This window comes from Strongylocentrotus purpuratus, unplaced genomic scaffold (genome assembly GCF_000002235.5).
Source record: "Strongylocentrotus purpuratus isolate Spur 01 unplaced genomic scaffold, Spur_5.0 spur5_scaffold_20, whole genome shotgun sequence".
NCBI classification, from domain to species: Eukaryota; Metazoa; Echinodermata; class Echinoidea; order Camarodonta; family Strongylocentrotidae; genus Strongylocentrotus; species Strongylocentrotus purpuratus.
The window spans coordinates 25,626,706-25,698,794 of NW_022145606.1; the positions used below are offsets into that span (position 1 = coordinate 25,626,706).

At 34.7% G+C, this 72,089-nt stretch overlaps 1 protein-coding gene across 1 annotated transcript; it reads right to left on the minus strand.

Moving 5' to 3' along the window:
* Positions 1-27,616: 27,616 nt before the first annotated feature.
* Positions 27,617-36,162, minus strand: LOC105443098 (trichohyalin-like; the record flags this gene model as incomplete). The annotated part of the gene is made up of 5 exons (XM_011675916.2): positions 27,617-28,817; positions 29,266-29,555; positions 30,002-30,062; positions 30,508-33,109; positions 36,136-36,162. Coding segments are annotated over 5 exons (3,594 nt in total), but the record flags the coding sequence as incomplete, so codon positions are not given.
* Positions 36,163-72,089: the final 35,927 nt, after the last annotated feature.

Here is a 72,089-nt window from a genome sequence, read left to right on the forward strand (position 1 = left end):
GATGCAATAGCAGCACCTTTAGGGGTTCAATCTTGCACCCTTAAAAGGTGCAATTCTTCACCCATACTCGAGGAATACTCGTACACTAATACATATCAAACATGCATGTTGTTTCTTGGTTAGTAATCATATAATCAATATGTCTATTGCTAAAACGTGAATGTAATTGTAACATGATCAGACAAAATAATCTATAGGTTAATGATTGCTGAAGGAAGATACAAACCACAAAATTGATGTGCATTGTCATAATTTGCTTAACAAACCACGATAAATGTATTTTTATGTAAACACGTGTAAAGTAATCATGAATATGCATGCGATATGCAAATTTTTATTTTGCACCCTTTTTTGGTCGATAGGGTTCATTTTTGTGGGAAGGGTGCAAAATCTAATATTGCAGCCTTTTTTGAACCCCTGTTCCTTCATTAGGGTTAATTTTATGTAAAGGGTGCAAACTCTCATTTTGCACTGTTTTTTGCACCCTTTTTTCTTAGAGTGTACAGTACGTGACCTGTAAAAGATGTAAAGGAAATTTCAAAACCGACGGTTGGAAGTTATCATGGAAAGGTGCTAGCGTTTCTACATCACCCAATAATTATGTCGTAGTGAGCTAAACTAAAAGTTTCAGAAAGATGACCAGGATATATAACGTAATTTACGCTGAATAAAGATGAATACTTACCTGCTATGATTAAATGCCAAGGGAAGAGGAAAACAAATAAAGATGATATCATAATATACTTAATATACAAATGATTCTCATTTTTGTTTTTCTTTTATGTTTAGATACCTTCATTTTTACCTGGCATTTATGTTAACAATTGTGTTGGTGACATTTATTTAGCACTGTGCCCCATTTTGCCCATCTTACCAAAGGGCTTCAATACCATTTCATTAAATTAAGATTTATACATAATATAAACATACAGTACGTGACTCCATAAGAGATGAAAATGAAAATTTCAAAATCTATTGTAAGTTATCATGAATAGGTGATAGCGTTTCAACCACAGATAAGCATTCTTCCGTAAGGAGTTTAAAGAAGCCTAAAAGGTGAACACAGGGAAAATTATTCATAGAGATGACCAGAATATATAGACAAGTTATAATTAAATTTAGATGGATACTTACACCCTACGGACATAAACAAAGGTCAGAGGAAGAAGAACAAAGATTTGATTAGAATTCACTTCAAATACAATTCAATTGTGTTCTTCTTATTTGTGGGGGAAGTAGGAGATAATCAGTTTGAAGCCTGAATCACAATTTTGATGCCTTTTTTGTTTACCTGGCATGTCCGTTTACAACTGTTAAGGAATCATATCTTTACAAATATACTTGAATATTCCTTCCCGCCGAAGAAATACAATACCAGTTCATTAAAGCATTAGAGCTAGTCATAATATCAACAAACAATACGTGACTTCATAAAATATGAATTATAAAAATAAAAAACCGATTGTTAAAAGTTATCATGGATATGTGCTAGCATTTATACGACTACAAAGAAATCTATCGCGGTGAGCTAACAAAAACCCCGATCCTAACAGTAAATACAATGACAAAGCTTTAAAAAGGTAACCAGAATATATAACGAAACTATAATTGAACTAAGATTAATACTTACCAACTATGAACAAAGAACAAGGGTAGAGGAAGAATAATAAAGATTTAACAATAAATCACTTCAAATATAAATGGCGCTCATTCTTTCTATTTTTTCTGATTTGTGGAGAAGTAGGACATCATCAGTTGGAATAACAATAACAATTTTGATGCCTTCTTTATTGAACTTGTATGTATGTTTACACATTTTAGGAAAAACATCTTGACCACTTTACCGGAATTTCCATTCTAACCGAAGGACTACAATACCAGTTCATTAATAGAATATTAATTCATACTATAAACATACAGTACAAGACCTCATACAAGGTTAAATGTTACAATTTCAAAGCCGATTGTTGAAATTTATCATGGATAGGTGCAAGCGTGTCTACAACACCAATCATTCTATCGCGAGGAGCTATAACAAATGCTTTACAGTGAATAAAATGAAAAAGCTTCAAAAAGATGACCAGAACATAATAACGAAGATATAATTAAATAAAAATGAATACTTACTCGCTATTAACAAAGACCAAGGAAATAGAAAAACATACACAAATGATATTAAATGAAATAATTATTCGAATGATGCTCATCCTTTTCATTTTTTTTCTTTGTGGGCAAGTACGAGATTATCAGTATGAAGACTGAATGACGTTTTTGCTGCTTTCTTTACCTGGCATGTATGCTTTACAATTGTTAAGGAAACAAAGTTTTACCAATATGCCGAAATTATCCTTCTTACATAGGGACTTCAATACAAGTTTATTAAAGTATGATCCATACATGAGATCCAACATACATTACGTGACTCTGTTAAAGATTTAAATGAAAATGTCACAAGCGATGGTTGGAAGTTATCATGGAAAGGTGCTAGCGTTTCTACATTATTCAATAATTATATCGTGTTGAGCTAAAACAAAAGTCTAACAGTGAGTACAATGAAAAAGTTTCAGATAGATGACCAGAATATATAACGTAGCTATAATTGAATATTGATGAATACTTACCCGCTATGGTCAAAGGCCAAGGGAAGAAAACAAACAAATAGGGATGATATTAGAACAAATTCAATATAGAAATGATTCTCATTCTTTTCTTTCTTCTATGTGGGGTAGCCAGGAACATCAGTTGGAAGCCTGAATGACAATTTAGATGCCTTCATTTTAAGCTGGCATGTGTGAAAACAAGGAGAATTATTCAGAAAGATGACCAGAATATATAAAAAAGTTATAATTCAAATAAGATGGATACTTACACCCTATGGACAAAAACAAAGGGTAAAACAAAAGAAAAATAACGATTTGTATTAGAATTCACTTCAAATACATTTCTATTTTTTTCTTTTTCTTTGTTGGGAAGTAGGAGATCATCAGTTCGAAGCCTGAATCACGATTTTGTTATACCTGGCATGTGTGTTTACTATTGTTAAGGAAGCATATCTTACCGATGTACTCGAAGTTCTCTTCTTTCCGAAGGACTACAATGCCAGTTTATTTAAGTAAGAGCTATACATAATATCAACAAACAGTACGTGACCTCATAAAAACTGAAAAATATAAAAATCGAAACCGATTGTTGGAAATTAATATGGATAGTTGCTAGCATTTATACGACTCAAAAGCATTTTATCCCGGTGAGCTTAAAAAACAAAACAACGAGCCAAACAGTGAATTCAATGACAAACCTTCAAAAAGATGACCAGATTATATTACAAAGCTATAATTAAATATGAATAAATACTTACTTGCTATGAGCAGAAACCAAGGATATAGGAAAACAAATAAAGATAATATTATAATAAAGTTAATTTACAAGTGATTTTTATTTTTTCCTTCTTCTATGTGGGGGAGTAAAAGATTATAAGTTTGAAGCCTAAATGGCAATTTAAATGCCTTCGTGTTTAAACTGGCATGTATGATTACAGTTGTTTAGGTAACATATCTTTACAACTGTGCTCGAATTGCCCTTCTTACCTAAGGACTACAATTTGATTCGCATTTATTTCATTCTCGATTAAAAATTACATTGATACAAAAGATACAAAATAATTCATAAACAAATTTAGAAAATGATATAGCGAACTACATAAATAAAGCCATTAGGCCTTGTACAAGCATTACTTCCAATGCATTCATAGCAAAATGTAAAGCAAAGATAAACAAAAACAAACAAATGGAAACAAAACATTTATAAAAAAAGAAACAAAAAACAAAATATAACATAAATATATACATAGAAATAGCTATACATATTTCAGATAAAGAAACTGCTTTAACTTTTTTTTTGCAGGAATTAACTAACTTTCATTCAGAGACATCTTTGGGGATGGAGTTCCAAATCACAGGGAAATTATGTCGTACTGATTTCATTACCTTATTTGTTTTTACTGACCATAGGTGAAAACAATCCTTAAAACCCAGGGGGGGGGGGGTCACTCGCATACCAAAGTGGTACGCGTGCTCGTCATAAAAAACGTCGAAAAAGTGTCGATTGTGGGCCTTGTGGCGTCGTCGACGTTTTTAGAAAAAAGGGTGCTTTTCAGGTTAAGTTTCGACGTTTAGGGTATCTTTTCCAACTTCAAGTTCGACGTTTAGGGTCACTTTTCGGCCATGCCAGCACCGACATTTATTTGCGTGTATACTACCTATGTCTCTTTAAACTTAGTTCCTCCGAAGAGATATATTTCCCTTGATTTTTCTAGTCTCAACGCTGGGCTCTACGCCAAGACTTTGAATTACCTGGGTTTGCAGCGGGTTTGCAGCCTGGTTTGCAATAGTTTCGTAGCACTTTCACGTCTGGGGAAAATACTACGCCGGACGAAAACGCATTTTTCACAAGTCGATTGCTAACGGTTAACGGTTGCTAACCCAGAGCACGTACGTACAAAATGTACTAATATCAACATGTCCAATGTTGTGACTTCTTTTAAGTGCCATACTGCTTGACTGCTTGAAATAGATTAATTTTTCAATTTGAAATTTTACTGAGGCATGTTAGCTTATAGCCAATTCCAATATTACAGAAATGCCTCTGTTACCTCGGAGTTCCTACATAGCTACTCTGCTTGAAGTACCTGCACACGTACTCCAAGGTAGCAGCAGAGCTACTTCAAATTAAAGGAGCAACACTGTTACTTCTGTGTAGGTGCCAGTGTAACCCGCAGTGTAGCCGAGTAATAGGGTTACAACACTGCCGGTCATAGTAATCTTGTTGCGTATGTTTGCAATAGAGTAAGTTTTTAATTTGAAATTTCTAATTCAAAATTGAAACTAAGCACTTCTTTACTGAGCCATGTTAGTTTATTAGCTGCATTAATAAACTTGAATGAAGAACCAGCATAGATTCTGTGTATCTATAATGCCTCAGTGTGAAAATTAACATGACACTAGTATTATCTTGGTGAAGGGGCCCATTAAAGTAAAAGTTCTGTATATATTCCGATATATATTTATATGCAAAATTTTAATTATGAAAGGCCAAAATTGAAATGAATTATGCTTCATGTAAATTTCATGGGGCACATATGGAACTCTTTTCCCTGGGATTCTTTCTTAATTACTGTGTAGGTGTGTTGCACAATTTATGTTTTTTTTTTCTTCAGAGTTTACGCCATTTCGGGGTCCATTATAGAGTTTACGCCGTTTAAGGGTCCATTTTAGTTTCTTACGCAATTTAGAGGTGAGATTAACAGAACCGTACGCCAATAAGGGGCGAAATTTTCTACATTTGTTAAGCCATTTAGGGTCCATTTTTGAGGTGCTGTGACGAGCACGCATACCACTTTGGTATGTGAGTGACCCCCCCCCCCCCCACCCGGGGCCTTAAAACGGGTATTGTGATTATGTATCTGGTAATTAAGAGTGAACATCTGAAAAATATTATATTATATTTTATTATAATATATTATTTTGAAAGTAAAAGAAACCAAGGAGGGAAATAGAGAAATAATACAAATCAAAAATATTAAGAGATTTCAAGTTTTTAAACAGTGGAGCAGAATGAGCACGATAATGACATCCCAGGCATATGCGAAGGGCCTTTTTTTGGCAATTTAAATAAATTATATAATTTAGTTCGACTACAATTACCCCAAACAGCAACACAATAATTTAAATATGAGAGCATGAATGAATTAAAAAGTTTTAATAATGCTGAAGGTGGAAGCGAGTCTTTTAATCTGTATAATATATACAAATTATCAAGCGAATTAGTGGAATTTGAATATCTATATAAGAAAGTAATGTAATTTGTTTTACTAGGATTTATCAACAATCTATTCGATTTGAACCTTTTTGTTACTTTGTCTAATTCAGTATTGATATTATTTTGTAAGTTATGAGTGTTAGGTTGGGTATAAATTAAAGTAGTATCGTCAGCGTACATAATGTAATTAAATTTGTCACAGTAATGTGTAAGATCATGAGTGTAAATTAAAAAACAGTATGGGACCTAGGATAGAACCTGTGGTACGCCGTGTGTAATAGAAGAAAAAATTGAGGAATTGTTATTATAAACTACATATTGAGATCTATTTATAGTGAGATAACTCTCAAACCAAGATATTGGTAAGCCTCTAATCCCATAGTGTTCTAATTTGGATAAAAGTATTCTATGATAAACAATATCAAAGGCTTTAGAAAGGTCCATGAAAATTCTAATGAAAAATTTATTGGTATGAATTGCTGTTAAAACTTTATCTTGATCTTCTATCAAAGCTTGTGTAGTAGAGTGATTTTTCCTAAAACCATATTGTGAATATGTGAGAATGTTATTGTTTAAACAAAATGAATACAACCGGTTATAGATAATTTTTCATCAACAACTTCATTAAAGTAAGATCCATAGATGTGATCAAACAAACAGTACGTGACCCTGTAAAAGGTTTAAATAAAAGTGTCAAAACCGATGGTTGGAATATACATTATATAAATGTACAGTACGTGACTCCATAAAGGTAATAGCGTATCTACAACAGCCAAGCATTCTATCGTAAGGAGCTAAAAGAAGCCTAAAAGGTGAAAACAAGGAAAATTATTGAGAAAGATGACCAGAATATATAGAGAAGTTATAATTCATTTAAATGGATACTTACGCCCTATTGACATATACAAAGGGTAGAGGAAGAAGAATAATGATTTCATTAGAATTCACTTCAAATACAAATGATGTTTTATCTTTCTATTTTTTGTTATGGGGGGGGGGGAAGTATTAAAGAGATCATCAGTTTATAGAAGCCTGAATGATACTTTTGATGCCTTCATTTTTAACTGGCATGTATGTTTACATTTAATTAGGAAAAAAATCTTTACCACGTTACCACGCTTCAAACAGACAAACGGAATATGTAACATAGCTATAATTGAATTAAGATCAATACTATCAAACTATAAAGAACAAGGGTAGAGGAAGAAGACTGAAAATTTTATTCGAAATCACTTCAAATACAACTGATGCTAATTCTTTCTATTTATTTTCTTTGTGGGGAATTAGGACATCATCGGTTGGAAGCCTGAATCACAATTGTTATGCCTTCATTTTTAACTGGCATGTATGTTTACATTTATTTAGGAAAAATATCTTTACCACTTTACCCGAATTACCCTTCTTACCGAAGGACTTCAATACCAGTTCATTAAAGTAGGATCAATACATAATATGAACATACAGTACGTCACCTCATAAAAGATGAAATATCAACATTTCAAAACCGATTGTTGAAAGTCATCATGAAAAGGTGCGAGCATTTCTACCTCACCCAAGCATTCTATCGTAGTGAGGTTAAAAAAAAAAAAAAAAAGCCTTACAGTGAACACAATGAAAAGCTCCAAAAAGTTGACCAGAATATATGACAAAGCTAAAATTTAATATTAATGAATACTTACTCGCTATGAACAAAGTCCAAGGGAATAGAAAAACAAATAAAGGTGATATTAGAATAAACTTAATATATAAATGATTCTTATTCTTTTCTTTCTTCTTTGTGGGGGAGTAAGAGATCATCAGTTGGAAGCCTGAATGACAATTTAGATGCCTACGTATTTAACTGGCATGTGTGTTTATAATTGTTAAGGAAACATATATTTACCACTATACCGGAATTTCCATTCTTACTGAACGACTACAATACCAGTTCATGAAAGTATGAGCTATACATTATATAAACATACAGAACGAGACTTCATAAAAGATGAACAATTAAGAAATCTAAACCGAAAGTTGATATTTATCTTAAATAGGTGATAGCTTCTTTTTTTTACAACATCCAAGCATTCTATCGTAAGGAGCTAAAAGAAGCCTAAAAGTTGAAAACAGGGAAAATTATTTAGAAAGATGACCAGAATATATAGAGAATTTATATTTCATTTAAATGGATACTTACGCCCTATGGACATATACAAAGGGTAGAGGAAGAAGAATAATGATTTCATTAGAATTTACTTCAAATACAAATGATGTTCTTTTATTTATTAATTTTTTTGGGGGAGTATTAAAGAGATCATCAGTTTATAGAAGCCTGAATGTTAATTTTGATGCCTTCATTTTTACCTGTCATTTATGTTTACAATTGTTTAGGAAGCATATCTTAGCCACTGTACTCAAACGTCGATCCTTAATGAATAACAACAATACCAGTTCTTTAAAGTAAGAGCTAAACATAATATCAACAAACAGTACGTGACTTCATAAAAGATGTAAATTACAATTTGAAAAACGACTGTCGGACGTTATCATGGATAGATGCTAGCTTTTATACGATTCTTAAGCATCCTATCGTGTTGAGAACAAACAAACAAAGCCTCACAGTGAATACAATTGAAAGGCTTAACAAAGGCTTTTCTTTGTGGGGAAGTAGTCTTAGCTGAGAAGTGTGAACCGAGCCGTAGACCACACGGCTCGAGGACACTTTTGTAATATCATGGTATAATCTACACATCTGTAGTGTTTGGTGATGGTGCCACCAGTGTTCCGTCTGTTATAGGGTCAAAGGTTATATTTTGGTGGCTGTCTTAAATTTGTGCGCTCTATAACTGCCACACTTATTGACAAATTTATTTCAAATTTTCTATAGAGATGCATTATACTCTAATCTGCGCAAATATTGTTTTGGTGATGCTGCTCCTAGTCTTGACAATTTATCTGAGCCACTAGTGGCGATCTCTATGTCAACCTTTTGTCTCAGGGAGTGGAGATGGGATTTTTGTCCCTCCTTCAAACATAGGATGACACAAAAAACGCTGCCACTGCAGAGGGATACTTTCGCATTGCGCGGCAATACAAATTGCGATATTTCTAGTTATCATTGTTATTAATGTTATTATAATATGTCCTCCTACTCCCCCTTTCTTCTCCTCGTTTTCTCCTCTTTCTTTCTTGTTTTGCTTAGCTCAAAGTTTTATTATTTTGCTCATGTTTCCTTTTCCTTTTCCTTTTCCAATCATATTGTGAGTCGTTATAAGTAAAAAGGAAATAACCACGAATTTGCTTGCCTTTCATCCCCATTGAGACACTTGCTTCTTCTTCTTCTGCCATGCCTACATTGATGTGAAGTTCAGTCGATAAAGAAAACAATATTGTTAGGCCATGTAGAAAGGCATCGTTCAACGAAAAATTTAAGACAGGAAAACCTGTTATAGACTGAAAGAAATGATTCATCAGTGGCGGATTTCGGCGGGGCTGAATCGGCCCCCTTTTTTCGTTGGTGGCCTCAAAAAATGGGGAAAAGAAAAAGCACTTGAAGAAAAACAAAACAAATATGCCTATGGCAATCATTCTACTTTTAGACATGGTTAAAGTTCTTTCTACCTGTGAAGATCAATGGCGCTATTGCATTATTCGTCCGTATGGTGATACTACGCACGGTCCTTGCATACAGCTAGGCTATAAACGCAAAGCACAATTCTGCTTGCTATTTTTAGTTTGAAAAAACACGGTGTATTTCTTTAATCTATTTGGGCTAACTTTTTTTTAGGATATTCTGGAATATTCATACATTTTTAAGGACTGTTTCTGAAGGTAGGTGACTCACACGAGTGAATCATTGTCGATATTCAGATATTCTCCGTATTTATTGCTGCCTAAACCGAGGTATCACTCGTTCAATTTGGCGTTGTTGTGCGTCGCACATCGTGTCTGCAATGCGGGAAATAGAGTTGAACGAAGGCGTGGGAGAAATTTCGTTCAAAATTACGCTATTTTTATTAATGTTGAATATTTTGAACATTGGAACAAGTCAATCTTTATATTTGTATTCTATTTTTGAAAAATATTGAAACAAAGCCTCGGCAACTTTTAACGAAATTGAACGAAAAGCAGAGGCTCGACCCACGGCCAAAATACATACACGGAGATAAGGCTACTGTGGCATATAGCGTTATTAGTTGCATTTGGAGTATAACGCTACTTCGCGTGTTGTGAAGCAGGAAGCAATACGAGAATACAGTTGTGATGACAAAAATGTATGAACAAAAACAAGAAAATCAACATGAATACGTTCAAACGTATCCACTTAATTTTTCCCTAAACGTTATAGTAGCATTAAAACATTATGCCTACCTTAAATATTGGATCTTCGTATTTCGAAATGGCGCTTGTAGCCCTAGCAACTATACATGGATGTTGACAGTGGATTTATTGTGTAAAATGTCGTCACAGTTGTTATGGTTACTCGCACACAGTCTATCAATGGTAAGACCGCATTGTGAAAGGATGCTATCAACTGGTATTCTGGAGCAGATGAAAACAAATGTAAATTGAAATCGGCAACAGTAAACTGAAACTCTCAAGGATTTTTTTCTTCAAATGTTTTGATTATTATATCTATAACCGTGATGGAGGATTTTCCAAATTGGAACATTTTTTATTTTACATTTATAAGGTTGGGCCAATACATTTACATATACACCTGGTGAACAAAAATGTGGGTCAGGCAATGCGAATGTATTACCTTGGTCTTTAAATACATTTGTAAGGTGAATTATGTTCCATGCTTTAGATCTTCATTGTTTAAAGTGATCGAATATATCTAAGCATTCACGGGATCTTGTTTCAATCCACAGAGCAACCTTGAATTATCTCTGATAGCCTGGTACCTTCTTGTCTAGTGATTTCTGACTTGTCCGTTGCAACATTTCACATACTTAAGGTGCGTAAGCAGCATAAGGTATTTATCTCGAAAAGTACAAGATAACTCGTTGGTTTACTTACCTTAAAAATTCAGTAAATGTAAGGAAAAAAGGCATGGTGACAACTACCAAAGATATTGACAGTATTGACCTTCCTGAAAAAGGTATATGTTGTCTATTTTGAATCGCTCAGTGACATGGCCTACCCTAAACTAGGGCTGCGCGAGAAGCTTGTTTCATAATAGCAACTTTTTTGTTATAAATATTGCTTGTAAATCTTGATGACAAGGAATGCATGAGGTGTATCTGTTTATAATGTTTCAAAGGTTCAATAATATATAGATTGCTATTGAACTGAAAATACCGCTTGGTGATTATTAAGAGTTTAGTGGAAGATTAACTTCATGCTAAGAAGGTCTACGTGATTCTAATTGGCACCGCACACTTTCCTCAACGTTTATCAAGTTGTTTATTGATGACTGCATGTATATGAAACGTGTGGATGGGGGAAGGTTTGCTTGGGGCTTACCACTCCATATGTGAATATACTTACATGTATACATGTAATTCTAAGATAAAATCGACGTCGAGATATAGTATAACATGAAATCTGTATATATTGGACATTCACCATAAAAATGTATACGCACGAATAAAATCTAAAAACGAATATATGATATCATATTACTTATACATTCCTCAATACAATGTGCAGACTTATGCACATTTTGGGGTAAAATTATAAAAATAATCTTTGAACATTAGACATTATGTCATAAACCCAAATCTAATACAATTCGCGATAGAGATGTCATATTATCCGAGATCTAAATACAAGGGATATTCAACATGTGCAGATTTATGCAGACAAATCTAAACTCAACATTGAGATATGATATTACTCCAAACCAAAATACTATGATGGTCATTTAACATTAGGCCTAATGTGCAAACTAATGCACATAAAAAGTGTAAACTCAAATTGAGATATGATATTAACCGAAATGTATATACCATGATCGTCGTTTCAGGACATTTACCCTTTGAAATCAACCCGGGTAATTACCAACGGGACAACTACCCCCTAGGACAATTACCCCGTAGGAGAATATCCACTTCGGACAATTACCCCTTGAGGACAATTACCCACTGGTCAATTAATCCAGGACAAGAACCCCTTTAAGAACGGACTTTGAGATGCAGCATCTGTTTTTTTCCTAGTGATACCTAGATTATTCCTGATTTTAAGAGTGGGAAATCGTGTTAACTTCGTAAAACTATGCATTCATTAAATTAATCGAATTGGCTGAGTAATCCTGTTGCATTACAAATTGAATAGCGATTAAAGTGCACAACTACTTATTTTTTCACGGATTTGATATTGTTACCTCATTTTATTTTATGTTGTACCGGTTGGTGAGATTAATTTTGAATTTGGAAAAAATTATTACATCTAACTGACGCTTTTTTTTAATTGAAGGGCAGTTCGTTATCGATTATCCCGTTGACGAGAATGACCGTTTCTAATAATGTTTAACCTTTTTATCCTCTCATTCTAATAGTTATGAAGATGATGGTTAACAAGATCGCTACAATTGTCAAAACTGAACAAAATCTAAGGCGTTTACAATGGCCTTTGAAATGTGCGAACATTGTAATAATACAGAGCCGGGGGAGCATCCTTCACATTGTGGGGGCATCGACACAAAGGGGCACTTTCTGGGGGAAAGAGTGTCATCTACAAAGAGTTGCATATTACAAGATGATCTTCACATTTTCATCTTGACATGGCCCAAGATAGTGATTTAGCACCATACTTTGCTGTCGTGTGCGGTGGTCTGAATGTTCATTTGCAACCAAGCTAAATGAGCGAGCAATTGGAAACAAAAATGTGGTCAAATTGCAACCGATTAGTTCTCATTATAGGATGGAATAACCGGTCCTCATGGAGGTTTTAATCAAAATGTTATAATGCAAAATATTATGTTAATGAGGAAATGAAGGTGATGACTACATCTTGTAATATAGCACGTACAGTAATTACATGTTTCGGCCTTTTTTTATTTTTCAGGAAATTTACGACTCGTCCTCATTTCATAACACACTTAAAACCCTATGTAAACTAAACTTAACCAAATTGCATGTTATAACACATCTTGAAGTAAAAAGAAATGTACCATGATACACCATTTACTCTACCTGCAGTAAACACGTCAAAACACAACATAAGGAGCATCAATCATTCCTCTGTATTAACGACTACGTAGGCTGCAACTTAGGTAAGAGAGAACAACATATTCTAATATATTTGTGAAGAGAAATAGCTTTGTACAATCATCAATACGAAATTCAAACAATATGTTTTCTAGTGTATCGTGTGCAGCGTCGGATGGGGCGGGCGTGGACAAAGGGGGACAACAGCTGCACTCGGTTAAAACCTTAAAGGGCCACTCTAACCAAAACGGGCTAAAAATGAAGAAAAAAGACATGTAGAATAATTTTGGACGGAGATTCCAAACATGACTTTTCTTAGAAAATCATCAATAATTCTGGAATCTAGCTTTAAGAATGACGACTCACAACGCTCAGAAAAAGCCAAGTTTCGGAGCGGTATCGCGCAACTGTTTATGACGTCACTGCAGGCGCCTCTCCGGTAAGAGGAGGGTGATTAGGCAATAAAATGTCTTTAAAAAAGCAAAGTATGATATTAAATCGAACAAAAAATGACATTTATCCGAAAAATAATATTCACTTGACAATCCAAGGATGTTTCTAGCAGTTTCGTCATTCCTAATGTTAGATCCTTAGTTGCCAGTTCAAATCTGACATGTCCACAATGACGCCAAATTCGTCATCAAGGCCACGTGGCCGTTTTACCTTTTTTTCGAGGGGCGTAGTCCAGAAAGCGTGAGAACTGATAAATTGGTGGTTATTATCTTTATGGGTCAATTTAGAGATTTTCTGAAAAATCAGAGGCTGGAATATTAATAAGTAGAGGTGTATTCATGTTTTGAAAGGCTAGTTAGTAAGTTGGGTTAGAGTGGCCCTTTAAGGCTCTCATGACTACTTTGTGTTCTTAAACTTGAGCTAACCTTGAGAGAAACACAATTTGACGGCGTTATTTTTAACAGACGAATCCGTACAGTATTATGTACGACGGATTCGTCAGTTAATACAAACGCCAACGAAATTCCCGCATGAAGTGTAAGAAATTATAAAGGTATAGGCCTACTGTTTGATAAAATGTACATCAATCTATTTAAACCGATCCAAAGGTATAAACCACTTGTATAGCTTATTATAACATGGACCCTCTTTAGCTCCACCAAATTGGAAATGCATTATATTATTAAAGTCGTCATTTTCACATTCTACCTTTAGTAAATATATTTTAGAAAAGCGAATACGATGGGTTTTCTGAACAGCAAGAGAAAAACACCACATCTTTTAACAACAAAAGAAATCCATCATGATATAGTTTAACAAACAGTTAGGTATGAACAACAGAAGAGCAATAAAGAGTGATATGGACAACTAAGTTCGCAAACAAGAAGAGCAATGACCAAGTTGGTCTAGATTTTACCATTTTCGAAATAATAATAATTCTAAATGCCTTTTGCGAAGCGCATTGACATACCCGATAAACATGATTTTCAAAAGGAGTACTGTGCACTAATTTGTTTCCGTGTAGTTTACCTTGTCAGGCTCTATACGCTTACAGCCGACATTGATCGACTGAACACAAATTACCTCCTATTTCAATGCCAAGCATTTCCTTCAGAATGGAAAGAATTGTTAAAGCCCTGCGTATTTCTCTTGTTGATTTTGCTCTTTCAGTGTGGAGTTTAAAACTGCGAGTAGATTCGAGTCTCGAATAAATATTGTATGTTCATTCGTGTCTCGAATAAGACTAACACAAAGGCTGCGCACAGCCGCGGACAATCGAGGACGATCTCTCTAAAGAAACAATCAGCAATTCACAATTGCCTTGTGGCATGTTGTAATTTGATGACTTTCATTTGATGGTGTCAGGAAAGATGACAAATTTCTCTACATTTATTTTTCAAAGGCGAGAATGCTCATGTGTTTAGAGTGAGCGTTGCAAGAAAATGCTTTAAGGCATGGATTTATTCATGTCCTGACTATTCTACCCATCAGAGGCCTTGGTTGGTTTTTATAACCGTAAATTGATAGTAAAGGAAATGCTGTTAGCCAGCAGCTATGTTCCTGTTCTTTACATCGTCTGTTCAGAGTCAAAAGGGAATTAAAAACTCTAAGTAAAATGATTTTAACGTAACACCTTCTCTGGCTTTAAGCATACATTCTGCTCTCTCAGACTTTCACATCAATTCGTCCAAATAATAACTAAATACCATAGCATGCATACAATTGATAAATATATATAGATGTATATAGATATACATTAAGGATTACACTATTTAGAAAATAATAACCCAAATATAAAAAGAAATTGCTTATTTTGATACGAGTTTGATATACCTATTTCAACCATTTACTTTACTTTTGTGGCACATACTTGAATCATTTGAAAAGGGGCACTTATATAGAAAGAAAAAGGGGCGCATGTGAAAATATAAGGTGCGCTTATCCGAGTTAAAATGGGGGTAGTTATTAAAAGGGCGAGGGGCACTTCTTACAAAGGAAAAGGGGCACTTGTCAAAGTAAAAGAGGCGCCTCTCAGATTTGAATAGGGCAATTATCAGAGGTGAAAGGGGCACTTATCAAAAGTGTAAAAAGGCACTTCTCGTACCTGAAATAGGGCACTTATTAGAGATTACAAAGGGCACTCATGAGAATGGAAAATGGACACTTATTGCAAAGAAAAATGGGAACTTGTCGAAGGAAAAGCGGCACGTGTACAAAGAAAAGGGCACTTATCAGATTTGAAAAGTGGAAAGGGCACTTTGACTAATTGATAGGGGCACTTGTCAAGGTAAAAGGGGCATTATTCCTATGTAAAAAGGGGCACTTTTCGGGTGCCTGAAAAAGTAGCATTATCACCCCAATTATGTCTCTGGGATGGATATAAGTGACTTTTTGGCCATTTTTTTAATGTTACGGCGGCCATTTTGGACGGCATCTTGGATTTTGCATAATATATCACCACCGAATAATTACTTTAGTACCTGATATTGAGACTTAGTTAGAAATAAACCTTCCATTAATCTAAACTGACATCACCTGTGCCTGCATGATGTGTCCTTTCAAATACTAATGTACCTGTCATAATAAATGACTTATGTAATTAAACTCTGTAACTAAGTACTTTATCCTCGTAAAGATACTCTTTAGAGTTTAAAAAATTGTAATTTACTGCTATTCAGGTGTCATCAATTGTCACTAAACTAAAGTACCGATTTTAAGTGAAATCAGTTGAGTTTTGTACAATGGTATTTGAAATGTTGAGAAGTAATAGAATAGGTTCAACACACAGGACACAGCCAATATAGTAATGCAGGTGTGTGTGAATCAGGGTAGACTACAGTACAAAACTAGTCTACATCAGTCCCGGGAGTTGATCAAATTTTCTATATTTTATAATCCCCTTTTTAATTTCCCAGGAGTCCAAAGAGATGAGAGAAAAAAAATAAAAAACACCCCTTTTTAAAGAAATCTCCGGGTGAAAAGTCAAATACACCCCCTTTTTTAGAATTCTCGGGCCGGACTTTGTCGCACGAAAAGTACCCCTTTACCGGACATTTTGGTAACACGCATGGTATCCCTCCGTTCTAGGATGAATAGATCCAGAGACGTACCATTTAAATATGACAGAGCTTAATATTCTAGCAGTGTGATTTCTAAACATTTTAAATTGGAATAACTCCTATATGAAATGCATCAACAATGGTTTATTATGTCAACAGTGTTTTCGAACTTGTACTGTGAATCTTTTTTGTTTGTTTTTTGTAAATAGAACAATAAATAATATACTATAAAAATCATTATGTCATTGCTTTTCATATGAGGTCACAGAAAGAGAAAATGGATGGTATATAATATCCATCAGGAAAACAAGATAGCAAATGATATTTAAGATGTATGATATGCAATTATGCTTGTGTGTGGGGGATATATGATAGGGGCATGTGTGACTTGTGTGTTCATATGCATGAGGGGCATTTGAATTTACATGTCACAAATCGTTTTTGTTGTTGCAATTAATTTCATTCATTTGGGGGCTTGCCTACTTTGTGTGCATGTACATGTAGATCCATGTGTGGTAGGGGTGGCTGTGTTTGAATAATAGAATGAGCATGGTATGAAATTTTGTTAGAAACTTCTTTTGCTGATCGTATGATTGGAAACTACTGTATGTTTATGTGACGTTTTCGCTTCACGGAGCTGGTTAAGGGGGGGGGGGGGGGGGTTAAGGGGGTATGGAGCATGTGACTGCTAATGTCACCCCTTTGAAAAACTAGACAAATACGGAAATGCATCTGATTCTATATTCATACTGATATCAGGTTTTATGAGACTTTTTAATGTATTTATTAAGGTACTAATTAATATACACATATTATATGATTAAACATCAATTCATAACATCGCACTTCTCAAAACACCATTTTATGCACAATAAGCATATTTTATGCAAAATATGTCAATAAATATCTCCCCTATTATGGTTGATAGGTAGAAAAAGTCCCTAGCAACCAATCCTTAACTTTTTCTTTGTTTTCTGCCGTATGCTCAACTTTCAAACGTGGGAACATGTCATTTTTGTTTCAAAAACACATTTCCAAGATATCTGGCACATTTACTTGCCAGTCGGAGTTCACGGAATTGAAAAACTAAGCATGAAAACAGGCCTCGGCCCATGGTCTATTAGAACTGGTATTTATTGAATTAAGATGGGGGAGATGGATGGAGATAAAAATAGAGTAATTCAAATGAGAGAAAGATGGAAAGAGTAGGAACAATACTATTCCATATATCCAAATATAACAATTACATGCAACATTGGCCCAATGGCCCGAATTCACAAAAGAGGTTATGTACGTCATATGACGCGTTTTTACGCAGTTTTTTTTTACGAACCTGGTTTTTAAAAATGCGTCGATACGCGTCATAGGACGCACGAAAACCAAGGTTTGTCGACAAACCTCCTTTGAGAATTCGGGCCATTGTGTCTACAGATCATTAAGAAAGTTGAATCATATGTAATCATTATATAAAAGGTAAACGTAAGAACAGAGATCTAAAAGTATAGAGAGATAGATAGAGAGAGAGCTGGGGTGTCTAGAGAAAATAGAGTTGAAAATTTACCTGATCTAAACAACTATTTCGGAAGTCTAAATATAGAGAACCAATTTAAATAAATGTAATGATGAGGTTATAAATCTTAACCAGATAGACAAAATGTCAAAAAGGGAGAAACCGACATCTAAAGTGGACAGAGGAAATGAAACACAGTCACAGAGAGAGAGAGAGAGAAAGAGAGGGTTTGGCCCCATGATATACTATTTACAGACATGTAGTATACGTATAACATACTATGACCAGGTTCACTAAGAGGTCTGTATTAAGATATTGATAACACTGTGAAATAATATCAATGGCTTAGAAGCTTCCAGTTGGGCAACGATTTTGCAAATGAGTTGCAAATATTTCTGTTTTCAAGGGACCCAAAGTGACATACCATCATAGCTGGTGTAACTCAAATAGTTGTGCATACACGTTATTTTCTGAGCAGGTTTAATTCCTTTGTACTGTTTTTTTTTTATTCTCGAGGATCATACACGTGCTGCTTTTCTATAATCGATGCACAAAGGATGCTTTTGTGTCAGCAACATAAAGGTAATGGAATTTCAGATTTCAGAGCAGGACAACTTCTTTGTCACTCACCCACGGTTGAACTCAAGTGAGCATCCAATTTTTCCTTCACTTGAAAGAAGAATTCTCTCGTGGTTTGGCTATTCATCAGTTGTAAACGTCATGCTTGGAGTATAACACCAAATAGCAACGAGTTGAAGCACACGTTTTACTAGATTGAGCAGGTATGAAAGCAACCAAAGTCATCTGGAATTCTGAACAATAGGTTTACCAAGTTTAATGTTGACATTGCAGCGCTTTTCACCACAGACGAGACGGCGAGACATTAGGGACTTTTAGATTTGCCAAACGACAACATGGATTGCTACGATCGATGTCCTTTTAATGCACTGCCTTGAATGGACGTCACATGTATCAGTCCACGAAAATCTAAAAGTCCCTAATGTATCCACCAGGACTTTGGTTGAAGTAGCTACACAGTGTTGGAGGTTACACTATTGCAAGAAGTTGAGCCAAATAAAATAAATCCTTAACTTGTCTATGAATACAATTGCAGGAATTATAAAATAATAACTATGTAGATGATGACTACAGATTCAGAAGGACACTTTTCTGTGATAGTTATTATTTCTACATTTGACATGACAACACGTGGATATTAAGCCATTTCCTTATATTGTCGAATTACGACAAATAATCTTTGCAAGATTATATCCATATATAAACCATTTATATGATTTCAAGAGATTTCATGATAGCTGCCAGAAATCATCTTGACAATTATAATGTTAACAAAACATCGTATACTACTGTACTCTTATATATGCTACAATCTTATTCGTGTGACTGCATGTACTATGCAGATTGCTACTGCGTGCTTCACTATGTGAAATATTGTAGCACTAACCCCCCCCCCCCCCCCCCCCCCCCACACACACACACACAAAACACAAACAACATGAAAAAAAGGCCGGATACTTTTGAAAATGACTACAACTAAGGAAAATTTTAAGTACAAGATGATTATGATCGGTTTCAGCTCCTAGTCATTATAATAATAATAATACTCAGTTTTTATATAGCGCTTATCACAATCCCTAAAAAGTGCTTCCAAACTTAGAGATGATTACCCCGGCTCTACCTGTGCTGCAAATATCATCACTATGCCATGTCATCATCACTATGTACCAGCTGGACGCAAACTCTTCCAATATCTAGACCTAGGTTTAGATCAAAGAACAGTGTATAACAAATCTACTTTCCACTTTTGGATGTCTCCATTTTGTTTGTTTTAGTGTCTCTCTTTAGGAAAACTTAGATAATCTTTAGAATCATCTAAGATAAAAAGGAGTGATAATCTTTTTTCCGTCCACGCCACATACACCTGCCGGTTTGAGCAGATCAATGCTAATCCTTTAAAAAGCAGTCGTTGGCCGCGTAGTCAACCTAAAACAGGTATACATGCACGCAGTCCGTCAGTACGCCTAGTTATAGTTCAGGGATAGCTTTAGGACATTTGCAGAATAAAGAAATGAGTGCTGCAGCGGCGTGAAACTTGTATAGCGCCATCTGTGGCGATAGAAGATTTGTGCAGCAGAAAACCTGGTCAAAGGCTTAATGTTTGTAACCACGTAATTCTTGATTTTGCTCCTGATGAACAAATAGTTGGTGAGTTATGATACATAATTATTAATTATTGTAGAGAATTGAAGTACTTTCAATACAGGAAAGTAGTTTGAACTCCTAAAAACCCCGAGGGGGGAGGGGGGGGGGGTGAATACTCCTTCCCCCATCAACATCCACCCCCACCCTTGATCAACACAACAACAAAATATGTTAACTTTTTCTTGCCAAGGGAGGGGGGGGGGCATAGATAAAACACAGATAAAGGGTGTCTTAACAATTCTAAAACCTCCCCCTCTTGCAAGGGGGGGGGGGGGGGTTAGAACACCCAAAACACCCTCTGTTTGCCAGGGGAGGTGGTGTTTGAAAACCCCAAACATCCCCCTTGCTACGTTAATGTGTGTACATTACATTGAAGATGTACGTATCACATGGTCCCAACTACTTTCAAAAAATAATCTTAAGGCGATTTCAATGGCCTTGTACTCACCTATTGAAATGTGTAAACATAAATTTGACATCACGTAATCCGAAGATGATTTCTATGGGATATAGGGTGGGGCACCGTTTTCAAACCTTTTAAAATCACGGCAACCTTACAACTAATTTAAAAGTTTCGCGTCACCCCGGTCTCAAATTAATCACAAAATATTAATTTGTACATCACTCTTGCTTTCTTCAACGGTCACATTTGTCTCTAAATTTTGCGAGCGAGCAAGGCTAGCGAGCCAAAAATAATGAAATTTCTTATATGGTAACAAATTATTTTGTTATCTGGTAGAGGCATTGTGAATAAAAATGGATCAGTTCTAACTTTTCGTTGAGACGGAGTATGTTATTAGCTGACTAGACCTTGATGTCCATAAAACGATCTTTTAGTGAATTGACAGCGTCGATTTTACCATGAGGTGACATAGATAAATTTTAGTGTTATCCGCATAAATGGCGTAGTTCACACCCTGATGACGATTGATGGTTCTTGCGAGAGGACCAATGTAAAGAAGAAATAGCGGAGGGCCGATGACGGAGCCTTGGGGAACAACGCAGCTGAAAGTAAGTGGAGCTGAGAAGGTTCCATTGAGTATTACACTTTGTACAGTCTTGTAGGTATGACTCGATCCATTGGAGGGCAGTCCCTGAATTAGAGTAGTCATTTGCAAGACGCTGTAGCAGCACGGTGTGGTTGAGCGAGTAAAACGCCGCGGAATAGTCCAAAAGAAGTAGAACGACCTCATTACCATTGTCAACAGCAAGGAGTAGATTGTGATACGCGGACTAATTTACAGTGAGCAGATGATTACTGTCCAAGGGATACATTGGTTGGTTAGCCACAATCTTTTCCAAGAGCTTGCTTACAAATGCCAAATTGCAATAGGGCGGTAATTGCCAAGGACATTTGGTTCTAATTTTTGAGGTACTCACTGAACTGATTTGCGAGTTCAGAATCGAATTAGTGTTCGGTATAACACGTGGTGGTTATTTTACCTGATTGCTAAGAAAGCATAAATGCTTGTAAGTAAGCAACCAGACGGCCGACGGATTTAGGTCCTCTCCGAGGAACTTGGTGATGAGGATTAATGCCTTACCAAAGGGCACTAGCGCATCGACTTGGTTTCGATTCCGGGTCACCGGATTACGAGACCGCTGCTCTATCAACTGAGCTATCGCGCATCCTAGAAGGATATAACAATAGAAGACTGAATAGGAGTGGAGAGTTTCTTCACGATGTTGAAAATCTGTTTAGAGTCAGCATTTCAATTCAACATTCCTGTGTTAGGATAAAAAAATTCGGTTCATATATATATATATACATTCATGAATTATAAACTCTTCCTTATATTTAAAAGAATCGGGAAATGTGAATGCAAAGAAAATGAATCAGAAAAATGACCATAATATAATAAGAACGTATAATTGGCTGAAGATTTATACTTATTACAAAGCTCATTCACATTTGCTTTTTCAAAAAAATATTGCTTTACATTACAAGTTACTTATTCATGACAATATTTTCTTCAAAGTGACACCTCATTAACAAGTATCATGAGAAATACGGAACATTACTAAATGACTATTGTTTTAAACTGCAAGGCAGAACTAAACATGTATGCGTGATAAAAAAAAAAACGTTTATACTTTTGTTATTTGTATGCAAGGTGCATCTCCTGTTTTTACAGTTGTATGTAACAATTAATCATTTATTTTTGTCTCACCCTTTTTTCACTTTCACGACTTCATTAGTAATTGACTGGTCCTATGTTTCAAAACTACACTCGTTATTCAGCACCCGGCTCCATTAAATTACAAAACATTACACAAGACATATCCATCTAGGTAAAATAATCGAATCCTATACGCCAAATAACCATCCATTAGAACATATATTCAAATTGTATAATCGAGATTATACATGAATCAAAGGAGCAATTTCAGGTATTTTTCAATTCAACATTTCTTTGTAATGATATACCTTTCGGTTCATAAATTATATTTATGAATTATAAACTCTTTCCTATTGTTGAAAGAATCAGGAAATGTAAATATAAGGAAAACGATTTAGAAAGATGACTGAAGATTTATACTTACGTATTGTAAACGAAGACAAAGGGCGGAAGAAAGCAGATAAAGATTAATAATAGTATGAACTATACAGATAAAAGACTCTCAAATGTTTTTATTTATCTTTCTTCTTGAGGGAGTAATATATCATCAGTGGTTTAGCAAACATATCTTTATCATTGTGCACGAATATAATATTCTTAGCAAAGCACTACAACTAATGTTTATAAAAGTGCATTCCGAATTATTTAAAAAAAAATTAAAAAAAGAGTTGGTAGTTAACGTCGATGTGGGGGTACTCTTTGTAAAACACCAATATATTGTATATCTATGAGTTTGAATACATTCAGAAAAGTTTATATAGTCCAAGTTTGTACTAAAGCAACAGAATTAAGAAAGAGAAAACCAAATGGAAATCCCAAACATTTACACTGTCGCTCATATAAGTGGAATATATATATTTTTTACCCCAGTTTATGGAATTATTTTGACAATGATTTATTCCTAATAGATCTAGCTAATAGTATACATTCTCATATTTTATTGATTAATAATTTGCCAGTGTTTGTTTTGCGTAAATGCTAATGCATGTGTATGCTACTATGGTCATCAACTAGGGGACCTATGCCCTTAAGTCACAAATGACAGTTATGAGGATTAACGCCCCACAAAAGGGCACTAATATAGCACATCGACATGGTTTTGATCCTGGGGCCTCGCAGTTACGAGGCCATTGCTTTGCCACTGAACCACGAATGTACGTAGCGGAGGCTAGGGTAGGGGGCAGTTCCCCCCCAAAAAAAATGCAATACATTATCAATAATTCATTGAATCCCCCCGGTCCCTAACATAAACAAATCCTCTGTACGGCCATGCATTATGGCTCAAGACATGGGCACACAGAAGATTTTTTTTGGTTGAGGACCAGGCGGAAATTCAATGAATGATTGATAATTTATTGCATTTTATTTTTTATTTTTATTTGTGGGAACTACCCCCTACCCTAGCCCCCGCTGCGTACATTCATGGTTCAGTGACAAGGCAATGGCCTCGTAACTGTGAGGCCCCAGGATCGAAACTGTGTCGATGTGCCATATTAGTGCAACTTTGTTGGGCATTAATCCTCATTACTGTCATTTATTTCCCTTTCTACCTTCTCTTTCCAGAACCGTTCCACTTCTTTTTCATGCACAGCTATACATATATTCTCTTCACACAACTAACAGCTAATATTATCGCTTTTGTCTTTCCTGTGTGTATCCTTTTCTATTCAACTGCGAAAAGTCTTGGGTAAATAGACCCTGAATTGCTTTTCCTTCAACTGCAATTCACTTGAAACGTCTTGATAAACACTTTAGCCTTGATTTATTTCCTATTGGTATGCTCGGATTTTTTTTTTTTTGGACTTACCATTTGTCGTTTATTTTTGGGCCTAGTGTGCTTTTTACAGGAGATTTTCATGAGTTATCTATTCATTAATTAATTTATCTCTGTATTCATTAACATAAATGTTTATACAGGATACTCAAGATCAGTATGATGCTTTTGCCATATTCGTCTTGAACTTCTAAACTAGAACTCCAGGATACAGCTTTCAGCATCGTTGCGAAACCCGGCCTTCTTTCTGCGAGTCTCACCATGTCAAATCCTCAGTGAATGTAATTGTCCAACTTTGAGGATTTTTCAGGCATATCAGCGATTTGAAATAACATTTTGTTTGCCTTCAAGTGCCAAAAAGGTTCAAGTTAAAAAAAAAATGGGCCGGGATTTATTTCGGTCAAATGATTAGAGCGCCTTCAGGGAAAACATTGGTATTGGGTTTTAGATTAAGTTTAGGGTAAGAGTGAAAGTGAAGTATAGTTTGGGCTCCAGGGCTTAATTGAAAAAATCACTAAGGGCAGAATATTATGGCGTAACCGGGCTCAGCGTTCTGCCTTGCAGTCTCTCAAAACCCGGTTCACGCTCTCGACAATCATTCATCAACGATCGCTCAGTGGGCTCTCACAAAAGTATATCGTGTAAGAAAGAAACGTGGACTAGCTCTCATTTTACTCACTCCGCAACCACTAAATGTATGACAGGAACTGACGAAACAACACTTATACAGTATCTGTAGTTCAAGTAACTTTATCTCGTTCCTTGTAACGTACATGTCGCAACGACAGCTCAACGTTGACTGCCTGACATCTTACGATGTACATGTATATATTTCACAATTATCTATAATGCCCTCTGCGTCTTACTACATACTGGACCAATTATGCTACAATATTAACACGAAGCATATTTCACGAGTACTTGTCTTGCTTTGTGCATTTCAATTTAGAATGGCACTTTGTTCGTGCTTTAAGTAAATAAAACATCATAAGTTAACATGTAATTTATAAATCTGTCAACTTCATATTAGAGTTTTAAAGTTGATCGTTATGTTTTTGCCCTTCAGAGAGCATTTACCATTTAAATCTTCATAGTGCCTTGATTTGAACAGTGCAAGTTGTAACGTGTGCATGCTCCCACCCGCCTCCCCCTCTCTCTCTCTCTCTCTCTCTCCCCTCTCTCCCCCTCTTTGGTCCTCTCTCTCCCCCTCTCTCCTACTCTTTAGTTTTCTCTTTATTGCTCTCTCTCTCTCTCTCTATTTTTCTCTCCATTTCCCCCTCCCTCTTTTTAAATACTTCTCTCTTCAATACACAAACAAGTCTATCGCAAATGCTCCTCTTTGTTACATATACATGTACATGTATTATCATTTACGAGTAAATACCCCTTCCCCTTGCATAATCTTCCACTAAACAATGTTTAAGGCGAGGGTGAAATCTTTGTCCCGTCCGTCTGGTGTTGAATATATACTTGTACCCATTGATGACAATGGGTTAAATCATGATTGTATAATAATTATACCCACCCGACACCTTGATTAACTTCCGAAAACACTTTACACATGAGAGAGATATCAATGCTATTTATATATTCTAATGATTTATTGAACATTTTGTGGCAAACTCTATGATTCTCTTGTAAGTAAAATTATATTAAGCCGAAGAACGATCTGGTAGAGAAATACAAATTAGTGATATATTGAGGAAGACAATGAAATGTTACTAGTAGCTTACATTATAACCAAAAGTCATGTTACTTTATTTCTTACATAATTTGCAGAGTATCATGTAAGCTATATAAATGTACATTGTAACATACATGATGACAATTGCATATGACTTAAAATATCAAACACAATTTTTATGAACGATTAGCATTTCCTAGGTGCTATACAGCCAAAAATACATTTGCAATTCTGGGATACACAAAAATCAAGAGTTGTCTGATTTAGGATGGCAACTAAGCCCAAACGATATTTTGCAAGCAGATAATGCCTGCATACTGTACATGCGAGTAACGTTTGATTACGATTAAGCAAAGCGCATTTCTGTATATACATAGTACTAACGATTGATGTAGCAAGCGCAAAGTATACATTTCCATTTATTCAATATTTTTGATTAACAAATTAAGAGATTATGGAATTTCCTTTCATATTTTTTGCATGTCCAGTGTATGACCACATCTTTGTACAGCCAAATGAGTTTCTGCTAATAAGCCAACTGGTTATATGTTCTACCGTTTTGGCCTACATCTACCATTTCTACATCTAAGTATTTTTTGTTTTATAATCTGTGGATTTTTCCGTTTAACCTAAATATTTTGAAAATAATATTTTAGGAACTAAACAATAGATCAGTTAAGATAGATTTAAGGTTTGAATATCAATAATGATACTATGAAAAACGACATTATATTAAAATTATGACATATGAAAATATGATATGGATAAAAATCAGAATTCGTCGCTGTTTTCACGAAGTGACGGTAGTGAAAAAAAATTGCATTCACTTTGCGTTACGATTTTCCTCACTACCGTCACTTCGTGAAAACAAGGAATGCCAAACATTACAAAGCTTCAACTCCAAAAGTATCATAGGAAAACATGTAGCAAATATCATACAGCAATTCCATTTCATAATGGTAGGGTACCTGGTATGCTTTCACCACGGTATAAAAGGTTTCATAAGAGATGTTCTTAAAATAAATTCATGAAATATTAACCATTCTTTCACTCTCCTTTTTCTCTTTTTGTTTTGTTTTACATGCTCTCAACACATTAAAAAAACAGTTACATATACTTTTGAGATCTGGTCAAGCAACTGTCTGAAAAAACCCAAGAGCTGATTGTGTTTCATATAAACAGTGTTGTATCCCTTAGTTTGACGGCATCACCGACATGAGAGGATATCGACTCAATCAGTCTTGCTGAATGTTACATGCTCAGCCCACATGGATATATGGATGTACTTGCACACACACACACACACACATACACGCACACACGCAAGCACACGTGGCATTCCATGTGTATGAACTCATCTTTGTACAACCAAATGAGTTTCTGCTAATATTGTAGTTATAAGCCAACTGTTTATAAAGTTCTAATAATAGCCTACATATATCACGTTCCCATCTAAGTCTTCTTATATACTCTGTGTAATCAACAACATTAACAACAGTTAGAGATATTTTTAAGATCTGGTCAAGATACTGTCTTAAATAATAAGTGACTCTTGTTTTAACTATGTTTCAGAATGGCGGTAGATACAGAAATAACAACGAGCGTTGCAGCTTTTTTAATTGAAATAATTCGATTCTTCTGCTTTGAATTAATATTTCTTTTAGGGACCGTCAATACTACTGGGCCAGAAGGGATTTGACCACCCAGCCAGGTCGCTTACAGTTGGCTATCTCATCAACTCAGCTCTCAACCAACATAAGAAAAAGAGGATCATGGGGGACCGACAGGCACCGATTGGGGAAGTTTTCTATATAGAGGGAGCAAGTAGCTACAAGTAGGACAGTGGGGCTTTAAAAAGTACAGTGAAATGGAAAAAATGATATTATAGGATTGATCAAGCATAATATTTTGTTGAGAGATGTGTAACGATAAATTGAAATTGCTCCGGTTATAATAAATTACTCTTGTAATAACTACTACAATCAATCGAATTTCTATATCCAGATATTTGCCAAAAAGAACATTAAAATCTACATTAAAAAACATCCCGCTCTCATGCAATTCGTGTAATATCTATACACAATTAACAATGTTGAAATTATACATGCAGTGTTTGGATATAATATGGTTGGGTTAATAGTTATGAAGGTTTTGTCTATGACTCTCTCAAACCATTCAGACAGTTGATAATGTATCCGAAAAAAGTCAGCTGGATTTACTTGTTTTAGATTGCGACGTCTTACGTCCACAGATGCTTCACCAGGCCGACCATGCCAACGTTCCTCGACCACGTCACCGCGTTCATGGGTCAACAATCATTTGGTGCTAAAGACCAGTCGCTCTGGTAAAGGGTCCTGGAATGGACCTGAAACCTCGCAAGCTAAACTAATGTAAGTAAACTTTACTTGATGAAGGTTCAATGGTGATTCTTTATAAACTGAGTGCTTTCTGGGAAACATCCATCATTATCTTCATGAGGAAAAGGAGCAATATTTTCTCCGGGGATGTATCAATAAGAACGAGTTGAGAAATCAGCTCTTCGTCGTTACTTATGATTCCGCCTACATGGCTTGTATCCAAGCTGGTGAATTCCTCGTTGGGTTTCCCACCATAAGATACCAGAGGGGCTTTCTCAGACATGTCTTCAGGTAGGACTGGCATTCCATGACTGGGCGATTGTTCAGAGGGTTGAATGCTACTAACGTTGTCCATATCATCACCAGGATGAACTTCTTCAAAGGACACTTCTTCAGAAGTCACCTCAGGTTCATCCAAGTCCTCCGTACTGCGCTCCTGTGATTGGTCAAGATGTTGACTCCTACTTCCATCTGTCAAGTCCTCCTGAATTTTGGACGCCATGTCTTCTGTATGCTCATCTCGAGGAGTTTGGTTGCTGCTTGAGGTAGCTTCCTGAAGTACCTGTATGTCGTCAGTGTGTCCTTTGGTCTGGTCCTCTTCTAGAGAGGTCTCATCTCTATTAGAGAGCTGCTGATTATTGACGTCTTCGTGGGCATATTCAGCATCGATCTGTTCTTCTGCTTCACCTGACCGGTAGCAAGAAAGAGAACCAAAAATTGTGTTTTTTCTTTCTCAAAACGCATCTTATCGGACTTGATTGTGTAGAACTTGTCGCAGTAAATTTCAAATGTCTTTAATGTTTATGTTTTATACCAGCTAGTCTAGTAGAAGAAAACTTTACGTTACTAGTCAGCATCTATTTGGATTTTTCGTGTGCACAGCTGTAATGAGGAAATTGTTAATTTAAAGTAGTATCTGAGATTTCTTTTTCTTTCTTTTCTCTGCATTAAGTATCCTTAGTATTTATATCAACGGTGTAAATGTGGGAAATGAACTTGTTTAAACAAAATACTATCAATCTGACTCTAAACACATGGGCCGTATTATACCCCAAATATAACAGCATGTTGCGGAAGTTTTGAATGGGGTCCTTGTTACGAAACTACAGTTGTTCTTTGTGAACGTATACGATACCTTTGCTGAGATACAGGTCTGCAAGGTTGACCAACTTGGCAGCTTGCAGTGCCTTCGTTAGCTCAATCCGTTCATCCTCCCTTGACACACCTCTTCTCCATTGTTTCAGCATGTGGCGAGTTCCATCACTGGTTACACGGTTGAACTTCACATTGGTCATGAGCGCTCTCTGTATATCACCATGTAGGATTCCCAGCTGACCAGCAAGGCTGTCGATCTTGGCTTCATCGTAAAGATCGTCAGCTATCCGCTGTAATATGCCTGCAAACTCATCATTTGGGGGCTCCTCCCTAGAATGGTACACGGTAAGAAAAAAAGACAAACATGGGGCGGTCAGAGAACATAGGTATGACGTATCAACTTAAAAAATAATCAAAATCTGTCATTGTGTGATGAAAAAAGGGAAAATACGTTCTTCCGGTGATGAGACCATTACTCAATATGCTTTTATAACACTAATCACCATAGACTGAAATGCAGCTTAGATTCTCATCTCTTTGTTAATGAGTTTTAATCTTTTATTCACTTCTGCTTCTACCTAATCACAGATGGTTATAAAATTTCTAAACATGATTTTTGATTCATAGAACATAAGTGCTGCCGTACTTTTAGAACTATTATTGCCAGTTTAGCATCACTCATTTTACACACGAAAGTACATTCCATAGTAGATTTGTCACTATGAGATCAATAATGCGTTCATTGTCATGTAAAGAATATATATATTTCATCTCACCCTGCTTGTAATGTATCACTCCTTCCCAGTCCTCCGGATGAATTATCCTCAGATGATGTGCCTGTCACGAAGGAATGAAGTCAGGTAGAATGAGAAAAAAAGAATATAAGAGAAATGTTTGGAATGATCTTTATCTTTCACTGTATCTCTTTTTTTTGTTGTTATCTTCTAAAGTGTAAATATTGCACAAGCATTACATAGCTCTAGTTTCCTAGGATAATGTAATCGAAAGGCGTTATTTTGGCATAATGACAACAAAAACAAAACAAGCAATAAATAAATTTAGGTTTAGGACTATTTTGGACTGTGATAAGCAATATATTTTAAGTATTTGCAAAGTAGCAAATAGGGTAGGAAGCTGAAAAGACCATATTGGACTTGATAAGCTTCACATTCTAAATATTTTAAAAAGTAGCCAAAACGGAATGGGAGTTTAATATATAGTATAATGTATATTTACAAAAAAGGGTTGAAAGGGAAAATGAGATTGGAAAATAAAATCTTACCACCCTGAGTTTGTTTTCCAGAGGTCACCCAAGGAATGAAACTCCACTGTTGTGTCTCTGCTTTCTTCTTCTGCTCTGCTGATCGTATCTCACTTTCTAGTTGAATTTTGGTTCTCAGCTTCCAGGTCTCACGCTCGAGTTGCTCCAAGTCCCTCTCTCTTCCTTTGCGTAGCTCTTCAAATTGCTGTCTTAGAGTCGTCTCATGTCGCTCTTTCTCCCCTACGATTTCTGTCAAATTGTCTACGCATTGTTGCTTAGACTCAAGTTTCTTCGTCATATCTGCTGCCAATGAGCGCTTGTCTTTATCAGATTGTGCTCTGTCTTCCTCTCTTCCTTTCTTTAGCTCATCAAATTGTTGTCTTAGGGTTGTCTCATTTCGCTCTTTCTCCCCTACGATTTCCGTCAAAGTGTCTACATGCTGTTGCTTAGACTCGAGTTGCATCTTCATATCTGCTGCCAATGAGCGCTTGTCTTTTTCAGATTGTGCTCTGTCTTCCTCTCTTCCTTTCTTTAGCTCCTCAACTTGTTGTCTTAGGGTTGTCTCATTTTGCTCTTTCTCCCCTACGATTTCCGTCAAAGTGTCTACATGCTGTTGCTTAAACTCGAGTTGCTTCGTCATATCCGCTGCCAATGAGCGCTTGTCTTTATCAGATTGTAATCTGTCTTCCTCTCTTCCTTTCTTTAGCTCCTCAACTTGTTGTCTTAGGGTTGTCTCATTTCGCTCTTTCTCCCCTACGATTTCCGTCAAAGTGTCTACATGATGTTGCTTAGACACGAGTTGCTTCGTCATATCTGCTGCCAATGAGCGCTTGTCTTTTTCAGATTGTGCTCTGTCTTCCTCTCTTCCTTTCTTTAGCTCCTCAACTTGTTGTCTTAGGGTTGTCTCATGTCGCTCTTTTTCCCCTACGATTTCCGTCAAAGTGTCTATGCGTTGTTGCTTAGACTCCAGTTTTTTCGTCATATTTGCTGCCAATGAGCGCTTCTCCTTTTCAGCACTTGATCTGTCTTCCTCTCTTCCCTTCTTTAGCTCCTCAACTTGTTGTTTTAGGGTCGTCTCATTTCGCTCTTTCTCCCCTACGGTTTCCGTCAAAGTGTCTACATGCTGTTGCTTAGACTCGAGTTGCTTCGTCATATCTGCTGCCAATGAGTGCTTCTCTTTTTCAGCTCTTTTTCTGTCTTTCTCTCTTCCTTTCTTTAGCACCTCAACTTGTTGTCTTAGGGTCGTCTCATTTTGCTCTTTCTCCCCTACGGTTTCCGTCAAAGTGTCTACATGCTGTTGCTTAGTCTCAAGTTGCTTCGTCATATCTGCTGCCAATGAGTGCTTCTCCTTTTCAGCTCTTTTTCTGTCTTCCTCTCTTCCTTTCTTTAGCTCCTTAACTTGTTGTATTAGCGTCGTCTCATTTCGCTCTTTCTCCCCTACGGTTTCTGTCAAAGTGTCTATGCGTTGTTGCTTAGACTCAAGTTCCTTCGTCATACCTGCTGCCAATGAGTGCTTGTCTTTTTCAGATTGTGCTCTGTCTTCCTCTCTTCCTTTCTTTAGCTCATCAAATTGTTGTATTAGCGTCGTCTCATTTCGCTCTTTCTCCCCTACGATTTCTGTCAAAGTGTCTATGCGTTGTTGCTGAGATTCAAGTTCCTTTGTCATACCTGCTGCCAATGAGTGCTTCTCTTTTTCAGCTCTTTTTCTGTCTTCCTCTCTTCCTTTCTTTAGCTCCTCAACTTGTTGTCTTAGGGTCGTCTCATTTCGCTCTTTCTCTTCTACGGTTTCCGTCAAAGTGTCTACATGCTGTTGCTTAGACTCGATTTGCTTCGTCATATCTGCTGCCAATGAGTGCTTCTCTTTTTCAGCTCTTTTTCTGTCTTTCTCTCTTCCTTTCTTTAGCACCCCAACTTGTTGTCTTAGGGTCGTCTCATTTTGCTCTTTCTCCCCTACGGTTTCCGTCAAAGTGTCTAAATGCTGTTGCTTAGACTCAAGTTCCTTCGTCATATCTGCTGCCAATGAGTGCTTCTCTTTTTCAGCTCTTTTTCTGTCTTCCTCTCTTCCTTTCTTTAGCTCCTCAACTTGTTGTCTTAGGGTCGTCTCATTTCGCTCTTTCTCCCCTACGGTTTCCGTCAAAGTGTCTACATGCTGTTGCTTGGACTCGAGTTGCTTCGTCATATCTGCTGCCAATGAGTGCTTCTCTTTTTCAGCTCTTTTTCTGTCTTTCTCTCTTCCTTTCTTTAGCTCCTCAACTTGTTGTCTTAGGGTCGTCTCATTTCGCTCTTTCTCCCCTACGGTTTCCGTCAAAGTGTCTACATGCTGTTGCTTAGACTCGAGTTGCTTCGTCATATCTGCTGCCAATGAGCGCTTGTCTTTTTCAGATTGTGCTCTGTCTTCCTCTCTTCCTTTCTTTAGCTCATCAAATTGTTGTATTAGCGTCGTCTCATTTCGTTCTTTCTCCCCTACGATTTCTGTCAAAGTGTCTATGCGTTGTTGCTTAGACTCCAGTTTTTTCGTCATATTTGCTGCCAATGAGCGCTTCTCGTTTTCAGCACTTGATCTGTCTTCCTCTCTTCCCTTCTTTAGCTCCTCAATTTGTTGTAAAAGCGCCGTCTCATGTTGCTCTATTCAACGGAAACATATTCAATGAGTTAATTGAAAATTTCGTCCAAAGTCATGATATGACATCTACATACCACATATACATATACCAACATAATATCTCCTTTCTTTCCGGGGGGGGGGGGTCTACACAAACAAACGGAGAAAGTCTGAAATGCTTCTTCATCTATGTGTGTGTTTATCAGTATTCTCAGTGCCATATAATTTTCTGTCATATTTAAGTTATACAAAATGGGCAAAATCGAGTGGAAAAAGTAGGGAGGGGGAGAGAGAGAGAGAAAGAGAGAAGGGTGATAAAGGAAGGAGACTGAAGAGGAGCCTGTATAAGGAATAAATATATAGTGAGTAATAAGATAGTTATACATTTACAACTATGTTATTGCAAATAAAATGTAATATTCAATGTAGGAAATTTAGTCGGGACATTCATGATAGAATAGACTGATGATATTTTGTTTGATGTTGTTTGACTACTAATACTTCGACGGAAAGATAGAAGAAACACAATCTAAAGATCGGTAGTTTAATAGCGAAAATTAATTAATAAATAAATGTATAAAATCAAGACCACGTTGGGTACAATTGATAACGGGGCGTTGTGGCATGCGCACGTAATCCAGCTTATAATGGAAGCTACAAACTGATTCAGCTGAGGACGCAGGTTCGAAACCGAGTCACGTCTTTCGGATGGTGACGTTAAAAGTCGGTCACCAGACGTAAATAATCATATTTGATTGATACACGTCTGTAAAAAGTCAATTATACACACACACACACACACACACACAACACACACGATGAAATTTGTTTCATAATTTCCCTTTTTTTTCTGATTAAGCATTGATTTTTATCAAGATCGCTGAATGTTTAAGTGGCATAACCCTGACAATATTTCCCTTCAGTACACATTCACTACCACCATCATGTCATCATCTTAATCTTCATCATTATCATGATCATCATGATCATCATCATGAAGCACAACATCCGCCAGTACGCGCCAAGAGGACAGCGGCCACTTAACTTTTCGTACGAGAAGAACAATTCCCAACAAAAAGTAACAGTTTGGATGGGCCTTGTCGGGAATTGTTTTATTTTATAATTTGTGTGCCTGTGCGTGTGTTGTGCGTATGTGTGTGTGTATGTGTTCGGTTTTTGTGCGTGCGTGCTTGTGCGTACGTGTGTGCGCGAATGCGTTTGTGTGCGTGTGTTTGTGTGGTGTGTCTGACTGTCTTTGTAACTTGGCGCAAGTGAGATCTGGCAGTCTTGTAAAGATTGTCTGATGTTCAGTCATGCATGCAAAAATTCAAATAAAAATGATACCTAAATGTACTGGGAGGATAACTCTATCAAGACATATCATGAAACCTACGATTAAATATTCATACTTAAAAAACAACTTTTAAAAAGTGGGACATTTTTTCTGACTCACTCTGTATATCTGAGAGCATGAATATATTCATGATCGTTTACTTTTAAACCCATGTTTGTACTAAGGTACAAACACTAAGGTACTAAGCCACCGACACCCATGAAATAAAAGAACTAAGATGACATATCTATGAAAGTGAAATATATCAATCCTATTACAAAAATAATTTTGTTTATTTATTTATTTATTTCTAATCTTTTGACAGGGTAGCCCATTCACCAAAAAGTAGTGGTCTTCCATGGGGCCCTGAATAAACATGAACATATTTACATCGTTCATAACGTTTATACAGAACAGTTAAAAAAAATACTCATTTGCAAAATAAACATATATATCAACCTAGTAAACAGTAATGTCAATAGGAAAATATTGATTAAGTCGCAATTATGTGAATAAGTCATGTTAATATTACAGAACTTGCACGTAGTGTATGTTCGGCTGAGCCATTCACAAATTACAACGTTGTTTAAACAATCTCTTAAATGAATTGACAGAGGAAGCCGTTCTCAACGAATTATCTAGCTTATTTCATTCAAATATGGAAGGAACAATTGGCTACACTTATAACAATCAGTGTGAAATCTAGGCACACGTAAACATCCACTGTCTATTTGCCTTGTATGATGCTCATGTACATCATTAGGATCGATTAAGCCTATCTGAAGGTAAGAAGGTGCTAAGTTATGAGCGCATTATATATCATCATAACGCGACTTAAAGATAAACTCCAGTACTGGTAAAAAAAAAAAAATTCTCACAGAATCAAACGAAACTTACACTGAATGTTCAAGAATACAAATAAATGACATGTGCCAAACAATGTTGGAAGAAAATGTATACTGGCTGGGTAATGAGCATAGAAAGACAAGGAAATCAAGGTAGTACTAGCCCCGACACCATGTGTGTTGTCCCATATATAGCTTTCTATGTGAGTGCTTGTTACTTTACCAAGACTCGGTCAAATTTATTATGATTTTGATGACTCCAGAACCTTGCAGTGCACACCAATACTTACATGCTACATGATAAACTGTTTCTGATCCTTTCACACCTTTTCTTTCACAATGCAATCGCATTACCAGTACTAAAGTTTTTACTTTAACCCAAACCGCTTGTCTAGTGCCATCCATTTAAGACTTGTGAACAACTCAGCCGACGGTGTGTCATATGTCTTGTTCAATATTATTCTTGCGGCCCTCTTTGAATTTTTTGCAGCTTAGTTGTATGAGAATGAAATCTGTTCTACCATATATTAGAGCAGTAATCTAATCGTGGCAACACTAGACTGTTATAAAGTAACTTTAAGAATCTTTGAGGCAAAAAACTCTTTGCTCTCTTTATCATGCTAATGTTTTTCTGGGTAAGTTTACTCATACGTTTTCGATTTGTTTAGACCATTTCAATTCTTCATCTATCTAAAGTCCTGAGCATTTGGTGAATTTAACTCTTTTGATCAAATTGCCATTTAATGAAATGGTGAAAGATTCAATTTTTTGAGACTAGCACCAGAGCCTATTAACATGACACAAGTTTTTTCAGTGTTAAGAACAAGACGATTTTCCTTAATCCATGCCATGACTCTGCGTAATGCAACAGTTAATTTTTCTTCCACAGCAGTTGCATCATTTGCACTGACGGTAAGTGTCGTATCGTCAGCATACATATCTATGATACCTTCAGGAGTACATTCAGGTAGACTATTAACATATATTGAAAATAAAAGGGGACCAAGAATTGAACCTTGTGGCACACCTAATTTGATGGTTGATGGATGCGACTTGGCTCCTTTGAATTGGGTCACTTGTTGTCGATCCCATAAATATGATTTGAACCATTAAATAGTCATATTACTACAACCTATACAAGCTAGTTTATGTAGAAGTAGCTCATGGTCAACAGTATTAAAAGCCTTACGAAGATCTATGAAGGCTACTCCAGAAATTTATTTGTAATCAATATTCAACGACCATTGATTTACAAGTTTTGCAAGGGCAGTAGCTGTTGAATGTTTAGGTCTAAAACCAGACTAAAGGTGTAATAATTGATTCTCGTCCAAGATTTCACTGAGTTGTTGGTGGACGGCCCTTTCTATAACTTTACTCACGATAGGTAATATTGAAATGGGGCGGTAATTATTCAAAGAAGAAATATCTCCAGATTTGAATATTGGTACTACCCGAGCCTTTTTCCATTCACGTGGAACAACTCCTGTAAACAGGGATTTGTTAATGATATCACAAAGAGACTCTGCGATAACATTTTTCGTCATCTTTAAAAGTTTACGGTGATGTGATCTTGACCAGTTGCTTTATCTATACTCAGATTATCAATCTGTTTCAATACAAAATCCTCAGTAATCAAACTCAAATTAAACTACTCTCAGTTGAGACGTATTCCTTCGCAGGTCCTTTGTAATCTTAGTAGCATTAGAAATGAAAAAGTCATAGAAAGCTTCAGCAATATTTGCATTGTCTGACACATTAGCACCATCAACGTTTATGCTATTGGGAGAAATAGGTAATGACTTTAGGCACAAGGTTTCACAAACATCTCCACATTTGCTTACTATTGTATTGATTTTGCGAGATCTGGTCTGCATTATATTCTCTTTTTCTTTTCCTCATGAGATGAATAACTGTATTCTTTAGATATTTGTAGGTGTCCCAAAGATCATCACTTTTGTTAGCTTTAGCAGCTTTGAGAACTTTATCACCTTACGTCATAAGCTTAAAATCTCGTCAGATATCCATGGACATGCCTCTTTTCTTATCCGCTTTTTACATACTGGTATGTGCTTGTTGATTATATTATTGAATAGAGTCAACCACATATCCCACGCAACATCAACATTATCTCTATATTTTATGACATGGCACCTGCCAAGGAGTACTTCTCAATTCACTGTAAAATTTCTCCTCGTCAAGATTTTTAAACGAGCGAAATTATGCGTATTCAGATTTGTTATGGATTTTTGCACTAAAATCGCGAATCGTATACACCAAATAATGATCACTTATGCTAGTTTCAAATATTCCTCATTCATTGTAAATTTCCTTGTCTGATACAAATATCAAATCAATTAAGGTAGAAGAGGTATTTGTAACTCTTGTGGTAGTATCAATTAGCTGACTTAGCCCGTACATATTTGTATAAAACATTAACTTTTCAACATTCAGATCAAGTTGGTGTGGCATACAATCACAATTGAAATAACCTAAAATAATACAGTTTATATCTTCCGAGAGAGCAGAGTCCAAATTTCCGTCTAATTCTTCAAAGAAATCAACGTGAGAATTTGGAGGTCTGTAAAACTCTCCAACCAGGATAGGACTTATTTGGATAATGCAATTCAAACCAAAGGCATTCTAAAGTAGATGATTTCAAAACATCCCTTCTTTTATAATTGAACCTTTTGGATATATATATACAGCCACACCACCACCATGTTTCGTACGGTCTCTACGTAATAAAATATAAGCATCTATATACAATTCAGAATCATCAATCATTGAGTCGCAAAATGTTTCATTTAAACCAATAACATCAAATGATGCATTTCTCAGAAGTAATCTAAGTTCGTCAATCTTAGCAACTAAGCTATGAATATTCAAATGGGCAAATTTTAAGTCCCTGTTTCTAAACGGAGGAACTGAACCACCTTCTAACTGTTTAATTTTACTCTTATTCAGTTCATGAGACTGTTCCTGAAAATTATAATGGAGTATGCCAGTATCACATACAGAGTGTAACTGCATGTTGCCATGACGAGACGTAGATGCTCGTGCCACCCCTGTTGAGCTTTTGTCAGAGGAAGCATTGGAAGAGCAGGTGCAGATTTTAGTCTCCCTCTCGGTGCAATTATCTCGAAATCCTGCGTTGAAGATCCAACAACTTCAGCGTAGGACCTTTGACGAGTAGGTGTAGGTGGCCTTTGAGGTCACTCAATAAAGTGGCGTAGATTCGAGGCAAGAACGGCTTGTCCTGCCTTATTGATGTGGACCCCATCTCTGCCAGGGTGCCTGTCACCTATGTTATCGGTGTCAATTAAACCCCATATCCTTTCACGGGCAGCTCTTTTCAATCGCCCATTTACCCCATCGACACTGCGCCTCTGATGAACCGATTCCAATCTGCGGAGTATAACACTAGACAAGCATACATCACAGCCTTTTGCTGCAATCACGTCTACTAAGGCTATGATGTTATCGTCGGTGGATGTACTACCATAACCTTTCGACAAGTCATTTGACCCGACATGTACAACGACGTCTCCCTTCACCTTTACACCCTCAGTGGCCTTCTTAGAGGAGATATCAGCCACCGTTGCCCCTGGGTTCGGATGGCAGACTACTCGATGTTTTCGGTTCAGGAGTCGTCCCTCGATGTGCTTGATCACCGAGTCGCCTTCGATGACAACATCAGGTAGCTCAGACAAGCTGCGTTGGCGATGCCCTTGTCGGAACTCATTGGTTTCGTCGCTCGTCGACATCGAAGTCGAAGACTTGGCGTCAGTGCCTTCGAAAACAGCATCAGGTACCTCCAACAAGCGGCGCTGGCGATGCCCATCTTGGTACTCTTTGATCTGGTCGCTCGTCGACATCGAAGTAGAAGGCTCGACGTCTATGCCTTCGAGGACAGTATCATGTAGCTCAGACAAACGGCGTTGGCGATGCCCTACTTGGTACTTGTTGATCTGGTCACTAGTCGAAATCGAAGTAGCAGGCTCAGCGTAAGTGACATGTTTATCCGCAAGGACATCGAACCTATTCTTCGTCGGAACGGTATAAACATTTCCTGGTCGCTTATCATACCTCGCGGGATTAACTTTTGAGATAGTTCCCACTATCTCATTAAGATCTATTTTCTCCCTTACCAGATTAGCACTATCGAACTTAGATTGAACAGTTCATAGAGATCAGCTTGCTCAGTATTCGTCTCTCGATGTCTTTTGTCATTACTCGCTTGATTGACATTATTGATCTGAGATTGATGGATATTGTCATTTAGTTCTTTATCGATTGCACTTTGCAGCCTATTAACCAAAGTATCTTTTCCACCATTTATATTTAGACCATGTTTCTGCAGTTCAGCTTTGAGTTCCTTCACACGGAGACTTCTTACGTTAACGATGGTCATTGTGACGCCATTTAATATCACCTGTTCGCTGAAAAGAACTGCGTTAACATCACTGCGTAATAAATACTGAGATAACTCACTAGCGCACACTTGCGTTGTATCTTTGCGCTCACTTGCGCTGTATCCAAGGGGAATTGTGCGTAAAGTATTTATATTGCGCTTAATGTTCAAAAATCAAGAAAATAAATATTAAAAAATTGACCAAATTAACTGTATACAATTGCCAAAATCTTTAAAAGTCTAACCATTTGTGAAAAATGAACTACACAAATGTTACTACTGTCCTTTCGTCGTCAGTTTGGTATAAAAAGTTTCCTTGAGTCCATAATTTGGCTGCAGAAAAGTGTATTTTTCAGGATCTCGCGAAAAACACGCCCATCTCTCTTGAAATCCAATTCGTCACAATTAATAATCCAATCGAAGATGGATATACTTCTACTTCTACTTCTACGACGATACTCAGCAGGATATATAAGTCTGGATGTAGTGCTGAGGAATACACTATTTAGTTCTTGGTCTAGATGCTGGGTGGAAGCGCTCCCTTGAAGCCCTCCAGTGAAGTAGCGTCAAGGGTGATCTTCGAAAGTGCATTCTACGCAGTTACTGTCCAAGGGAAAATGAGTTCTGGTAGAGTTGGGTGCGGGATGGGAAAGCCAGCAACTTCTTTGAGTAATACTGTCGTGTGTTGCTGACAGTCATGGGTGATGTGTAATGGTGTGCATTGATGGCTACTGTGTTGTTTGGAATCTTGTACATGAGGTGGAGGCTTGCAGTATTTCTTCTCCTCTCCAGGCTCTCCCATTTCAGATGTTGAATCATGGCCGAGACACTTGCCATACGACGATATCTCTGGAGGGTGAATATTGCTGCTCGCCTTTGTACTGCTTCGATTTTGGATATATGGTTGTTTGTGTGAGGGTTCCAGACCGAGCAACAGTATTCCAGATAAGGTCTAACAAGAGAGAAGTAGGCTTGTTGGCGGATCTTTTGTGAGGTTTTGCGGAGATTTCTGCTGACTAGTCCTAGCATCCGATTGGCTCGGGATGTGATGTTGTTCATTTGGCCTTGCCAGGACAAGTTGGATGAGAAAGTCAGTCCTATATACCGGAGATCTGTTACCAACGCAAGAGGAGTGTCTCCTAGCGTATATGTCGTGGTGATGGCTTTCCGACGTAGGGAGAATGTGATGTGGTAGCATTTCTCGGTGTTGAATTTCATCTGCCATGTGTTAGCCCATGAATGCAGCCTGTTGAGATCTTGTTGTAGGGCTTGGCTATCAGTGACATCAGTGATCGGACGGTATAGAAGACAATCATCAGCAAAGAGTCGGATTTTGGAAGAGATCCCATCTACTATGTCATTGATGAAGGATATAAACATAAGTGGGCCGAGAACTGTGCCCTGTGGTACACCAGAGGTGTCTGGAACCCATTCAGATGACTCTCCATCTACAACAACTCGTTGTAACCTTTCAGTTAGGAACCCCCTGATCCATCTGATAAGGTTGTCATGGATCCAATAGTGATGGAGCTTATGGAGGAGGCGGTTATGGGGTACAACAGGCAATTTTCGCAAACTCGTTGCGGAATTAGAATCTGCGGTTCGTGTGCAAAATCGAGAAGTTACTATAGTAACAGTTGGATGACCGCTGAGGCCCTAAAATCTAGAACGGGTTTTGGCCAAATCTATGATCGTTCTCATTGACAACCCAAGCAAATCAGCAGCCAATCAGAGAGCTCGTACAGCTGACCCGGGAACTTTATTCTTCTGATAAAATTGTATAGATGCAGACGCGATCGACATCAAATCAGAGACTAGAAAATGAATTTCAACGCGAATGGCTCTTCGGTGAGTTTCTTTTATCGATTATTGTTTCTTAACCATACTATGGATATAACATGAATTGTTTTAAAATTGGATGATGAATTGTTGAAAGATGATAAAAGCCGTTTTGTGGCTTGGTCGAGACAAGTTGTGCTACTGTGAGTACACTAGTCGTGCGGTAGTCCCGTCTGTACTGTATTGCATGCGCAGGGCCTAAGATTGCATTGCATTGCAATGTTGTTGTGCATTGCCAGTTTATCGTCTCTGTCTGAGTTCTTGGTTCTTGCAAGAACCAAGATCTTGGTTGGTTGGTTCTCCAAAATACTCGTCTGAGTTTTAACTGGAGGTGCAGGTAAGGTGTTTTAATTTGTAGATGGGGGGACAATAGGGCAATTTTGAATTTGACAGGGTCAGTGTGAGTAAGAATAAGTGTTCGCCTAGATCTAGTCTTGATGGCGATAGAGTCTAGGTCTATAGATCCTAGACCCTAGTCTAGATCTAGTAAACATAGAATCTAGATAGACTATAAGCTATAGCCTCTGATCGTGCAAAATGGTGATTTAGTTTTAGTTTATAGGGGCCTACTCTCCTTGAAATTGTGTCCTGAATTAAACATCCCTGAAAATGTATTGTTTGCAAGTGCCAAGTGTTTTCCAGTCTAGCCTGGCCCTAGGTCTAGGTTTTTTTTTGGTTTTACCTCCCAAAACAATAATTCAACTCGGAGTCAGAGTCAAACAGCTCACTCTCTCTCTCTCTCTCTCTCTCACTCAGTCTCACTCTCATTCTTGAAAGGAATCTAACTACCGGTACTAGAAATCTATAGTAGAGCAGGGGTACCACAAACTGCACCCCTGCTCCTACAGCAGACTGATCCCCTAGGCCTAGATCTAGGCCTTACTGTAATTAAATAAAATGTAAGAAAAAAACACACACACACACACACAATTATGTCTGCAAGTCGGCAAAAGTTTTGTCTGAAGCATCACAAAATTATCTTCTTATGCCCCACCAGTGCATTCAAAATTATGACGTTGAACTAATTGTGGAAATTTTAATGTCAGAATGTTACAAATTACTTTCTCATCTTTTTGTTACAGCAGGTTGACGAGGTGGTGCCTATCGTGCCTGTGAAAGCAGCAAAGCCTTCACAATCTGTGAATCGGTATGTTTTCCATTACGTGCATCATCTTAAATTATAGCTATAGATCCATAGGCCTAGAATTAAATATAATTTGAAATTCAATGATAATGATAATGTTCTTACACAGCACATGATACATAAGCATTTAAGCAGAAAAGGTTAGTCTATACAAAGAGAAACATACATGCATGAATAGGTATGTGTTTACGACTCAAAATCCTTTGTACAATCGTTTTCCACCTTTTTTTGTCAAAACATTATAATGCCCAAAATATAATGCATTCATGATATGATTATGATGTTTTTTCATTATTACAATATAGATAGGTCTACACGTGTATAGTACCATTTATGATGATTTCAGAATTCCATTTTATCTAAATCCTTGTTTTTTTTCTTCATTTCTTGTACTGCAGAATGTCCGGGGACAACAGCAGCATAAATATATTAATAGGGGAAGTGGTTCTGGCCAACCCCTTCCAGTACAAATACAAAACTGGAGATTCATCCAGAGCATGGCAACAGGTGGCAGAAGGCATGCAGAGGAATGGGTTGAAGGTGGACTCCTGAGCGGTGAGAGACCAAATCCACATCCTTAAAGATTAAGTGAAGGCAAAGAACAATTTGGAGAAGGCTGCAAGTAGCATCGCAGTAGAGGAGACAAAGAGGAGAAAGCTATTAGAGAGGCGATAGAGCGGATGCTACAGGAAGAGGAGGACATTGAGTTGGCACCAAAGGAGAGAGGAGATGAGCAAAAGAAGAAGGCGGAAGGTGAAGAGCTGAGAAAGAGGGCCTGCGAAACATTAGGAGAAACTAGAAAGAGGTATTTTTCAGAGGATTTTTCCAATTTAACAAATTCTACGTGTACTCCCTAACACCCCCTCTGCTCCCCTCTCAACACACATAAAACCTACACCATTTCATTAAAAACTAACAGTTATAACTCAACATGCTCGAAAGGAAAACAAAATTACAAATGACTAAGTAAAAATTCCTTTATTGTTTTTAAAAAGCCGTTAAAAATCAAGAGGGCACTCTCTAAACACTTATCTGTTTCAACCATTTTAAACAAAAATATTGTGGATGTGATGTTTTGTAGAAATAGTGATAAGAAAAAGAGATTAACAACGACTATTTAGAAACTGGCTGGTTCAAAATTATTAACTAATTGTGGGGCCCCACAATAAAGCTTATTGTCTTTACAATTGTATGCTCTTTCAAATTTGACACTCAGTTTTTTATTATCTGACCAATTTGTTTTTGTGTAGCGCCCTCTATACCAAACTCAACTATCCCTTTAATATATTTTAGTATTATGTAAACCAACATTCAGTTAGTGTTCTTCATGTACAACATGTAGATTGACTTTAAAGTTACTCGGTAGCATTGTTGAAGGTTGATGAAAAAATTGCTTAATTTTTGTATAAAATGTTACTAACTATATTCCTTCTACTGTACTAACCCTCTGACAGGCAAAAAATCCTGAAAAAAAATCTCAAACCACAAAGATATCTATGGTTTTCTTTGAAGGCGTCGATGTGAGGCACCCTCTAACAGTGATTAACAGTAAATTCTCCCAACCATTTTTGAATTTTCCCAACCGTTTTTCCATGAAAAAAAGACATAAAACAGGCTATAACAATTCTGTCAACACTTAAATGTCTGGAAAGGAATGTAGAGCCATTTTATTGCTTTGTGAGATTTCCATTCACCTAAAATGTAATTAAATTGTTCTATAGATCTAGATCTAGACCTAGTTGGGAGAATTAAGGAATCGATCAGATCAGTTTTTCCCAATTTGTACCATGAATAATGGTCCGTTTTCACTCAAATTTTCAGATTATCTTTAATTGTACATCTAGCATTGAAGTCACTACCTTAGAACCACTATCTCTCATCTGAACAATGTTACCAAGTCCCTTTAAAACTCCTTTTTCTTTTGTTTTATATTTCATGTTAGATACCAAGGTGAATGCAGTACCCGCACCACATCATGCAGGATCTTGAATAGCTTACACAGTTTAAAATTGACACTTCCTTTTTCTCTTATTTTTAATATAGCATTTTAGACACCAAAGCGAATGCGGCACCAGTACCACTCAAAAAAGGCAGCGAAACAAAGGGCGAGAAACTCTTGCATTTCTGGACAGACAAATGGATTTGGAGCAGGAGATGAAAAGGGAGGATATGGAGAAGAGGAGAGAGGAACAGGAGAGACAGCGAGCTGAAGAGATGGAGAGTAGACGAGAGGAAGAAGAGAGACGGGGAGCTGAAGAAGCCATCCGAGAGCGTCGCTTTGAGCTTATGCAACATCAGATGCTGCATCAACAGCAACAAGCCCTCCAGCAACAACAACAACAACAGCAACATAATCAACAAATGCAATCGATGATGATTGCCCTCATTAAATCTTTAGAAAAGAATTAAAGAACAATATCTTTTTTTCATCATTCATTTCAACTGAAATATGTTTGAGTGACCAACAGTGAACATTTTACTTTGTCATAATTTATTAAAAATAAAATATTGACTTTGGCAGTTTTGCTAAGTCTGTGTGTATTAGGTTATATGGTCTTCCTAAGAGTTACTAATTTGCCATTATGATATGTATATGCCAAAGATATATTGTGTTAACTTGTATATGCAATTCAACAACCTCTTGCCTTTTTGTTATGTGTGTGACTTCCTTTTTGCTCCTTAGTTTCATTTGTATGTAGTTGGTGCTATCACATTCTTTCTATGTTCCATTACCATTGCCCATGTTATATTCCTTTTATTCAACTGCAAATCTGGATACCATAATATATGAAATCAAGATATTTCACCTTGGTCTTTAGTAGGTGACTTTGACCGTGTTTACTTGTGTTGTACAAATTTTATGTTTTCACAATGCCAATTTGTGTTAATTTTATGAAGGTGTTGAGGCAAGTATGTCGTTGAACTTGATACGTTTACGTGTTTAGCCTTCAGAGTAGCTTGTTAACATAGTTTTGTTTAAGTAGCTATGCGAAGAAAATCTCATATTTGAAATTATGCATCACTAGAGAGCTAGCGGATTATATATCTTTATTATACAAGTTAAGATCCAAGTAAACCAGCTATTACATAAATCATCTCAGGATCAATACTAAATAATATTCTTTGCGCAGGTACTTCAAATTCGTCAATAGATCTTCGGTGTATTGTAAGTAAGTTTATGGTACATGTAAGTTGTAACTTATAAGTGATTGAAAGTTCAGGTTTTTAGCTTATTTCATGTATCTAACTTTATGGTAATTTCATTGAGATGAAATGAAATAGGTGATATAGGCTAGAGTGGAATCATGGATTGCACTGTACTGCAGTTTTATTATTACTTCATATTTTCTACTCTTTGATGTGTTCAGTACCAACAGTAACACAGGTTTATAAAGCTAATAGTGCGTATTTTGAAAACAAATCTTTTACACAAGTTCTATTGAAATATGTGATACAGGGTGGAATAGATTGTAGAATAGATACTATTAATACAATTAGTATTTTGCGTCTACTCAGGGATATGTTTTGAATCCCTGGTCTACTCACTGTTGTTTACCCTTAAAAATGTGACCTTTTAAACGCAGGGTTTGATTATTGGGCACATTAAGTGACACAGGTAAATCAAATCAGGCTAATAGTGGAAAGAAAGTGGTATTTTATGTAGTTGTGGTATTTTATTTATTATGTATATATACTTAAATATATTTATATATATATATATATATTGGATAAGGCAGACTAATAGAACATGGTTGCAACTCCGAGTTTCACGCCTTGCTAGCGATCATCAGGCAACTGGTAGCATTCTTAAAAGTACATGATTACTCTGCAATCTACAATATATATATATATATATATATATATGTGTGTTTGTTCACTTTATTGAGAAATAAAAATGTAAAAGTACTTGATTTTAATATTTTTCCTTATCACCGGTGTTTCTATGTTTTCAAAAAATCGTAACTAGTTTGAATGCAGGTTGTAGATAAAGAAATGATCTAAATACAATGTAAGTTCCAGCAGTACAAGCTAATGAAGCTGGAAAAATCTTGAAGGCGAGGAGGGGGTGGGGTCATCCCACCAAAGGGGGCCTATTTTTCTTTCAAAAATGTTCACGTTTGTACCTTGATCGTGGCATTTATGCTCAATAATTTCAAGAGTATGAGTAATGTGGTACAGTGTGTGTGTATAATTATGTGTATGTGTTGGTGGAGTGAGCAGGGATGACTAGTCTCTGCCCAACCCTTTGGATTTGCAAATGCTATGTGCAAACAATATGACTTTTCAAATTCAAGTACCGAATCGTGCAGGAGCATTCACACTTAACTACCCAAAAGGCCAGCACATTATATCCATACCAGAACTGGAATATAATAACACACTTACAGAACTGTACATAAATACAGTTACACACTCCACTACACACCACATTCTTTCATCTTCCAGTACTGTTTTTCTTTTCCCCCCCTTTTTTTTTGGGGGGGGGGGGTAAAAGAAAATGAGTTTTTGTAGCCATTAATTTTAGTTTAGATACATTTATTTTACAATATCAACACTAGGTCAAGTTCAAGTTCAGTTTATTTCACATCCAATATTTTTTTTACAGCATTATAACATTCAAATACAATTACATCATCTATAACGTCGAAAGCATAGACTGCCATAACTGCATCTTGCACTCGATGTAAATTCGCCATGTTTGAGGGAGAGGTTTTTTCTCAAGCGGTGATGACGTCAGCTACTCTGTACGTCCGCATTCACCGAAAGAGCGAAACCGCTTATTGTAACCAGAGCGGTCTATGTGCGTGGCCGTAAACCTGAGTGCTCTGCGTCCGCGAAGGTTCCTTATGTTGGTGAGCGAAAACTCGTTACTGTCTAAGGCTTTGGAGAAGTCTAATGCAACTGCATCAACTTGCTCTTTCTGGCCTAGAGAGTGTGCAACATCTTGAGATGTAATGATCAGCTGGGTCTCACATGAATGGCCAGGACGAAAGCCATGCTGAACATCATTGAAAATATTATTTTCGTCATAGTGATCCATGATATTGCTGAAAATGACATGTTCGAGCAGTTTACTGCAGATGGACGTGATTGATACATGGCGGTAGTTGAAGGCCTTGCTCTTGTCTCCTTTCTTGAAGATTGGTGAGATGTTTGCAAGACGCCAGTCAGATAGTCCTGTTCCTGTATCTAGAGATTGTTGAAAGATAACGGTCAGGATCGGTGCAATGTCTTCAGCAAAGAACTTCAAGATCCTTCCTGGTATGCCATCTGGTCCTGTGGCTTTGCTAACATGTATAGCTTTTAGTAGCGTGACAATGCCTTCCACAGAGATTTCAATGCGATCCATTGAAGGAAACACGTGTTGTCTAAGATCTGGAATGTTCGAGTTATCCTCCAGTGTGAAAACTGATTGGAATTGGTCGTTTAGTGCAGTTGCTTTCCCTGTACTGTCTGAAACAAGCGTTTCACCACACTTGAGGGATCCAACTCCAGATGACTCTTGCTTTCTGGATTTGATGAACTTCCAGAATGTTTTGTTGTTCTTGTCATCAGGAGAGAACATCTTGTTTTGATAAGTCCAGTAGTTATGACGAAGTTGAGATCTTAATTCTTTCTGATAATTCTTATACTTAAGCCAATCATCTGGTGTTTTTGAAGCTTTAGCTTTATTGTACAGTCTTTGTTTTCTTCTGACTCCTCTCTTTATGGTGTTTGTGATCCAGGGACTGGTTCTTTTCTTTCCAAACACCTTTGTTGGAATATAACTCTCCATGAGGTCTCCAATCTCTGTTTTGAAGTCATCCCAGTTCTGCTGTACTGTTCTAGGTTCTTGGCTGCTACGAAGGAGAGTAGACTGAAACTTGAGGAGATCTGCACGCATGCCGGTTATATCAGCTTTATTATACATGAATACTTTCCGAGCTTTCTTCCTTGAGACTGATGGAGTTTGGTTAACTCTAAAGCTCCTGCTGTGACTTTGCACCCATCAATGAAGGCTGGATGGGTAGTGAGAACAAGATCAAGGATGTTCTCTGTAGCGCCTGCTGCTCTGGTAGGCTCTTTGAACATCTGCTTCAAGTAAAAATCGTTGCATATGTCAAGAAGGCAATGGCTTAAAACCTTGAATTTGTAGAGAGATCCACATCAACTCAGTCTGCGATGTACACATGCTGCATTCAGTAGCTATGAAAGTATCCCTTGTAATGATGAAGACTCCTCCTTTTCTAGCACATGTCCTATCCTTTCTGTATGTGGTAAAGCCTATTGGAGTGACCTCAGAATTAAGGATATCTGGTTTTAAATGCGACTCTGTTCCAATGATAACGTCAGGTTTGTGATCGTCTATCATTGCTTCCAAGTGAGGAATTTTGTTGTAAAGTCCATCACAATTTACAAGGATGCATTTAATACTTTTGCGGGGACGCATGTTCCTGTACCTATTTGTAGGTTCTTTAGTATTCGATGGAGGGCGAGGTTGCAGTACCTTGTTGATAAAAATATCGGTGGTAGGGTTGGAGGTACTATCTGCGTTAGATATACCAGACTTGCCTACAACTGTCCACTCGTTACCTATTCTCTTGATTGTAATCGGGGCTGTAGCTTTGTTTGCAGTTTGATTCACACACTTCCATGTATCGCCACGTCTAAAAAGTTTCATGGGAGGAACCGGCTCATTTTTAATTATTTCTCCAGTTTTACTTTCCGTGGACTTGCTACATCTCGAAATCTTGTTTACTCTGTACCGAGGCCGAGGGGGCTCAACAGGATCATTTTTACTCTCATCGGATGAGGAAAGGCTTTCAAAGGGGTAGCTCAAGTCGAGGCTAGAAGCACTGGCAGGGTAAAACAATAAGCTTGTAAGGTTTGTTATGTCGCAGGCAGGGCACAACCATATTGCATATGGGTGTACATTAGGAAATTTCACTTCTACATTTGAGGTGTCACTGCAATTTAGGTGAAACCACGCCGTAAAGTTTGTACGCTGTATACCAGTTGATTTAACAGCATATTCACACAGGCCGCAAGGATATTTTGGCTTACGGCCTCTTCTATCTCGATGTCTGGTAGTACTTCTAGTACTAGCACTAGTACTAGATCTACATGTAGGTCTATTAGTGGTAGGACTAATAGTGTTACTTTAATTTTCAACTATAGTAGTTGTCGATGACGATGGGCCAGGATTCAGGCTAATATCTCCAGCTAATAAGTTCACTAACATGAACAAGGGAAGGCGTCCTCGGGGGAGGCCCCAAAAAGGGGTGTTGGAATGCTTGAGTCCTTTACCTGGGTATGGCTTTGTGGCACACGAAAACGAAATGATATAGGAATTTGACAGGGTAACTTGATCAGGAGTATCATGACTTTGAGTTTGATTAAGGGTGAAGTTTGATAAGAATGCATTTGGAGATGGCTCGTCAAAAAATGTATCGAAAAAAGGAATAATCCTACTGTACTTGATCCTCGTCTGGTGCTGGTCATTCATACATTCCTTGTATACACGTAGTCCAAAAATGGTACATAACTATTAAAAATAGTGGTTGGAAAGATAGTTTCGTCTTACGGTAACGGTGATTTCCACTGAAAAACAACATGGCGATTTATTCCACACACACACACACAAAAAAAAAAAAAAAAATCATCCGAGTCGCTAGGGACGCTCGCGATTTGATGCTCAGAATTTTTCTATTAGAATTTATATAAAAAAGATCACACAGACTCGAAGAATGTCAGAAACATCAGAAAAAGATAAAACGTTGATGGCAGAAAATCCTGAAGTTGAGTGATGGGTATCAAGACAAGATTGAGGGCAGATCGAACCACCTTACGATACCAAACCAATTCGATTAATAAATTTGAATTTCTTTGTTATGCGTGTTGCAATATTCAATACTACTACTACATTGAGTTGCTAATTGTAACTATATTACGACTTAAAATAAAAATAAAAATAAAAACGTATGACATAAAATTAATATAATCGACTTGTTCGACTAAGTTCTGTGGCACAAACTTGGCATTATTGGACAAACCTAACAATTACAGAGCTTGGTCTTGTTGCACTGTTCGCCAGCAGTTTAAGGATATGAAACCCCGTGGCACACTGCTCACAAGAGCTCTCCCAAGCCAAGCTTATACAGAGCCTACAAGTAAAATAATGCCGCGTATGTACCACTCACGCAATCGATTCAAGAACAAATTATGATTAACGTAAAACTGAACAAAAATAGGCCTACCAAATTTTTTACTTAATAATGTTATCAGCACTCAATCACACCCAACGCACATATCAGTACAAAGCGTAATACATCTACAAAATGCATGCATGCATATATATCTTTACAAATCCAGTAATATAATTATTTATATTATTTATATTAATAGTAACATAAAATGTGCATATCGAAGTAAAGGATGTTCCTCTGCACGAACTTTAGATGACAGGCGCTGGCGCAGGTGTACATACGCAATTAAAAACAAAGAAGTAATAAAACAAATAATAGAGTGCGCAATATGTTGTCACTGACAACAGTGTCTAGCACTACGCGCAGCAAAAACAACTGCAATTTTGACTTCCTTCACTACCAAAAAAAAAAAAAATTAATCGCTAAATCACCAAATATATGAAGAAAAACAAAGCGAAATCAAAAGACTCATGCTAAAAATGGCTTGTACGCGTCCAGATCATCCCTCCAGTACCAATCACAGCATAGAAACAAACGCCAACACGGAAAAAAAAAGTGAAACAAGGGAGCTCAGCAGAAACACGTCCGCCCCCACTCGCGGCTGTTCTGTGAGGATATGTGTGTGTGTGTTTGTGTGTAAGCGTGTTTTTGTGTGTGTCTGTCTGACTGTCTTTGTTCAATGCACTGTTTTATTCCTCACCCAGTAAAGTGGAGATTATGAATCAATCGAGCAATTTCAGGAATTTTTCAATACAAAGTATCCTTGTTATTATAAAACCTTTCGGTTCATTTATATATTCATGAATTATAAACTCTTTCTTATTTTTGAAAGAATTAGGAAACATGTATACAATGGAAACGAATGAAAAAGATGACCAGGATATAGGAAGAAGTTATGATTGGCTGAAGATGGATACTGACTGACTATAAACGAAGACCAAGGGCAAAATAAAGTAGATAAAAATAAATATTAGAATGACCTATACAAACAAATCATGCTCATGACAATGTCCATGATCTTATTTTTTTGTTACCTGGTATTGATGTTTTCAATGGTTTAGCAAACATTTCTTTATGATTGTGCACGAATATCTATTCTTAGCAAAGCACTAGATTTGCTGCTCGTTAAAGTGTAATCTTTTCCTAAATTGTATGCATTTACTAATTATTGACATGTTCTATGTTTCCAAACTACACTCATTATTTACCACCGACACCAATCAAAATAAAGAACTACAACACATATCCATCTGCGTAAAAATATTTCAATTATATACATATAATAATCATCCATTAGAAAACATATGCAAATTGTAAAATCGAGATTATGAATCAAATTCACGATTTAAGGTATTTTTCCAATTCAAAATTTCCTTGTTATGATACACCTTTCGGTTGACAAATATATATATTTAAAGTTTAAACTCTTTCTTGATTTTAAAAAAATTAGAAAATGTGAAAACAAGGAAAACAGTTAACAAAGATGACCAGAATAATATGAAGAAGCCATAATTGGATGAAGAGTTATACTTACCAGCTACGAACGAGAACGAAGGGCAGAAGAAAGCAGATAAAGACAAATATTAGAATGACCTATATAAACGAATGGTGCTCATAACAATGTCCATGTTCTTATTTTTACCTGGTATTTATGTTTTCAATGGTTAAGCAAACATTTCGTTAGCATCGTACAAGAATATCTATCCTAAGCGAAGCACTACAGCTACTGTTTCTTAAAGTTAGGTAGATGAATCAAACCAAATTCCATTCTGAAACTTTAAAAAATATTTTTGTAATGGTAATTACAAAACAGAGGGTTAGTAGTTAATGTCGATATGAGATACAGTTTATACAATACCCATATATTTGTCATATAGTTTGGAGCTTGAATACATTCGTGAACGTTTATATAGTCCAAGTTTGTACTAAAGCAAACACTATAATTTAAAAAAAGAAAAATCGAATGGAAATCCCCAACATGTAATCAACATATTCATCATTAGGACTTACTTACATACTCACCCATTTTAAATGAGAACTACGTGATTATACTAATCGAATATTGGTTTAAACTGCAAGGGCAGATCTGAGAACTTATGCGTTATAAAATACAATTCTGTTTCTCTACCTTTATGTCAGTTGTTTCCCTTTTCCCCATTTTTTTCTTTAAATTAGACACCTTTTTACAATTCTACGACTTCACTAGTTATTTACATGTTCTTTGTTTCCAAACTACACTCATTATTTACCACTGACACAAATCAAATTAAAGAACTACAGCACATATCCATCTAAGTAAAATAATTCAGGTATATACACATGATAATTATCCATCAGATCAAATATGCGAATTGTAAAATCGAGATTACGAATCAAATTAACAATTCAAGGTATAATTTCAATTTAACATTTCCTTGCTATGATAAACTTTTCGATTTATATATATATATATATATACTCATGAATTATAAACTCTTTCTTAATTTTAAAAGAATCGGGAAATGTGTAAAAAGGGAAAACAATTCAGAGAGATGACCAGAATATATATATAAAAAAAACCATGATTTGATGAAGAGTTATACTTACAATCTATGAACGAAAACCAAGGGCAAACAAAAAGCAGATAAAGAACAAATATTCGAATGACCTATTTAAACGAATTGTGCTCACGACAATGTCCATGCTCTTATTTTTACCTGGTATTTATGTTTTCAATGGTTTAGCAAACATTTCCTGATCATCGTGCACGAATCTCTATTCTTAGCGAAGCACTACATTTGCTGCTCGTTAAAGTGTAATCTTTTCCTAAATTGTATGCATTTAATATATATTGACATGTTCTATGTTTCCAAACTACACTCATTATTTACCACCGACACCAATCAAAATAAAGAACTACAACACATATCCATCTGCGTAAAAATATTTCAATTATATACATATAATAATCATCCATTAGAAAACATATGCAAATTGTAAAATCGAGATTATGAATCAAATTCACGATTTAAGGTATTTTTCCAATTCAAAATGTCCTTGTTATGATACACCTTTCGGTTGACAAATATATATATTTAAAGTTTAAACTCTTTCTTAATTTTAAAAAAATTTGAAAATGTGAAAACAAGGAAAACAGTTAACAAAGATGACCAGAAAAATATGAATAAGCCATAATTGGATGAAGAGTTATACTTACCAGCTACGAACGAGAACGAAGGGCAGAAGAAAGCAGATAAAGACAAATATTAGAATGACCTATATAAACGAATGGTGCTCATAACAATGTCCATGTTCTTATTTTTACCTGGTATTTATGTTTTCAATGGTTAAGCAAACATTTCGTTAGCATCGTACAAGAATATCTATCCTAAGCGAAGCACTACAGCTACTGTTTCTTAAAGTTAGGTAGATGAATCAAACCAAATTCCATTCTGAAACTTTAAAAAATATTTTTGTAATGGTAATTACAAAACAGAGGGTTAGTAGTTAATGTCGATATGAGGTACAGTTTATACAATACCCATATATTTGTCATATAGTTTGGAGCTTGAATACATTCATGAACGTTTATATAGTCCAAGTTTGTTCTAAAGCAAACACTATAATTTAAAAAAAAGAAAAATCGAATGGAAATCCCCAACATGTAATCAACATATTCATCATTAGGACTTACTTACATACTCACCCATTTTAAATGAGAACTACGTGATTATACTAATCGAATATTGGTTTAAACTGCAAGGGCAGATTTGAGAACTTATGCGTTATAAAAAAAGATTCTGTTTCTTTACCTTTATGTCGGTTGTTTCCCTTTTCCCCATTTTTTTCTTTAAATTAGTCACCTTTTTACAATTCTACGACTTTACTAGTTATTTACATGTTCTTTGTTTCCAAACTACCCTCATTATTTACCACTGACACAAATCAAATTAAAGAACTACAGCACATATCCATCTAAGTAAAATAATTCAGGTATATACACATAATAATCATCCATCAGATCAAATATGCGAATTGTAAAATCGAGATTACGAATCAAATTAACAATTCAAGGTATAATTTCAATTTAACATTTCCTTGCTATGATAAACTTTTCGATTTATATATATATATATATATATATATATATATATTCATGAATTATAAACTCTTTCTTAATTTTAAAAGAATCGGGAAATGTGTAAAAAGGGAAAACAGTTCAGAGAGATGACCAGAATATATAAAAAACAACAACCATGATTTGATGAAGAGTTATACTTACAATCTATGAACGAAAACCAAGGGCAAACAAAAAGCAGATAAAGAACAAATATTCGAATGACCTATTTAAACGAATTGTGCTCACGACAATGTCCATGCTCTCATTTTTACCTGGTATTTATGTTTTCAATGGTTTAGCAAACATTTCCTGATCATCGTGCACGAATCTCTATTCTTAGCGAAGCACTACATTTGCTGCTCGTTAAAGTGTAATCTTTTCCTAAATTGTATGCATTTACTAATTATTGACATGTTCTATGTTTCCAAACTACACTCATTATTTACCACCGACACCAATCAAAATAAAGAACTACAACACATATCCATCTGCGTAAAAATATTTCAATTATATACATATAATAATCATCCATTAGAAAACATATGCAAATTGTAAAATCGAGATTATGAATCAAATTCACGATTTAAGGTATTTTTCCAATTCAAAATGTCCTTGTTATGATACACCTTTCGGTTGACAAATATATATATTTAAAGTTTAAACTCTTTCTTAATTTTAAAAAAATTAGAAAATGTGAAAACAAGGAAAACAGTTAACAAAGATGACCAGAAAAATATGAATAAGCCATAATTGGATGAAGAGTTATACTTACCAGCTACGAATGAGAACGAAGGGCAGAAGAAAGCAGATAAAGACAAATATTAGAATGACCTATATAAACGAATGGTGCTCATAACAATGTCCATGTTCTTATTTTTACCTGGTATTTATGTTTTCAATGGTTAAGCAAACATTTCGTTAGCATCGTACAAGAATATCTATCCTAAGCGAAGCACTACAGCTACTGTTTCTTAAAGTTAGGTAGATGAATCAAACCAAATTCCATTCTGAAACTTTAAAAAATATTTTTGTAATGGTAATTACAAAACAGAGGGTTAGTAGTTAATGTCGATATGAGGTACAGTTTATACAATACCCATATATTTGTCATATAGTTTGGAGCTTGAATACATTCATGAACGTTTATATAGTCCAAGTTTGTACTAAAGCAAACACTATAATTTAAAAAAAGAAAAATCGAATGGAAATCCCCAACATGTAATCAACATATTCATCATTAGGACTTACTTACATTCTCACCCATTTTAAATGAGAACTACGTGATTATACTAATCGAATATTGGTTTAAACTGCAAGGGCAGATCTGAGAACTTATGCGTTATAAAAAAAGATTCTGTTTCTTTACCTTTATGTCGGTTGTTTCCCTTTTCCCCATTTTTTTCTTTAAATTAGTCACCTTTTTACAATTCTACGACTTTACTAGTTATTTACATGTTCTTTGTTTCCAAACTACCCTCATTATTTACCACTGACACAAATCAAATTAAAGAACTACAGCACATATCCATCTAAGTAAAATAATTCAGGTATATACACATAATAATCATCCATCAGATCAAATATGAGAATTGTAAAATCGAGATTATGAATCAAATAAACAATTTAAGGTATTTTGTCAATTCAAAATGTCCTTGTTATGATAAACCTTTCGGTTGATAAATATATATTATAAATAACAATCTCTTTCTAAATTTTAAAAGAATCGGGAAATGTGTAAAAAGGGAAAACAATTCAAAGAGATGACCAGAATATATAAAGAAGCCATAATTTGATGAAGAGTTATACTTACAAACTATAAACGAAAACCAAGGGCAAACAAAAAGCAGATAAAGAAAAAATATTCGAATGACCTATATAAACAAATGTTGCTCGTGACAATGTCCATGCTCTTAGTTTTACCTGGTATTTATGTTTTCAATGGTTTAGCAAACATTTCTTGATAATCGTGCACGAATATCTATTCTTAGCGAAGCACTACAGTTGCTGCTCGTTAAAGTGTTATCTTTTCCTAAATTGTATGCATTCACTAATTATTGACATGTTTTATGTTTCCAAACTACACTCATTATTTACCACCGACACGAATCAAATTAAAGAACTACAACACTTATCCATCTGCGTAAAGATATTTCAATTAGATACATATAATGTTCATCCATTAGAAAACATATGCAAATTGTAAAATCGAGATTATGCATCAAATAAACAATTTAAGGTATTTTTCAATTAAAAATGTCCTTGTTATGATAAACCTTTTGGTTGATAAATATATATTTTTAAATTTTAAACTCTTTCTTAATTTTAAAAGAATTTGGAAATGTGAATTTATGGAAAACGATTGAGAAAGGCGACCAGAATATTTAAAGAAGCCATAATTAGATGTAGAATTTATACTTACGATCTATGAACGAAAACCAAGGGCAGAAGAAAGGAGATGAAGATAAATATTAGAATGACTTGCATATACATATTGGTGCTCATCTTTTTCATTTCTCTTTCTACGTTGGGTAGTACGAAATAGACTTTTCGAAGCCTTAATGACAAAGTCCAAGCTCTCATTTTTTTTTACCTGGTATTTATGTTTTCAATGGTTTAGCAAACATTTCTTTATCACTGTGCAAGAATATCTATTCTTAGCGAAGCACTTCAGCTACCGCTTGTTAAAGTTAGGTAAATAAATCAAATCCAATTCCATTCTGAAACCTTAATTTTTTTCTTTCTCATGGTAATTTCAAAACAGATGGTTGATAGTTAATGTCGATATGAGGTAAAATTTATACAATTCCCATATATTTGTTATATAGTTTGGAGCTTGAATACATTCATGAACGTTTATATAGTCCAAGTTTGTACTAAAGCAAACACTATAATTTAAAATCAGAAAAATCGAATGGAAATCCCCAACATGTATGCAAGATATTCATCATTACTCACCCATTTTGAATGAGAACTACGTGATTATACTAATCGAATATTGGTTTAAACTGCAAGGGCAGATCTGAGAACTTATGCGTTATAAAATACGATTCTGTTTCTTTACCTTTATGTCAGTTGTTTCCCTTTTCCCCATTTTTTTCTTTAAATTAGTCACCTTTTTACAATTCTACGACTTTACTAGTTATTTACATGTTCTTTGTTTCCAAACTACACTCATTATTTACCACTGACACAAACCAAATTAAAGAACTACAGCACATATCCATCTAAGTAAAATAATTCAGTTATATACACATAATAATTATCAATCAGATCAAATATAATCGTAAAATCGAGATTACGAATCAAAGTAACAATTCAAGGTATAATTTCAATTTAACATTTCCTTGCTATGATAAATTTTTCGATTTATATATATATATATTCATGAATTATAAACTCTTTCTTAATTTTAAAAGAATCGGGAAATGTGTAAAAAGGGAAAACAGTTCAGAGAGATGACCAGAATATATAAAAAAACAACAACCATGATTTGATGAAGAGTTATACTTACATTCTATGAACGATAACCAAGGGCAAACAAAAAGCAGATAAAGAAAAAATATTTTAATGACCTATTTAACGAATTGTGCTCACGACAATGTCCATGCTCTCATTTTTACCTGGTATTTATGTTTTCAATGGTTTAGCAAACATTTCCTGATCATCGTGCACGAATCTCTATTCTTAGCGAAGCACTACATTTGCTGCTCGTTAAAGTGTAATCTTTTCCTAAATTGTATGCATTTAATATATATTGACATGTTCTATGTTTCCAAACTACACTCATTATTTCCCACCGACACCAATCAAAATAAAGAACTACAACACATATCCATCTGCGTAAAAATATTTCAATTATATACATATAATAATCATCCATTAGAAAACATATGCACATTGTAAAATCGAGATTATGAATCAAATTCACGATTTAAGGTATTTTTACAATTCAAAATTTCCTTGTTATGATACACCTTTCGGTTGACAAATATATATATTTAAAGTTTAAACTCTTTCTTAATTTTAAAAAAATTAGAAAATGTGAAAACAAGGAAAACAGTTAACAAAGATGACCAGAATAATATGAATAAGCCATAATTGGATGAAGAGTTATACTTACCAGCTACGAACGAGAACGAAGGGCAGAAGAAAGCAGATAAAGACAAATATAAGAATGACCTATATAAACGAATGGTGCTCATAACAATGTCCATGTTCTTATTTTTACCTGGTATTTATGTTTTCAATGGTTAAGCAAACATTTCGTTAGCATCGTACAAGAATATCTATCCTAAGCGAAGCACTACAGCTACTGTTTCTTAAAGTTAGGTAGATGAATTAAACCAAATTCCATTCTGAAACTTTAAAAAATATTTTTGTAATGGTAATTACAAAACAGAGGGTTAGTAGTTAATGTCGATATGAGGTACAGTTTATACAATACCCATATATTTGTCATACAGTTTGGAGCTTGAATACATTCATGAACGTTTATATAGTCCAAGTTTGTACTAAAGCAAACACTATAATTTAAAAAAAGAAAAATCGAATGGAAATCCCCAACATGTAATCAACATATTCATCATTAGGACTTACTTACATACTCACCCATTTTAAATGAGAACTACGTGATTATACTAATCGAATATTGGATTAAACTGCAAGGGCAGATCTGAGAACTTATGCGTTATAAAATACGATTCTGTTTCTTTACCTTTATGTCGGTTGTTTCCCTTTTCCCCATTTTTTTCTTTAAATTAGTCACCTTTTTACAATTCTACGACTTTACTAGTTATTTACATGTTCTTTGTTTCCAAACTACACTCATTATTTACCACTGACACAAATCAAATTAAAGAACTACAGCACATATCCATCTAATTAAAATAATTCAGGTATATACACATAATAATCATCCATCAGATCAAATATGCGAATTGTAAAATCGAGATTATGAATCAAATAAACAATTTAAGGTATTTTGTCAATTCAAAAAGTCCTTGTTATGATAAACCTTTCGGTTGATAAATATATATTAATGAATTATAAACTCTTTCTTAGTTTTAAAAAAATCGGGAAATGTGTAAAAAGGGAAAACAGTTCAGAGAGATGACCAGAATATATATATAAAAAAAACATTATTTAATGAAGAGTTATACTTACGATCTATGAACGAAAACCAAGGGCAAACAAAAAGCAGATAAAGAAAAAATATTCGAATGACCTATATAAACAAATGTTGCTCGTGACAATGTCCATGCTCTTAGTTTTACCTGGTATTTATGTTTTCAATGGTGTAGCAAACATTTCTTGATAATCGTGCACGAATATCTATTCTTAGCGAAGCACTACAGTTGCTGCTCATTAAAGTGTTATCTTTTCCTAAATTGTATGCATTTACTTTATATTGACATGTTCTATGTTTCCAAACTACACTCATTATTTACCACCGACACCAATCAAAATAAAGAACTACAACACATATCCATCTGCGTAAAAATATTTCAATTATATACATATAATAATCATCCATTAGAAAACATATGCAAATTGTAAAATCGAGATTATGAATCAAATTCACGATTTAAGGTATTTTTCCAATTCAAAATGTCCTTGTTATGATACACCTTTCGGTTGACAAATATATATATTTAAAGTTTAAACTCTTTCTTAATTTTAAAAAAATTAGAAAATGTGAAAACAAGGAAAACAGTTAACAAAGATGACCAGAAAAATATGAATAAGCCATAATTGGATGAAGAGTTATACTTACCAGCTACGAACGAGAACGAAGGGCAGAAGAAAGCAGATAAAGACAAATATTAGAATGACCTATATAAACGAATGGTGCTCATAACAATGTCCATGTTCTTATTTTTACCTGGTATTTATGTTTTCAATGGTTAAGCAAACATTTCGTTAGCATCGTACAAGAATATCTATCCTAAGCGAAGCACTACAGCTACTGTTTCTTAAAGTTAGGTAGATGAATCAAACCAAATTCCATTCTGAAACTTTAAAAAATATTTTCGTAATGGTAATTACAAAACAGAGGGTTAGTAGTTAATGTCGATATGAGGTACAGTTTATACAATACCCATATATTTGTCATATAGTTTGGAGCTTGAATACATTCATGAACGTTTATATAGTCCAAGTTTGTACTAAAGCAAACACTATAATTTAAAAAAAGAAAAATCGAATGGAAATCCCCAACATGTAATCAACATATTCATCATTAGGACTTACTTACATACTCACCCATTTTAAATGAGAACTACGTGATTATACTAATCGAATATTGGATTAAACTGCAAGGGCAGATCTGAGAACTTATGCGTTATAAAATACGATTCTGTTTCTTTACCTTTATGTCGGTTGTTTCCCTTTTCCCCATTTTTTTCTTTAAATTAGTCACCTTTTTACAATTCTACGACTTTACTAGTTATTTACATGTTCTTTGTTTCCAAACTACACTCATTATTTACCACTGACACAAATCAAATTAAAGAACTACAGCACATATCCATCTAATTAAAATAATTCAGGTATATACACATAATAATCATCCATCAGATCAAATATGCGAATTGTAAAATCGAGATTATGAATCAAATAAACAATTTAAGGTATTTTGTCAATTCAAAAAGTCCTTGTTATGATAAACCTTTCGGTTGATAAATATATATTAATGAATTATAAACTCTTTCTTAGTTTTAAAAAAATCGGGAAATGTGTAAAAAGGGAAAACAGTTCAGAGAGATGACCAGAATATATATATAAAAAAAACATTATTTAATGAAGAGTTATACTTACGATCTATGAACGAAAACCAAGGGCAAACAAAAAGCAGATAAAGAAAAAATATTCGAATGACCTATATAAACAAATGTTGCTCGTGACAATGTCCATGCTCTTAGTTTTACCTGGTATTTATGTTTTCAATGGTGTAGCAAACATTTCTTGATAATCGTGCACGAATATCTATTCTTAGCGAAGCACTACAGTTGCTGCTCATTAAAGTGTTATCTTTTCCTAAATTGTATGCATTTACTTTATATTGACATGTTCTATGTTTCCAAACTACACTCATTATTTACCACCGACACCAATCAAAATAAAGAACTACAACACATATCCATCTGCGTAAAAATATTTCAATTATATACATATAATAATCATCCATTAGAAAACATATGCAAATTGTAAAATCGAGATTATGAATCAAATTCACGATTTAAGGTATTTTTCCAATTCAAAATGTCCTTGTTATGATACACCTTTCGGTTGACAAATATATATATTTAAAGTTTAAACTCTTTCTTAATTTTAAAAAAATTAGAAAATGTGAAAACAAGGAAAACAGTTAACAAAGATGACCAGAAAAATATGAATAAGCCATAATTGGATGAAGAGTTATACTTACCAGCTACGAACGAGAACGAAGGGCAGAAGAAAGCAGATAAAGACAAATATTAGAATGACCTATATAAACGAATGGTGCTCATAACAATGTCCATGTTCTTATTTTTACCTGGTATTTATGTTTTCAATGGTTAAGCAAACATTTCGTTAGCATCGTACAAGAATATCTATCCTAAGCGAAGCACTACAGCTACTGTTTCTTAAAGTTAGGTAGATGAATCAAACCAAATTCCATTCTGAAACTTTAAAAAATATTTTCGTAATGGTAATTACAAAACAGAGGGTTAGTAGTTAATGTCGATATGAGGTACAGTTTATACAATACCCATATATTTGTCATATAGTTTGGAGCTTGAATACATTCATGAACGTTTATATAGTCCAAGTTTGTACTAAAGCAAACACTATAATTTAAAAAAAGAAAAATCGAATGGAAATCCCCAACATGTAATCAACATATTCATCATTAGGACTTACTTACATACTCACCCATTTTAAATGAGAACTACGTGATTATACTAATCGAATATTGGTTTAAACTGCAAGGGCAGATCTGAGAACTTATGCGTTATAAAATACGATTCTGTTTCTTTACCTTTATGTCAGTTGTTTCCCTTTTCCCCATTTTTTTCTTTAAATTAGTCACCTTTTTACAATTCTACGACTTTACTAGTTATTTACATGTTCTTTGTTTCCTAACTACACTCATTATTTACCACTGACACAAATCAAATTAAAGAACTACAGCACATATCCATCTAAGTAAAATAATTCAGGTATATACACATAATAATCATCCATCAGATCAAATATGCGAATTGTAAAATCGAGATTATGAATCAAATAAACAATTTAAGGTATTTTGTCAATTCAAAATGTCCTTGTTATGATAAACCTTTCGGTTGATAAATATATATTCATGAATTATAAACTCTTTCTTAGTTTTAAAAGAATCGGGAAATGTGTAAAAAGGGAAAACAGTTCAGAGAGATGACCAGAATATATATAAAAAAAAAACATTATTTGATGAAGAGTTATACTTACGATCTATTAACGAAAACCAAGGGCAAACAAAAAGCAGATAAAGAAAAAATATTCGAATGACCTATATAAACAAATGTTGCTCGTGACAATGTCCATTCTCTTAGTTTTACCTGGTATTTATGTTTTCAATGGTTTAGCAAACATTTCTTGATAATCGTGCACGAATATCTATTCTTAGCGAAGCGCTACAGTTGCTGCTCGTTAAAGTGTTATCTTTTCCTAAATTGTATGCATTCACTAATTATTGACATGTTTTATGTTTCCAAACTACACTCATTATTTACCACCGACACGAATCAAATTAAAGAACTACAAAACTTATCCATCTGCGTAACGATATTTCAATTATATACATATAATGTTCATCCATTAGAAAACATATGCAAATTGTAAAATCGAGATTATGCATCAAATAAACAATTTAAGGTATTTTTCAATTTAAAATTTCCTTGTTATGATAAACCTTTTGGTTGATAAATATATATATTTAAATTTTAAACTCTTTCTTAATTTTAAAAGAATTTGGAAATGTGAATTTATGGAAAACGATTGAGAAAGGCGACCAGAATATTTAAAGAAGCCATAATTAGATGTAGAATTTATACTTACGATCTATGAACGAAAACCAAGGGCAGAAGAAAGGAGATGAAAATAAATAATAGAATGACTTGCATATACATATTGGTGCTCATCTTTTTCATTTCTCTTCCTACGTTGGGTAGTACGAAATAGACTTTTCGAAGCCTTAATGACAATGTCCAAGCTCTCATTTTTTTACCGGGTATTTATGTTTTCAATGGTTTAGCAAACATTTCTTTATCACTGTGCAAGAATATCTATTCTTAGCGAAGCACTTCAGCTACCGCTTGTTAAAGTTAGGTAAATAAATCAAATCCAATTCCATTCTGAAACCTTAATTTTTTTCTTTCTCATGGTAATTTCAAAACAGATGGTTGATAGTTAATGTCGATATGAGGTAAAATTTATACAATTCCCATATATTTGTTATATAGTTTGGAGCTTGAATACATTCATGAACGTTTATATAGTCCAAGTTTGTACTAAAGCAAACACTATAATTTAAAATCAGAAAAATCGAATGGAAATCCCCAACATGTATGCAAGATATTCATCATTACTCACCCATTTTGAATGAGAACTACGTGATTATACTAATCGAATATTGGTTTAAACTGCAAGGGCAGATCTGAGAACTTATGCGTTATAAAAAAAGATTCTGTTTCTTTACCTTTATGTCGGTTGTTTCCCTTTTCCCCATTTTTTTCTTTAAATTAGTCACCTTTTTACAATTCTACGACTTTACTAGTTATTTACATGTTCTTTGTTTCCAAACTACCCTCATTATTTACCACTGACACAAATCAAATTAAAGAACTACAGCACATATCCATCTAAGTAAAATAATTCAGGTATATACACATAATAATCATCCATCAGATCAAATATGAGAATTGTAAAATCGAGATTATGAATCAAATAAACAATTTAAGGTATTTTGTCAATTCAAAATGTCCTTGTTATGATAAACCTTTCGGTTGATAAATATATATTATAAATAACAATCTCTTTCTAAATTTTAAAAGAATCGGGAAATGTGTAAAAAGGGAAAACAATTCAAAGAGATGACCAGAATATATAAAGAAGCCATAATTTGATGAAGAGTTATACTTACAAACTATTAACGAAAACCAAGGGCAAACAAAAAGCAGATAAAGAAAAAATATTCGAATGACCTATATAAACAAATGTTGCTCGTGACAATGTCCATGCTCTTAGTTTTACCTGGTATTTATGTTTTCAATGGTTTAGCAAACATTTCTTGATAATCGTGCACGAATATCTATTCTTAGCGAAGCACTACAGTTGCTGCTCGTTAAAGTGTTATCTTTTCCTAAATTGTATGCATTCACTAATTATTGACATGTTTTATGTTTCCAAACTACACTCATTATTTACCACCGACACGAATCAAATTAAAGAACTACAACACTTATCCATCTGCGTAAAGATATTTCAATTAGATACATATAATGTTCATCCATTAGAAAACATATGCAAATTGTAAAATCGAGATTATGCATCAAATAAACAATTTAAGGTATTTTTCAATTAAAAATGTCCTTGTTATGATAAACCTTTTGGTTGATAAATATATATTTTTAAATTTTAAACTCTTTCTTAATTTTAAAAGAATTTGGAAATGTGAATTTATGGAAAACGATTGAGAAAGGCGACCAGAATATTTAAAGAAGCCATAATTAGATGTAGAATTTATACTTACGATCTATGAACGAAAACCAAGGGCAGAAGAAAGGAGATGAAGATAAATATTAGAATGACTTGCATATACATATTGGTGCTCATCTTTTTCATTTCTCTTTCTACGTTGGGTAGTACGAAATAGACTTTTCGAAGCCTTAATGACAAAGTCCAAGCTCTCATTTTTTTTTACCTGGTATTTATGTTTTCAATGGTTTAGCAAACATTTCTTTATCACTGTGCAAGAATATCTATTCTTAGCGAAGCACTTCAGCTACCGCTTGTTAAAGTTAGGTAAATAAATCAAATCCAATTCCATTCTGAAACCTTAATTTTTTTCTTTCTCATGGTAATTTCAAAACAGATGGTTGATAGTTAATGTCGATATGAGGTAAAATTTATACAATTCCCATATATTTGTTATATAGTTTGGAGCTTGAATACATTCATGAACGTTTATATAGTCCAAGTTTGTACTAAAGCAAACACTATAATTTAAAATCAGAAAAATCGAATGGAAATCCCCAACATGTATGCAAGATATTCATCATTACTCACCCATTTTGAATGAGAACTACGTGATTATACTAATCGAATATTGGTTTAAACTGCAAGGGCAGATCTGAGAACTTATGCGTTATAAAATACGATTCTGTTTCTTTACCTTTATGTCAGTTGTTTCCCTTTTCCCCATTTTTTTCTTTAAATTAGTCACCTTTTTACAATTCTACGACTTTACTAGTTATTTACATGTTCTTTGTTTCCAAACTACACTCATTATTTACCACTGACACAAACCAAATTAAAGAACTACAGCACATATCCATCTAAGTAAAATAATTCAGTTATATACACATAATAATCATCAATCAGATCAAATATAATCGTAAAATCGAGATTACGAATCAAAGTAACAATTCAAGGTATAATTTCAATTTAACATTTCCTTGCTATGATAAATTTTTCGATTTATATATATATATATTCATGAATTATAAACTCTTTCTTAATTTTAAAAGAATCGGGAAATGTGTAAAAAGGGAAAACAGTTCAGAGAGATGACCAGAATATATAAAAAAACAACAACCATGATTTGATGAAGAGTTATACTTACATTCTATGAACGATAACCAAGGGCAAACAAAAAGCAGATAAAGAAAAAATATTTTAATGACCTATTTAACGAATTGTGCTCACGACAATGTCCATGCTCTCATTTTTACCTGGTATTTATGTTTTCAATGGTTTAGCAAACATTTCCTGATCATCGTGCACGAATCTCTATTCTTAGCGAAGCACTACATTTGCTGCTCGTTAAAGTGTAATCTTTTCCTAAATTGTATGCATTTAATATATATTGACATGTTCTTTGTTTCCTAACTACACTCATTATTTACTACTGACACAAATCAAATTAAAGAACTACAGCACATATCCATCTAAGTAAAATAATTCAGGTATATACACATAATAATCATCCATCAGATCAAATATGCGAATTGTAAAATCGAGATTATGAATCAAATAAACAATTTAAGGTATTTTGTCAATTCAAAATGTCCTTGCTATGATAAACCTTTCGGTTGATAAATATATATTCATGAATTATAAACTCTTTCTTAGTTTTAAAAGAATCGGGAAATGTGTAAAAAGGGAAAACAGTTCAGAGAGATGACCAGAATATATATTAAAAAAAAACATTATTTGATGAAGAGTTATACTTACGATCTATTAACGAAAACCAAGGGCAAACAAAAAGCAGAAAAAGAAAAAATATTCGAATGACCTATATAAACAAATGTTGCTCGTGACAATGTCCATGCTCTTAGTTTTACCTGGTATTTATGTTTTCAATGGTTTAGCAAACATTTCTTGATCATCGTGCACGAATCTCTATTCTTAGCGAAGCACTACATTTGCTGCTCGTTAAAGTGTAATCTTTTCCTAAATTGTATGCATTTAATATATATTGACATGTTCTATGTTTCCAAACTACACTCATTATTTCCCACCGACACCAATCAAAATAAAGAACTACAACACATATCCATCTGCGTAAAAATATTTCAATTATATACATATAATAATCATCCATTAGAAAACATATGCACATTGTAAAATCGAGATTATGAATCAAATTCACGATTTAAGGTATTTTTACAATTCAAAATTTCCTTGTTATGATACACCTTTCGGTTGACAAATATATATATTTAAAGTTTAAACTCTTTCTTAATTTTAAAAAAATTAGAAAATGTGAAAACAAGGAAAACAGTTAACAAAGATGACCAGAATAATATGAATAAGCCATAATTGGATGAAGAGTTATACTTACCAGCTACGAACGAGAACGAAGGGCAGAAGAAAGCAGATAAAGACAAATATAAGAATGACCTATATAAACGAATGGTGCTCATAACAATGTCCATGTTCTTATTTTTACCTGGTATTTATGTTTTCAATGGTTAAGCAAACATTTCGTTAGCATCGTACAAGAATATCTATCCTAAGCGAAGCACTACAGCTACTGTTTCTTAAAGTTAGGTAGATGAATTAAACCAAATTCCATTCTGAAACTTTAAAAAATATTTTTGTAATGGTAATTACAAAACAGAGGGTTAGTAGTTAATGTCGATATGAGGTACAGTTTATACAATACCCATATATTTGTCATACAGTTTGGAGCTTGAATACATTCATGAACGTTTATATAGTCCAAGTTTGTACTAAAGCAAACACTATAATTTAAAAAAAGAAAAATCGAATGGAAATCCCCAACATGTAATCAACATATTCATCATTAGGACTTACTTACATACTCACCCATTTTAAATGAGAACTACGTGATTATACTAATCGAATATTGGATTAAACTCCAAGGGCAGATCTGAGAACTTATGCGTTATAAAATACGATTCTGTTTCTTTACCTTTATGTCGGTTGTTTCCCTTTTCCCCATTTTTTTCTTTAAATTAGTCACCTTTTTACAATTCTACGACTTTACTAGTTATTTACATGTTCTTTGTTTCCAAACTACACTCATTATTTACCACTGACACAAATCAAATTAAAGAACTACAGCACATATCCATCTAATTAAAATAATTCAGGTATATACACATAATAATCATCCATCAGATCAAATATGCGAATTGTAAAATCGAGATTATGAATCAAATAAACAATTTAAGGTATTTTGTCAATTCAAAAAGTCCTTGTTATGATAAACCTTTCGGTTGATAAATATATATTAATGAATTATAAACTCTTTCTTAGTTTTAAAAAAATCGGGAAATGTGTAAAAAGGGAAAACAGTTCAGAGAGATGACCAGAATATATATATAAAAAAAACATTATTTAATGAAGAGTTATACTTACGATCTATGAACGAAAACCAAGGGCAAACAAAAAGCAGATAAAGAAAAAATATTCGAATGACCTATATAAACAAATGTTGCTCGTGACAATGTCCATGCTCTTAGTTTTACCTGGTATTTATGTTTTCAATGGTGTAGCAAACATTTCTTGATAATCGTGCACGAATATCTATTCTTAGCGAAGCACTACAGTTGCTGCTCATTAAAGTGTTATCTTTTCCTAAATTGTATGCATTTACTTTATATTGACATGTTCTATGTTTCCAAACTACACTCATTATTTACCACCCACACCAATCAAAATAAAGAACTACAACACATATCCATCTGCGTAAAAATATTTCAATTATATACATATAATAATCATCCATTAGAAAACATATGCAAATTGTAAAATCGAGATTATGAATCAAATTCACGATTTAAGGTATTTTTCCAATTCAAAATGTCCTTGTTATGATACACCTTTCGGTTGACAAATATATATATTTAAAGTTTAAACTCTTTCTTAATTTTAAAAAAATTAGAAAATGTGAAAACAAGGAAAACAGTTAACAAAGATGACCAGAAAAATATGAATAAGCCATAATTGGATGAAGAGTTATACTTACCAGCTACGAACGAGAACGAAGGGCAGAAGAAAGCAGATAAAGACAAATATTAGAATGACCTATATAAACGAATGGTGCTCATAACAATGTCCATGTTCTTATTTTTACCTGGTATTTATGTTTTCAATGGTTAAGCAAACATTTCGTTAGCATCGTACAAGAATATCTATCCTAAGCGAAGCACTACAGCTACTGTTTCTTAAAGTTAGGTAGATGAATCAAACCAAATTCCATTCTGAAACTTTAAAAAATATTTTCGTAATGGTAATTACAAAACAGAGGGTTAGTAGTTAATGTCGATATGAGGTACAGTTTATACAATACCCATATATTTGTCATATAGTTTGGAGCTTGAATACATTCATGAACGTTTATATAGTCCAAGTTTGTACTAAAGCAAACACTATAATTTAAAAAAAGAAAAATCGAATGGAAATCCCCAACATGTAATCAACATATTCATCATTAGGACTTACTTACGTACTCACCCATTTTAAATGAGAACTACGTGATTATACTAATCGAATATTGGATTAAACTGCAAGGGCAGATCTGAGAACTTATGCGTTATAAAATACGATTCTGTTTCTTTACCTTTATGTCGGTTGTTTCCCTTTTCCCCATTTTTTTCTTTAAATTAGTCACCTTTTTACAATTCTACGACTTTACTAGTTATTTACATGTTCTTTGTTTCCAAACTACACTCATTATTTACCACTGACACAAATCAAATTAAAGAACTACAGCACATATCCATCTAATTAAAATAATTCAGGTATATACACATAATAATCATCCATCAGATCAAATATGCGAATTGTAAAATCGAGATTATGAATCAAATAAACAATTTAAGGTATTTTGTCAATTCAAAAAGTCCTTGTTATGATAAACCTTTCGGTTGATAAATATATATTAATGAATTATAAACTCTTTCTTAGTTTTAAAAAATCGGGAAATGTGTAAAAAGGGAAAACAGTTCAGAGAGATGACCAGAATATATATATAAAAAAAACATTATTTAATGAAGAGTTATACTTACGATCTATGAACGAAAACCAAGGGCAAACAAAAAGCAGATAAAGAAAAAATATTCGAATGACCTATATAAACAAATGTTGCTCGTGACAATGTCCATGCTCTTAGTTTTACCTGGTATTTATGTTTTCAATGGTGTAGCAAACATTTCTTGATAATCGTGCACGAATATCTATTCTTAGCGAAGCACTACAGTTGCTGCTCATTAAAGTGTTATCTTTTCCTAAATTGTATGCATTTACTTTATATTGACATGTTCTATGTTTCCAAACTGCACTCATTATTTACCACCCACACCAATCAAAATAAAGAACTACAACACATATCCATCTGCGTAAAAATATTTCAATTATATACATATAATAATCATCCATTAGAAAACATATGCAAATTGTAAAATCGAGATTATGAATCAAATTCACGATTTAAGGTATTTTTCCAATTCAAAATGTCCTTGTTATGATACACCTTTCGGTTGACAAATATATATATTTAAAGTTTAAACTCTTTCTTAATTTTAAAAAAATTAGAAAATGTGAAAACAAGGAAAACAGTTAACAAAGATGACCAGAAAAATATGAATAAGCCATAATTGGATGAAGAGTTATACTTACCAGCTACGAACGAGAACGAAGGGCAGAAGAAAGCAGATAAAGACAAATATTAGAATGACCTATATAAACGAATGGTGCTCATAACAATGTCCATGTTCTTATTTTTACCTGGTATTTATGTTTTCAATGGTTAAGCAAACATTTCGTTAGCATCGTACAAGAATATCTATCCTAAGCGAAGCACTACAGCTACTGTTTCTTAAAGTTAGGTAGATGAATCAAACCAAATTCCATTCTGAAACTTTAAAAAATATTTTCGTAATGGTAATTACAAAACAGAGGGTTAGTAGTTAATGTCGATATGAGGTACAGTTTATACAATACCCATATATTTGTCATATAGTTTGGAGCTTGAATACATTCATGAACGTTTATATAGTCCAAGTTTGTACTAAAGCAAACACTATAATTTAAAAAAAGAAAAATCGAATGGAAATCCCCAACATGTAATCAACATATTCATCATTAGGACTTACTTACATACTCACCCATTTTAAATGAGAACTACGTGATTATACTAATCGAATATTGGTTTAAACTGCAAGGGCAGATCTGAGAACTTATGCGTTATAAAATACGATTCTGTTTCTTTACCTTTATGTCGGTTGTTTCCCTTTTCCCCATTTTTTTCTTTAAATTAGTCACCTTTTTACAATTCTACGACTTTACTAGTTATTTACATGTTCTTTGTTTCCTAACTGCACTCATTATTTACCACTGACACAAATCAAATTAAAGAACTACAGCACATATCC